Here is a 72089-nt window from a genome sequence, read left to right as displayed (position 1 = left end):
ACATTAATAATGTTTATATATTTTACATTACTCTTATCACATGTACAGTTGAAGCCGGAAGTGTACATGCACTTAGGTTGTAGTCATTAAAACTTGTTTTTCAGACACTCCACACATTTCTTGTTAACAAACTATAGTTTTGGCAAGTCGGTTAGGACATCTACTTTGTGCATAACACAAGTCATTTTTCCAACAATTGTTTACAAACAGATTATTTCACTTATAACTAACTGTATCACAATTCCAGTGGGTCAGAAGTTTACATCCACTAAGTTGACTGTGCCTTTAAACAGCTTGGAAAATGATAGGCTAATTGACAACATTTGAAGGTGTACCTGTGGATGTATTTCAAGGCCTACCTTTAAACTCAGTGCCTCTTTGCTTGACATCATGGGAAAATCAAAAGAAATCAGCCAAAACCTTAGAAAAAAATTGTAGACCTCCACAAGTCTGGTTCATCCTTGGGAGCAATTTCCAAACGCTTGAAGGTACCACGCTCATCTGTACAAACAATAGTATGCAAGTATAAACACCATGGCACTACGCAGCCGTCATACTGTTCAGGAAGGAGACACGTTCTGTCTCCCTGAGATGAACGTACTTTGGTGCGAAAAGTGCAATCCCAGAACAGCAGCAAAGGACCCTGTGAAGATGCTGGAGGAAACAGGTGCAAAAGTATCTATATCCACAGTAAAACGAGTCCTATATCGACATATCGAAAGGCCGCTCAGCAAGGAAGAAGCCACTGCTCCAAAACCGACATAAAAAAAGCAGTTTGCAACTGCACATGGGGAATAAGATCGTACTTTTGTTTCCTTCTGGTCTGATGAAACAAAAATTTAACTGTATGGCCATAATGACCATTGTTATGTTTGGAGAAAAAGAGGGATGCTTGCAAGCCGAAGAACACCATCCCAACCGTGAAGCACAGGGTTGGCAGCTTCACATTTGTGAAGTGCACCAGGAGGAACTGGTGCACTTCACAAAATAGATAGCATCATGAGGTAGGGAAATTATGTGGATATATTGAAGCAACGTCTCAAGACATCAGTCAGGAAGTTAAAGCTTGGTCGCAAATGGGTCTTCCAAATGGACAATGACCCCAAGCATACTTCCAAAGTTGTGGCAAAATGGCTTAAAGACAGCAAAGTCAAGGTATTGGAGTGGCCATCACAAAGCCCTGACCTCAGTCCCACAGAAAATTCGTGGTCAGAACTGAAAAAGCGTGTGCGAGCAAGGAGGCCTACAAACCTGACTCAGTTACACCAGCACTGTCAGGAGTAATGGGCCAAAATTCCCCCAACTTATTATTGGAAGGTTGTGGAAGGCTACCCGAAACGTTTGACCCAAGTTAAACAATTTTAAGGCAATGCTACCAAATACTAATTGAGTGTATGTAAACTTCTGACCCACTGGGAATGTGAGGAAAGAAATAAAAGCTGAAATAAATCATTCTCTCTGATATTATTCTGACATTTCACATTCTTAAAATAAAGTGGTGATCCTAACTGACCTAAGACAGGGACTTTTTTTTCTCTGATTAAATGTCAGGAATTGTGAAAAGCTGAGTTTAAATGTATTTGGCTAAGGTGTATGTAAACTTCCGACTTCAACTGTATATACTGTATTTTTTCCATCTATTGCACCTATGCCGCTCAGCCATCACTCATCCATATACTGACATGTACATATTCTCATTCACCCCTTTAGATTTGTGTGTATTAGGTAGTTGTGTAGGAATTGTTAGATTACTTGTTAGATATTACTGCACTGTCGGAACTAGAAGCACAAGCATTTCGCTACACTCGCATTAACATCTGCTAACCATTCTTATGTGACAAATACAATTTGATTTGATTTGATAATGGGACTGTCATTTGGACTTTTTGGGGCTTGGGTTCATAACATGTATTTAATGTTTGGCCCACCAGGCTCACGTAGCATCAGGCTTGAATGTTCATGCTGATCAACCCTCTAATCAAATTCAGACATATGTATATGCTTTATAATGCTTTAGAATGACACTTAAGGTTTTGGTGGGAAATTCCGGGTTACCCAGGAGAAAATTGATTTATTCTCGCGATGGAACATTTGTAAAATACCGGGAAAATATTCAACCCTAAACATGACCTATCTTGAAAAGAATCTCTACTCTATTGTAGTACTAACTTACCAGTTACCCAAATTTAATTTGGATTTTTTTTTATTTATTTTACCTTTATTTAACCAGGTAGGCAAGTTGAGAACAAGTTCTCATTTACAATTGCGACCTGGCCAAGATAAAGCAAAGCAGTTCGACAGATAAAACGACACAGAGTTACACATGGAGTAAAAACAAACATACAGTCAATAATGCAGTATAAACAAGTCTATATACAATGTGAGCAAATGAGGTGAGAAGGGAGGTAAAGGCAAAAAAAGGCCATGATGGCAAAGTAAATACAATATAGCAAGTAAAATACTGGAATGGTAGTTTTGCAATGGAAGAATGTGCAAAGTAGAAATAAAAAAATAATGGGGTGCAAAGGAGCAAAATAAATAAATAAATAAAAATTAAATACAGTTGGGAAAGAGGTAGTTGTTTGGGCTAAATTATAGGTGGGCTATGTACAGGTGCAGTAATCTGTGAGCTGCTCTGACAGTTGGTGCTTAAAGCTAGTGAGGGAGATAAGTGTTTCCAGTTTCAGAGATTTTTGTAGTTCGTTCCAGTCATTGGCAGCAGAGAACTGGAAGGAGAGGCGGCCAAAGAAAGAATTGGTCTTGGGGGTGACTAGAGAGATATACCTGCTGGAGCGTGTGCTACAGGTGGGAGATGCTATGGTGACCAGCGAGCTGAGATAAGGGGGGACTTTACCTAGCAGGGTCTTGTAGATGACATGGAGCCAGTGGGTTTGGCGACGAGTATGAAGCGAGGGCCAGCCAACGAGAGCGTACAGGTCGCAATGGTGGGTAGTATATGGGGCTTTGGTGATAAAACGGATTGCACTGTGATAGACTGCATCCAATTTGTTGAGTAGGGTATTTGAGGCTATTTTGTAAATGACATCGCCAAAGTCGAGGATTGGTAGGATGGTCAGTTTTACAAGGGTATGTTTGGCAGCATGAGTGAAGGATGCTTTGTTGCGAAATAGGAAGCCAATTCTAGATTTAACTTTGGATTGGAGATGTTTGATGTGGGTCTGGAAGGAGAGTTTACAGTCTAACCAGACACCTAAGTATTTGTAGTTGTCCACGTATTCTAAGTCAGAGCCGTCCAGAGTAGTGATGTTGGACAGGCGGGTAGGTGCAGGTAGCGATCGGTTGAAGAGCATGCATTTAGTTTTACTTGTATTTAAGAGCAATTGAAGGCCACGGAAGGAGAGTTGTATGGCATTGAAGCTTGCCTGGAGGGTTGTTAACACAGTGTCCAAAGAAGGGCCGGAAGTATACAGAATGGTGTCGTCTGCGTAGAGGTGGATCAGAGACTCACCAGCAGCAAGAGCGACCTCATTGATGTATACAGAGAAGAGAGTCGGTCCAAGAATTGAACCCTGTGGCACCCCCATAGAGACTGCCAGAGGTCCGGACAGCAGACCCTCCGACTTGACACACTGAACTCTATCAGAGAAGTAGTTGGTGAACCAGGCGAGGCAATCATTTGAGAAACCAAGGCTGTCGAGTCTGCCGATGAGGATATGGTGATTGACAGAGTCGAAAGCCTTGGCCAGATCAATGAATACGGCTGCACAGTAATGTTTCTTATCGATGGCGGTTAAGATATCGTTTAGGACCTTGAGCGTGGCTGAGGTGCACCCATGACCAGCTCTGAAACCAGATTGCATAGCAGAGAAGGTATGGTGAGATTCGAAATGGTCGGTAATCTGTTTGTTGACTTGGCTTTCGAAGACCTTAGAAAGGCACGGTAGGATAGATATAGGTCTGTAGCAGTTTGGGTCAAGAGTGTCCCCCCCTTTGAAGAGGGGGATGACCGCAGCTGCTTTCCAATCTTTGGGAATCTCAGACGACACGAAAGAGAGGTTGAACAGGCTAGTAATAGGGGTGGCAACAATTTCGGCAGATAATTTTAGAAAGAAAGGGTCCAGATTGTCTAGCCCGGCTGATTTGTAGGGGTCCAGATTTTGCAGCTCTTTCAGAACATCAGCTGAATGGATTTGGGAGAAGGAGAAATGGGGAAGGCTTGGGCGAGTTGCTGTTGGGGGTGCAGTGCTGTTGTCCGGGGTAGGAGTAGCCAGGTGGAAAGCATGGCCAGCCGTAGAAAAATGCTTATTGAAATTCTCAATTATGGTGGATTTATCAGTGGTGACAGTGTTTCCTATCTTCAGTGCAATGGATGCCCATACTGAGATATATTTAAGTAATTGGCATTTATTTTCTGATTTACTTTATACTTAATAGACTTCGAATTCAAATCAATTGAGACTCACTTGATTAACCTCATTAAAATAAATGAGTGGATGTCCTTTATTCTCTGTTTTTGACAGCTCAGGATTTTTTTTTGCCCATTCTATTATCTGATGGTTTTACAGTAAGATGTCTTTGAGCATATGGTTTATTTATGAATCCAATAGTTCCTGTTGTCATTTAAGCACCTTGAAATACAAAATGCACCCAAGATGCAGAATTTAGCTTGCAAACAATGACTTACAATGTGTTGAATTCATACAATGAATGGTATGTGAGAGAAAAAAATTTTTGCCGCCATGTCTTTATCCCAGTATCTTAGGTTGTGGAATTGAATTCAAACACTCTTGCTTGTTTAAAGTTCTATAGACCTAATAGATATTTGTCAATGCTTGTGACATGTATTTATGTCAAAATATCTATAAACTTTTAAAGCCTTATCACGATAAGTCATATTTCAGTATGTTCATGTACATACCACGCTATTGCGTCAAGTATGTCCATATTTTACCAAGTTTCAAAAAGACAATTCTGCATCTTTACAGTCATGTGATCATGATTAATTCAACATTATAAACTGGGTGGTTCGAGCCCTGAATGCTGATTGGTTGACAGCCGTGGTATATCAGACCGTAGAGCACGGGTATGACAAAACATTTATTTTTACTGCTCTAATTACATTGATAACCCGTTTATAATAGCAATAAGGCACCTTGGGGGTTTGTGGTATATGGCCAATATACCACGGCTAAGGGCTGTATCCAGGCACTCCGTGTTTGTCGTACAAAAGAACAGCCCTTAGCTGTGGTATATTGGCCATATACCACACCCCCTCAGCCTTATTTCTTAGATGGTTCATCATCTAATATACTGGATATTGTGAGTGTGGATACAATCTGTAGCGCCCTAACTGTAAATGCATGTGTGCATGGACACCTAGACCATCAATGATGTCTGTCTCTATCACCCTTTTCTCTGAGGAAAAGACGGTACGGTGAGCACACTGTACGGCTAGAAAGGCCGGCGGTGTTCTCCATGTACTCCTCGGTGTGAGTAATACCAGCATGTGATTTTGTCTTGTCTGTCTGACCTGTGGTATGTGTGTGTCTCCCTCTTTCTCCCTCTACTTTCTCTTACTGAAGTCCAACAAAAGTATTGGTAGCGAGCAGCATTCAAAAAGGGTTGTAGTGGAGGTGTGAGGCTAGACAGGCTTGTCGCTTCATTCTACCCCCTTCCAATATCCCCTGTTTTTTTTTCGGTCAACAACAACTACTGCTTTGTTTCTTATAAAGATGTTCAAAGTCCTTCTCTTTGTAGAAAAACATTCTACCTGAGCCTGAGACAATAACTCATTTAGCCATAAATGCATTTTTATGTTTCAGCGCATACAAGCTAAACTCAGCAAAAAAAGAAACTGTCAACTGTGTTTATTTTCAGCAAACTTAACATGTGTAAATATTTGTATGAACATAACAAGACTCAAAAACTAAGACATAAACTGAACAAGTTCCACAGATATGACTCACAGAAATTGAATAATGTGTCCCTGAACAAAGGAGGGGTCAAAATCAAAAGTAACGGTCAGTATCTGGTGTGGCCACCAGCTGCATTAAGTACTGCAGTGCATCTCCTCCTCATGGACTGCACCAGATTTGCCAGTTCTTGCTGTGAGATGTTACCCCACTATTCCACCAAGGCACCTGGACATTTCTGGGGGGAATAGCCCTAGCCCTCAACTTCCAATCCAACAGGTCCCAGGCGTGCTCAATTGGATTGAGATCCGGGCTCTTCGCTGGCCATGGCAGAACACTGACACTCCTGTCTTGCAGGAAATCACGCACAGAACAAGCAGTATGGCTGGTGGCATTGTCATGCTGGAGGGTCATGTCAGGATGAGCTTGCATGAAGGGTACCACATGAAGGAGGAGGATGTCTTCCCTGTAACGCACAGCGTTGAGATTGCTTGCAATGACAACAAGCTCAGTCTCATGATCCTGTGACACACCGCCCCAGACTATGATGGACCCTCCACCTCCAAATCGATCCCGCTCCAGAGTACAGGCCTCGGTGTAACACTCATTCCTTTGACTGTAAATGCGAATCCGAGCATCACCCCTGGTGAGACAAAACCGCGACTCGTCGGTGAAGAGCACTTTTTGCCAGTCCTGTCTGGTCCAGTGACGGTGGGTTTGTGCCCATAGGCGACATTGTTGCCGGTGATGTCTGGTGAGGACCTGCCTTACAACAGGCCTACAAGCCCTCAGTCCAGCCTCTCTCAGCCTATTGTGGACAGTCTGAGCACTGATGGAGGCATTGTGCGTTAATGGTGTAACTCAAGCTGTTGTTGTTGCCATCCTGTACTTGTCCGGCAGGTGTGATGTTTGGATGTACAGATCCTGTGCAGGTGATGTTACACGTGGTCTGCCACTGCGAGGATGGTCAGCTGTCTGTCCAGTCTCCCTTTAGCACTGTCTTAGATGTCTCACAGTTCGGACATTGCAATTTATTGCCCTTGCCACATCTGCGGTCCTCATGCCTCCTTACAGCATGCCTAAGGCACGTTCACGCAGATGAGCAGGGACCCTGGCATCTTCCTTTTGGTGTTTTTCAGAGTCAGTAGAAAGGCCTCTTTAGTGTCCTAAGTTTACATAACTGTGACCTTAATTGCCTTGAAAGCTGTTAGTGTCTTAACGACCGTTCCACAGGTGCATGTTCATTAATTGTTTATGGTTCATTGAACAAGCATTTTTACGAATTATCTTTGAAAGACAGGGTCATGACAAAGGGATGTTTCTTTTTTTGCTGAGTTTAGTATATATTTTATCCAAGGCTTCTCTATGCTTCTGCAGTGAATGTGTACAGTTTTTATATTCCAAAAGGAGCCAGTGGTTGACTAATACTGATTGTCATTTGATGCGTTATTCAGTTGAGCTTTCTCATATATTTAGTAAGAGAACCACTTAGATCTCCTTACCTTGTCAGTGTTGCTCCTCCCTACTCCTCTTTAACTCTTCTGGCCGCTTTGATGTCGACGCTAACACTGTTCTTCCTGTGTGTCTCTGCCTCCTTCCTGTCCTGCTAACCCAATCAAAAACAAACAAACACATGCACGCTTTGGGGGTGGCCACGGTGGCTAAAGAGGGTGGCATCGGTGGTGACACATCTGACCGCCACAATCTTCCCTTAGTCCAATTGCCCCCCAACACCTACCAGAACTATGACGAGGTGGAGGAGGAGGACCCCTATAGGTATGGCGAGGGGGGCTACCCCTCCGAGTACTATCAGCCCAACTACCCGGCGCCTCGACCGGTCGTGCCCGAAGATCCAGGCCTCACCCAGGGCGACGAGGTGCTGAGGTCCCCCGGGATCCACCGCTCCTACAGGAGCCTAGCTGACAAGAATGATAAGAAAGAAGAAGAGGGGCCAGGGGAGAGGAAGATGGTTGTCCCATGAGGGAGAACAAACTAAGGAGAGCCTTGCGGAAGTCGGGGATACACGACAGGAGTTGGGACTGTTCAGTTGGAGGGAGAAATATCCAAAGGGGGGTCTAAGGACTATCATAAAGTGCCTGATGTCAATGTCAAAGGGACATATAGGAGGGGAAGGGTGGTGGAGGTTGGAGGAGAGAGTGGGAGGGACCATCTTCTCCTTTTCTTCTCTCTGGAAGTGTTGTGGTTGGTGGTGTAGATAGGGGTTATGTACTGTTGGTTACAGTGTGGTCAGACTTTTGTGTGTGTAAATCAGTTACATCAAGAGATACATTTGTATTGTTGTTTTCTTTTCATTTTCAGCATACCACCTAATCTCATTTAATGCAATTTATCAATTTCCTGGTCGCGGTTTACTTCAAGTGCTCGTTTATGATCTTAGTAAATACTGGAAGGCCTACAGTGTAGTGTAGTATAATATAATATAGTTTAGTATGTTATAGTATAGTAAATAGTATAGTAGTAATATTTCAGTTCAATGGAAGCTTTTATGGCTAGGATATTACTCAAGAATGGATAGCAAGTGCTATTTGAACATTTTGAAAATAAATATGAATATTAACGATCTACTACTTGGTCATATTAGTAGTGAATATAACTACCTATATTGATAACTACCCAACTAACATTATAAACAGACTCAACAAGTTATTTTCCAATTATTATTATTTATTTTGAGGAAATGTCCCATATTGTAATATTTGCATGTGTGTTTGTTTATCATCTAATCATTCCATATCAATTTATAGTGCTATTTTGTCCCCAGCCAAAGGATACAACATATATGTGTTCATATCTTGACAGGGTCAAGCCATATAGCCCAACTAATACCTCCATTGCAGTGTTCGCTACAAACATGTCTCTCTTTGTATTTTTAGGATATGTCTTCAAAGGGTGTTTGAGAAGGCGCTAAACATGTAATATAACAAGATTATTAGTTAAATTATTTTTTAATAAATGTTTGTTTTATTGCAAGTGTCTCGGAATATGGTCTCCAGAACCCCTAAAGTATTGTGATGAGTTGTTAGGCCTGTGGTCTATTAGCCTTGCAGAGCTCAAGAGATAAACTATGTGGAACAGGCCACTGTGGCCCCTCTCATCAGAATATGGTTCTATCAAGAAAGTAATTTATTTTTTACTTGGTATTGATTTTTCAAACAATAAAATTGAAGTATAACCATTAGTCACAGTGGGTACTCTCAACACTGCTTCTTTGTTCATATGGATGTGTTTGTTTTCTCAGACTAGCAGGCCTAATAGCATGCACTTCAATTGAACCAATGGTAGAACTTAAATTACATTTTCAGTTCAAATACTTTTCATTACTAGAGGACCCGCACAGATGGCAACTCCAAAGCAATGTGTACTTGCTATAGCTGAGAGTCTTCTAGATGACATCCTTAATCCTTGTCGTGATTTTCTTAGCAATCGGCACTTGAAAAGGGATGCACTGAAACTTTGCAAGCAAGCAGTGGGCAATACATTCTTATTTTTAATCACTAAGCTATACACTATCACAGCTTTTTCAGTACATTGCCTTTTTCCCTTTTCTACCTTCGTCATCAGCATCTTGCACTCTACATAGGACATACAACCAAATGAACTGATGGAACTGACACACACCGAAACGGTGTGACAACAGAAACGTTCTCCCTCTGTCTAATTGCAGAGTGAGAGTAGAGTCTGCCTCGCTATTATTTCTGCTGCCTCCCGAGGGGAGGTGTAATTGCATGATCTGCACCCAGGAAGTCTCCAGGCCAGATGTTAGATCCCCTGGAATCACGCTGCTAAGTGGGGCATAGTGACAGCCAGACATACAGACAGACAGGTACCCCTGTACATTGGTCTGCCTTTTTTCTCCAGGTGATGAGAACACCATGGACTGAATGTAATTGCCACAGTCATGAAAGATACACACCGAAATATGTGCAATTAAGTATGCAAGGCTTTTGTTAAGTAGTATCTGATAAAATCGCGCTCTTCTTCCTCTACGATCTCCAATCATGCTCTTCCTCCATTTCATCCTGCTGCTTCCCAACAGCCAGCCAGAGCCCAGATTGAGCAACTTGCCCTCAAACCCACCTTGGGGCAAAGCTTAATTTCCAGATGATTAGCCCAGCCCAGGCATTTACTACATTTACCTCCATTCAAGTGCTTCATAGCCATAGGGAAACCACTACCATGCCTTAAGGAAAACTACAGTAGGTGATGACACTTGGCTTTACAGTGGAGCTTTGAGGCCATCAAAAGAAAAACACAATCACAGAGATGGCATCAAGAAGCGGGTGTCACGCTCCTGGGTGTTCTGTTGTCCCTTGGCGTGAGAATCTCTGCGGCTGCTTCTGAAACAAAGGCGGAAGTACTTATCTTCTCTGGAGGCCTCCACCATCCCAATAATAAACAGGCCTCCACCATCCCAATAACATACAGTGGCCTCCACCAGTCCAATAACAAACATAGGCCTCCACCATCCCAATAACAAACAGGCCTCCACCATCCCAATAACAAACAGGCCTCCACCATCCAAATAACAAGCGGAGGCCTCCACCATCCCAATAACAAACAGGGCTCCACCATCCCAGTAACAAGAAAACAGTCCCCTTATAAACCATGTGGCAGGTACAGTTGAAGTCGGAAGTTTACATACACCTTAGCCAAATACATTTAAACTCAGTTTTTCACAATTCCTGACATTTAATCCGAGTAAAAAGTCCCTGTCTTAGGTCAGTTAGGATCACCACTTTATTTTAAGAATGTGAAATGTCAAGAATAATAGTAGAGAGAATGATTTATTTCCACTTTTATTTCTTTCATCACATTCCCAGTGGGTCAGAAGTTTACACACACTTAATTAGTATTTGGTAGCATTGGGTTTAAATTGTTTAACGTGGGTCAAACATTTTGGGTAGCCTTTCACAAACTTCCCACAATAAGTTGGGTGAATTTTGGCCCATTCCTCCTGACAGAACTGGTGTAACTGAGTCAGGTTTGTAGGCCTCCTTGCTCGCACACACTTTTTCAGTTCTGACCACAAATTTTCTGTAGGATTGAGGTCAGGGCTTTGTTATGGCCACTCCAATACCTTGACTTTGTTGTCCTTAAGCCATTTTGCCATAACTGTGGAATTATGCTTGGGGTCATTGTCCATTTGGAAGACCCATTTGCGACCAAGCTTTAACTTCCTGATGTCTTGAGACGTTGCTTCAATATATCCACATAATTTTCCTACCTCATGATGCCATCTATTTTGTGAAGTGCACTCCTGTAGCAAAGCACCCCCACAACATGATGCTGCCATCCCCGTGCTTCACGGTTGGGTTGGTGTTCTTCGTCTTGCAAGCCTCCCCCTTTTTCCTCCAAACATAATGATGGTCATTATGGCCAAACAGTTCTATTTTTGTTTCAAAAGACCAGAGGACATTTCTCGAAAAAGTACGATCTTTGTCCCCATGTGCAGTTGCAAACATTAGTCTGACTTTTTTGTGGCGGTTTTGGAGCAGTGGCTTCTTCCTTGCTGAGCGGCCTTTCAGGTTATGACGATATAGGACTTGTTTTACTGTGGATATAGATACTATTGTACCCGTTTCCTCCAACATTTTCACAAGGTCCTTTGCTGCTGTTCTGGGATTGCACTTTTCGCACCAAAGTACGTTCATCTCAGGGAGACAGAACGTGTCTCCTTCCTGAACAGTATGACGGCTGCGTAGTGCCATGGTGTTTATACTTGCATACTATTGTTTGTACAGATGAGCGTGGTACCTTCAAGCGTTTGGAAATTGCTCCCAAGGATGAACCAGACTTGTGGAGGTCTACAATTTTTTTCTAAGGTTTTGGCTGATTTCTTTTGATTTTCCCATGATGTCAAGCAAAGAGGCACTGAGTTTAAAGGTAGGCCTTGAAATACATCCACAGGTACACCTTCAAATGTTGTCAATTAGCCTATCATTTTCCAAGCTGTTTAAAGGCACAGTCAACTTAGTGTATGTAAACTTCTGACCCACTGGAATTGTGATACAGTTAGTTATAAGTGAAATAATCTGTTTGTAAACAATTGTTGGAAAAATGACTTGTGTCATGCACAAAGTAGATGTCCTAACCGACTTTCCAAAACTATGGTTTGTTAACAAGAAATGTGTGGAGTGTCTGAAAAACAAGTTTTAATGACTACAACCTAAGTGCATGTACACTTCCGGCTTCAACTGTACATTCAACTGTACATGTGATAAGAGTAATGTAAAATATATAAACATTATTAATGTGTCATTATTTAGAGTGGCATTGTATAAAGTGACTAGCGATCCATTTATTAAAGTGGCCAGTGATTAGGTCTCCATGTAGACAGCAGCCTCTCTGAGTTAGTGATTGCTGTTTAGCAGTCTGATGGCCTTGAGATAGAAGCTGTTTTTCAGTCTCAGGGTCCCAGCTTTGATGCACCTGTACTGACCTCGCCTTCTGGATGGTAGCGGTGTGAACAGGTAGTGGCTCAGGTGGTAGATGTCGTTGATGATCTTTTTGGCCTTCCTGTAACATTGGGTGCTGTAGGTGTCATGGAGGGCAGGTAGTTTGCCCCTGGTGATGCGTTGTGCAGACCGTAACACCTTCTGGAGAGCCTTGAGGTTGAGGGTTGTGCAGTTGTCGTACCAGGCTGTGATACAGCCCGACAGGATGCTCTCGATTGTGCATCTGTAAAAGTTTGTCAGGGTTTTGGGTGACAAGCCAAATTTCTTCAGCCTCCTGAGGTTGAAGAGGCGCTGTTGAGCCTTCTTCACTACACTGTCTGTGTGTGTGGACCATTTCAGTTGGTCTGTGATGTGTATGCTGAGGAACTTAAAACGTTCAACCTTCTCTACTGCTGTCCCTTCAATGTGGATAGGGGGGTGCTCCCTCTGCTGTTTCCTGAAGTCCACGATCATCTCCTTTATCTTGTTGACGTTGAGTGAGATGTGTTTTTCCTGACACCGCACTCCGAATGCCCTCACCTCCTCCCTGTAGGCTGTCTTGTCGTTGTTGGCAATCAAGCCCACTACAGTTGTGTTTTCTGCTAATTTGATGATTGAGTTGGAGGCCTGGGGGCGGGCCGTCAGAGATTCCAGGACCCAATTGCACAGGGCGGGGTTGAGACCCAGGGCCTCCAGCTTGATGATCACCTTGGAGGGTTCTATGGTGTTGAATGCTGAATGGAGGTCAATGAACAGCATTCTTACATAGGTATTCCTTTGGTCCAGATGAGATAGGGCAGTGTGATGGCAATTGCGTCGTCTCTGGACCTGGCGGTATGCAAACTGAAGTAGGTCTAGGGTGGCCGGTAAGGTGGAGGTGATATGAATTCTTTTTCTGAGGTCTTGGCGGATTTCTTTTGATTTTCCCATGATGTCAAGCAAATAGGCACTGAGTTTGAAGGTAGGCCTTGAAATACATCCACAGGTACACCTCCAATAGACTCAAATTATGTAAATTAGCCTATCAGAAGCTTCTAAAGCCATGATATCATTTTCTGGAATTTTCCAAGCTGTTTAAAGGCATAGTCAACTTAGTGTATGTAAACTTCTGACCCACTGGAATTGTGTTACAGTGAATTATAAGTGGAAAAAATCTGTCTGTAAACAATTGTTGGAAAAATGACTTGTGTCATGCACAAAGTAGAAGCCCTAACCGACTTGCCAAAACTATAGTTTGTTAGCAAGAAATTTGCGGAGTGGTTGAAAACCGAGTTTTAATGACTCCAACTGAAGTATATGTTAACTTCCGACTTCAACTGTAGATGGTAGATCAATCATCTTCCTTTTGTTGGATGTAAGTGCAATTACAGTTTTGGAGTTTGAATACAAGTGTAGACTACTGCAATGTGCTATTTACAGGCTGTAATAGTTCAAATAGAAATTCAGATAGCTCAAAGTTGGTCTATCAATGCATAATGAAGGCATAAAATAACATCATTGTCAAAGTGTACCTTTGAACTTCATCTCAAGACAGAATGCCTGACTAATGTCTGACCTTAGACTTCATTCAGTTACTTGTGGGATATAAGAGCGTTTGAAACGTAATAGAAACAGCGATAATGTGAAGAGGAGCCTGCCTACAGAACTGCCTCCATACTCAAAAAAAGGATCCCCTAAAGGCAAAGTTACAAATCACTTTCTCCTGGTCTTTCCCAATTCTCTTCTCCCCCTCTTCCTCTTTCACTTTCACAAACTCAAACACGCAAAAAACATAAACACCCTATAAGGAATGTTTTATCTGATTTCAGTCAAGTCATGTCACGATCACCTCTAGGTTACTAAGTATTTAGGTCAAGTGAAGGAAGAGAAGTATCATCCGGGGGAAGAATACAGAGTGGCAGATGTTTCGCTCTCTACTGTGCGAGCTGTCAAAGCAAACAACCAGGTAATTTACAGGTACATTCCGATGACATATTGAGTCACAGCGTTACATAAAAATGCCACAATTACCATGTTTTACACCAATATTTTTCACTTGTGTTGTCCGTTTGTAGAGAAGTATCTTGTAAATGTAAATGTTATTGTTCTACTTTCACTGTGAGAGAACGTGAGAAACTTGCAGCCTTGATAATAAGCTTGTGAAAGGATTTGCAAATTTGGACCTAGTTCCCCACCTAGTGTGGATTTTCAGATGATGCATGATCTGGAAAGAAATGTCTGCGCTGCGCATACATACTGTATATATTATATTATTATATTTGATATATATTGGATGTGTATGGGTTACATACATTTTGAAGAACTTCATTATCTCAGATCACTAAATAACGATAGGTCTGATGAATGTGATTACCACAGTCATTCTTATGTTTTGAACAAGACATTAGATGGGCCAAACTGCCCGGTTAAAAAGATCTCATCTTTCCAATAGGGTAGTCATTTGGATTTGAATATATAAGAGCATGTGGAATTAGATTAGATTGTTTGAAATTAGATTCGATTTTCACAATCACATTCAATCAAATTAGTCGTGCCTGTTGACATTATCATTGGGTCTCATCGTTTAGACCAAAAATAATGTTACTGAAGTCCCTTTCTACGCCTTGATCACACCTACATTGTCATTGCATTTTGGTACACCAGAAGTACATTTATTTCCAATGGAACTGGTGTGTTTTCCTTGCAGTGTTGCAGAGGCAATTGCAGTGTGTTCTGTGTGGTGCATACATTTGATTTGACGTATGCGTCAAACTGTATAGGTAGGCGGCTTGACAGAAATGGTAGCAGAAGGTGAATGTTGAACTTTTGTTGCACAAATATACAGATGAATCTGCGTACCATTTTGCACTAAACTCTGTCGGTGTGATCAATGCATTACTCTTTACCATAGATAATACAACTAGATTTGAACTGTTTGAAGAAAAAGTGAGATTTCAATCACTTTAGTTTTGATGTCTGACATTGAAATATATATCAGAAGGTTGTGATTGATATATCAAGATAAATAGTCTATTCTCAGATATTCCAAAATGGAGAGAACATGCCTGATGTGCCAAATGTACTTACATGCGAATGTGATGTAACATACATACAAAAAAATAAGTTACAAAGCAAAACTTTCTCTTTGGTCTGGTATCACTATATAGATTAAATATTGATAGACCCTACACAGTGCATGCAATCATAAACATTTAAACAGCACATGACTGTGTGTGTGTGTGTGTGTGTGTGTGTGTGTGTGTCTGGTGAGGTGGGCCTTATTATACAGACCAGGTGGATCCATGAAAGAATTTGAATAAACACAATATCAAAAGACTGATGATGCAACAGTGCCGAAAATACACAGTGCCTTCAACCTGCTCCATGCACCAACAAATTTACAAGGGTAACGTAAACAAGAAGACAAATGATCACTTCAACAAACTTGATGAAGTGCTCAAAAAACACTAGCGGAGTGCATACTCCTTTGCCTTACAATAACACTGATACTGTATTGGGTAGTGACATTTATAATTGGCATCCACTACATCAGTGGCACCGAAGAAAAGACGTGGAAGCACCGGGCCAAAGACAGCAGCAGAGGGGTGTATTAATAATGAATTCACAGCTCATTTGTATGTAAATGTGCCCAGACACCATGGCGGTCCAGTTTTGCCTCATGAATATTGCATGAGGCGAGCATGCTGCAGTGGAGTGCAAATAACTTTTTCTCACAATTTATCATGTGTATTTCCCCCCACTTGTAATTCATCGGATCATAACAGACAGTTAGAGGCGAACTCACTGTACTTCATCAAAAGTGTAGTCATCCACCTCTCTGCTTATTCAATGTCACTCCTGGTCCTAAGGTCACTGAATCCAGAGGAGTAGCCTAAGACTGACTGTTGGTGTGCATCAGTTGTAGGTGTTCTAAGGGGTGTAGCATCTTTGTCATGTTGCTATTGTAGTATCAATGCCTAATCATCAGTGACAAGCAGCTACATACTCCTCTTCAATGTGTTCATATAAAAAATAAGCCATTTAAGAGTTAAAATATTATGGTATGGTGGTATCCCCGGACTTGGCTGCGTGTATATACATTTTGGCTGCTGTTCTCCATATGGACAGAAGATGTCGCTGTCAGTCATGTTTGTACTAGAGCTGGACAGTGGCTACATTGACAATGTATTATTATTTTGAATTTGGTCATGTACATTAAGTTCCTGTTCACAGACAATAGTAAAAATTGTAAAAGTTGATATTTGAAACGTTGAGATACACTGAGCTATAGGCTGATGCCTTTCTCCCATCAAAGTCAATTGCATTGATAACCATGCATGCCAATCAATTTTCCATGCGAGGTCTATACATTTAATATAACATATCTATAATGTGATTGATGCCCAATAATATTTTTTTATGCAAGGTTTATAATATGAATATTATTTCTAAATAGTCTAGTTTTCCTTATATTTCTTTGTTATATATTATTTCAATTCATCGTAGTCTACACTATGAATTAACAGGGTTTTGGCAGTCTCTACCCATAGAATCCAATTAATAAAACATAATTTATAAAGATGTATTGGATAAAACCAATCACTGGAGGAAATGTGAAAATGACTTGAATTCAGATTGTGTATTTCAGCGTGTTATTTCTTATGTATGTTATGGTATACACTAAGTTTGTTGATATGTAGTGTAGACAATGTTTGAAGATGCATGCGAATATAATCTGCTCACCAGAGTAATTCGCACATTGTCAATTTCTCTTGTCTTCAATTGGCAAATGTATATTGCCATATATAACTTTGAAGTACATGTTCATGGTACTTGAATTAAACATATTTTTGGCGTCGTATGCAAATATATGCTGACGTAAAAGATCATGTGGTTTTTGTCGTAGATCTATGAACGACGACCTTTTTTTTTCTCCCTACTGTTGTCTTTAGGTTATGCCAGAATCTTTAGAATTACCAGCGCTATATGCGCGTCACCACAGACTACTTATAATTGGGAATTTTACTGCTAGTTTATCGTCCCAGCACCGAAAGGCTCTAGGCAGGTAAGAATACTATATACATTTTCAAGAATGGTGAAGAATATTGGACAAAACAAATTTCAAAGATTAAGTTATAACCGGTTTGGTAGCATGCGAGACGAGCCGCCTGGCTTGCCCAGCTCGTGTGGCTGTGCTAGCGACGTCCCTTCCATCACTACTCGCGCATTGTTGTCACACTTGATTTAGAATCAGCTTGCCATCAAATCACGCCAAGAAAACCTAAACGTCTAGTTTACTCTAACTACATTAACTTAACGTTTAGGTAAATATACTTTTTTTTGTAAACAAAAATAGTTAGGCGTTTAACTTTTGTGCCCATTTGAAGTGGGCACCTGAATGTATCGTTGTAAGACATTTAGCTTGCCGTGTCCCCTGGCTGGGTAGCTAGTTTGCTAGCTCGCGACCCAGTTCACTTCTGAAGTTTGAAAACGTGCTAAAGACTCGTGCTTTAAAACTGCTTCCGAACTGGTTAGTTATACATTGTCTGTTTACAGTTAGCTAGTTAAATAGTCCCAGAATTATTTGAAGAGTTGGCCTAGGTTTGTCGAGCTTGTTGACTAGTTGTGAGTTTATACTAGCTACTGGTAGCAAGCTATAGGACAGTAATGGGAACCATCCTACATATTAGACAGCCCAGCCATTGCTTTCTCTTATCACCGGCGTAACGTTACCTAGCTAGCTATGTGAATATTTTGTCGTCTTTTGTCACGAAGTGCATTCGTTTTCTCACAAGTTAGTTTAATTTAACAAAAGTCCTGTGTATGAACAGGCACACTTACGTAGCTAATTTAGTTATTGTAAATGTTAATTGCTGCTATATAGCTTTGTTTTTTGTTGCGTAGCTGGATGACGCTAGTATGTTAGCAGCCTGGCTATAGCAGATAGCCAGCCAGGCAGATAGGTTAAATGAGGTGACGCCTACCGCGGTATGGATTGGTGCTGGCATAGGCAGCGCGCGCGGCTATGTTGCCCAGTGACAGCAGTGTGGTAAGTTCCACCAGCAGTGGCGGACTGGGACAAGAATTCGGCCTTGGCATTTTATCTACACCAGTTTACATCACTGCAAACTCCCCCCCCCCGGCGGGCCACCAGCCATGCACACACACCACATACACCCTGACCCTACACACCCAACTTAGACACAGGCAGAAGTGCTGACACATAACATTGTCAGTTTACAGTACAGCGTTTTTCAACCGTTTTTGTAGAAGTGACTGGGGAGACACTGTCCTCTTTTTTTTTTCTTTACATTTTTTTTTTTAACAGGCTCATGTTTAAAATAAGTACAAATGTAAAAAATAAAACAACTGGAGCATGCACTCCACAGAGAGCTCAACCAGTGCGCAAACACCTGCCTGTTTGCCCTCCTATGAGAGAGTTCCCTTTTGGCCTCCTATCTGCTCTGTGGATTTTGTTAATTTTATGAATTACTTAATTTTATTTAGTCTCTTAAATATATATATTTTAAATGTAACAAATTGCATGTCAAACAAGCTAATTCAATTTATCTTGAATCTTGGGAGGGTGGGTATTTTCCACCTCAAGCTTGCACTCTCCTGACTTCTGCATGCTAGTGCCTTGTGCTGGCTATGGGTGCCGGGCAGTGAGTTTGAATACTGGTAGGCTACATTTGAGTTGGACCTGTAATGTTTGTGAAACTGTTATAGACTGAGAAGGGGTTCATTCAAGTGTTTTTAGTAAGAGGCAGAAAAACGAGCAGATTTACCTCATTATTCATTTGCTTTCATCAGCTGATAGCCCCTTTTTTCTTGATGTCACTCATCTCACCTCTAGTTAGTAGCCTACTAGAAGTCACTGGCAGTAGCTTCCTTGTGATGAGTGTGTTGCAGAAAATAAATAGGCCAATGTTTAAAAAAAACAAAAAAACATGTGCACCTGCCCACCCCCCATAGGTCTGTGCACGGCCCTACGCTAGAGATACAACTCAACACTATAACTGTGCCTCTGCTCTAGCCAATTTGTTTAACTCGCTGTTGCGCTGTCTATCTGTCGCAGCATCTTCTCTGTGTCACTCTGTGCTTCTTGTTCTGTCTGCTTAAGCCTTAAGTTATAAAAGCCAAGCCTACGACTTAGGCTATATTGCAAATTAGTGCCTGTCATATGTTCCTCTGAATCAACACCTATTACTATTAGTGTTCCAGACGAACATTTTCCCCTGGAGTCACTGGTGCCACTAACTTTTACTGTTGGTGGCACCAGTCCATTATTTGGTTGGATCCAAATCATGAGTAATCATCTTATAAAGTCATTCAGGGCTCGACATACAGGGCTGGCCTGGGGAGGTTTTGGGAATTTCCTGGCCAGTCGATCATCCCTGTACACTGAACAAAAATAAAAACGCAGCAGGCAACAATTTCAACAATTTTACTGAGTTACAGTTCAAATAAAAAAATAAGTCAATTGAAAAAAATTAATTAGGCCCTAATCTATGGATTTCACAAGACTGGGAATACAGATATGCATCTGTTTCTCACAGATACATAAAAAAAAAGAAGGGCCTGGTTCAGAAAACCAGTCAGTATGTGACCATTTGCCTCATGCAGCACGACATATTTCCTTTGCATTGAGTTGATCAGGCTGTTGATTGTGGCCTGTGGAATGTTGCCCCACCCTGCTTCAATGGCTGTGCGAAGTTGCTGGGTATTGGTGGGATCTGGAACATGCTGTTGTACATGTCGATCCAGAGCATCCCAAACATGCTCAATGGGGGACATGTCTGGTGAGTATGCAGGCCATGGAAGGACAGGGACATTTTCAGCTTCCAGGAATTTTGTACTGATCCTTCCGACGTGGGCCAGTGCATTATCATGCTGAAACATGAGGTGATGTCGGCGGATGAATGGCATGGCATGGCAATGGGCCTCAGGATCTTGTCACGGTATCTGTGCATTCAAATTGCCATCGATAAAATGCAATTGTGTCTCTTTGTCCGTAGTTTATGCCTGCCTATACCATAACCCCACCATGGGGCACTCTGTTCATAACATTGACATCGCCCATACAACGCCATAGACGCTGTCTGCCATCTGCCTGGTACAGTTGAAACCGGGATTCATCTGTGAAGAGCACACTTCTCCAGTGTGCCAGTGGCCATCAAAAGAGAGCATTTGCCCACTGAAGTCTATTACGAAGCTGAACTGCAGCCAGGTCTAGACCCTGGTGAGGACAACAAGCACGCAGATTTTCCCTGAGATGTCTGTCAGACGGTTTCTGATAAAAATTATTTTGTTGTACAAACCCACAGTTTTATCAGTTGTCCGGGGGGCTGGTCTCAGACGATCCTGCTTGTGAAGAAGCCGGATGTGGAGGTCCTAGGCTGACCTGGTTACACATGGTCTGCGGTTGTGAGGCCGGTTAGACGTGCTGCCAAATTCTCTAAAACGACATGGAAGGTGGCTTATGGCAAAGAAATTAACATTAAATTCTCTCTGATGTATATTCTTGCAGTCAGCATGCCAATTGCACACTCCCGCAACTTGAGACATCAGTGGCATTGTGTTGTGTCCCCAAAACAAGATGCACCTGTGTAATGATCATGCTGTTGAATCAGCTTCGTGATATGCCACACCTGTCAGGTGGATGGATTATCTTGGCGAAGGAGGAATATTCACTAACAGGGATGTAAACAAATTTGTGCATGATATTTGAGAGAAATAAGCTTTTTTGCATATAGAACATTTTTGGGATCTTTTATTTCAGCTCATGAAACATCGGACCAACACTTATTCACATGTTGAGTTTATATTTTTGTTCTGTATAATAATGCCATTTAAAATCTAAGCTATATACAGTGGGGCAAAAAAGTATTTAGTCAGCCAGCAATTGTGCAAGTTCTCCCACTTAAGTAAAAAGATGAGAGGTCTGTAATTTTCATCATAGGTACACTTCAACTATGACAGACAAAATGAGAAAAAAAAATCCAGAAAATCACATTTTGTAGGATTTTTTATGAATTTATTTGCAAATTATGGTGGAAAATAAGTATTTGGTCAATAACAAAAGTTTATCTCAATACTTTGTTATATACCCTTTGTTGGCAATGACAGAGGTCAAACGTTTTCTGTAAGTCTTCACAAGGTTTTCACACACTTGCTGGTATTTTGGCCCATTCCTCCATGCAGATCTCCTCTAGAGCAGTGATGTTTTGGGGCTGTTGCTGGGCAACATGGACTTTCAACTCCCTCCAAAGATTTTCTATGGGGTTGAGATCTGGAGACTGGCTAGGCCACTCCAGGACCTTGAAATGTTTCTTGAACCTTGAAGTCAGGACCTTGAAGTCACTCCTTTGTTGCCCGGGCGGTGTGTTTGGGATCATTGTCATGCTGAAAGACCCAGCCACGTTTCATATTCAATGCCCTTGCTGATGGAAGGAGGTTTTCACTCAAAATCTCACGATACATGGTTCCATTCATTTCCTTTACAAGGATCAGTCGTCCTGGTCCCTTTGCAGAAAAACAGCCCCAAAGCATGATGTTTCCACCCCCATGCTTCACAGTAGGTATGGTGTTCTTTGGATGCAACTCAGCATTCTTTATCCTCCAAACACGACGAGTTGAGTTTTTACCCAAAAGTTATATTTTGGTTTCATCTGACCATATGACATTCTCCCAATCTTCTTCTGGATCATCCAAATGCTCTCTAGCAAACTTCAGACAGGCCTGGACATGTACTGGCTTAAGCAGGGGGACACGTCTGGCACTGCAGGATTTTGAGTCCCTGGCGGCGTAGTGTGTTACTGATGGTAGGCTTTGTTACTTTGGTCCCAGCTCTCTGCAGGTCATTCACTAGGTGTGGTTCTGGGATTTTTACTCGCCGTTCTTGTGATCATTTTGACCCCACGGGGTGAGATCTTGCGTGGAGCCCCAGATCGAGGGAGATTATCAGTGGTCTTGTATGTCTTCCATTTCCTAATAATTGCTCCCACAGTTGATTTCTTCAAACCAAGCTGCTTACCTATTGCAGATTCAGTCTTCCCAGCCTGGTGCAGGTCTACAATTTTGTTTCTGGTGTCCTTTGACAGCTCTTTGGTCTTGGCCATAGTGGAGTGTGACTGTTTGAGGTTGTGGACAGGTGTCTTTTATACTGATAACAAGTTCAAACAGGTGCCATTAATACAGGTAATGAGTGGAGGACAGAGGAGCCTCTTAAAGAAGTTACAGGTCTGTGAGAGCCAGAAATCTTGCTTGTTTGTAGGTGACCAAATACTTATTTTCCCCCATAATTTGCAAATAAATTCATAAAAAATCCTACAATGTGATTTTCTGGATTTTTTTTCTCATTTTGTCTGTCATAGTTGAAGTGTACCTATGATAAAATTACAGGCCTCATCGTTTTAAGTGGGAGAACTTGCACAATTGGTGGCTGACTAAATACTTTTTTTCCCCACTGTAATTGATTAATAAATGGATGGATTCCTAAAGCTGTTTGTTATGTTGATTATTTATTGCACGCTGCACACACATATCCTATAAATAATCTGTTGTGCAGAGAGTGCGCAGCTCTCAAACAGCTGGTTGTTATGTGGAGCAGCTCACTGAAGACCGGTAGGGGTAGGAAAGATGTTTCAAGTTATCTACCAGTAAATGCAAAGTCAATAATGGGTATGCAAACCAGGTATTTCATAAGTTCATAGTCTTGGTTGAATATATGCGATGCACAATTCAGTCATCATGGATTAGCATGCATTGAAAATCAGACCTTTCCTCTGGGCTTTTTGGTTCTTGAAAAGTCATTGAAATTATGATGGTATATTTGTACCTTCTACTGCTCCAATATAATTATTCTGTGATTTAATTTTTATCAGATTTTATGAGAGATGTAGCCACTTTAGTTTGTTTTTGCTGTTTCAATTGAAGGGTGTTGTTCACCTTTTATGCACTGTTGGTTAGAGCCTGTATGTAAGCATTTCACTGTAAGGTCTACACCTGTTGTATTTGGCGCACGTGACAAATAAACCTTGATTTGAAAACTTTGATTTGATTTGTGTTGCACTAGTCTGTTGCGGTAAAACCACGTGTGGTTATTAGGAGCAAGACAACATTGAATGTTGGCATCAACTTGATTTCCATACAAAGGGAACCTGGTTTTTGGTCGCTTTCTAATTTTTAAACATGATCCCAATTACTTTTTAACATCTGAAATGGTGAGACTATCTACCACATGGACACTTCATTAGTGTGTTTGTCAGGAGCATGCTGTCTATTTAGGCAGGCTATGGCCATCATTATTTTGACATTTTAGAATGAAAAAATAAGGTGAATGCCATTGGGTAGGGCTTTACATTTTTTTTGTTAAATCCACTTATTGGATGTGTCTCCCAATACTGCCCAATGGTGTGTGTGTATATATACACGTATGCTCTTTTGAATTGAGCATCTTGGCAGAAACACCCCCTCCACTACCTTTACTGCCACTGCTGAAGAAAATCCTAGGGGAAACAGGAACATCCACTGGTCTTGATGTGCCTTTTGGTCATGACGTTAGTTAGTGATGTCAGCTAAATCTAAAAGACGATCCCTGCTAAGAGTCATTGGAGTACATAGGCTAGTCTGTGGGGAGCCGACATGTATCATACTGCCTTTTTCAGAATGACAATCCTCCTTTGACACAAGCACATCACAGAAGCTGATGTCACTCTGTGGAGTTCAATGCCTACAGCTCATTCTATTTTACTGATAAGGCTTACTGTATGGGAAGGTTTAGCTGGAAATGGTCAGACATGGTTTCTCGTTTGCGAGTAAACAAAGCACTAGGGTTGTCGGGCTCAGGCTACTTTTATGCTGTATCTCTAAGGCCCACTTTTAATTACCGGTATCACTGTCCCTTCACTCAAAAGTAGGCTCAAAACTCTTTTATAGCCATGGCCAGAGATGGTGACATGGTAAGAGGCTAGTAGTAAGTCTACGTTTTTGTAGTTTGGTGTCATGTTTTGTAGCCTTAATTATGTAGGCCCAATAATAGAAATGTAAGAGTTCTTGACAGGACCCCATTTCCTTAAGCCATTGCAACATACCATAGGCCTACACTGTTCTGTCACTCACTCCCCTTATTTCAATACAAGGTGTTAAACAAATCCATTCTGCTGAAAGATATTTATAAAATGGCAACAATGTGGAGACATTACAATTGGAGCTAGGCTGATTGCCGACTAGTTTTTAAAGCCTCGGAGTCTCTGTGCCCAAACAATAAAGTAATGCCTGTCATTTCCAAGTATCGTGTTCCATGCGAGAGATTCTTGGTTCATGGATAAATTATGCAAAATGGTGTTAAGCATTTTAAAATGTGATATTATGGTGATCAGTTACTTGTTAGTTTTGAGTGATGTAAGTATTGTACTAGTCTTATCAGTGGTGCTCAGCAATAATCAGAAAAACACAGATGTTTCCATTTTGTCTTCAGACTAGCCCTTACTGAACATTTTGCTGCAAAATCTGGTGCTACTTGATTTTTGGTTCCAGCTCAAGGAATTAATTCATCTGCATCTTATTTGAATTTCCTGCTTGCATAATTCTTGGTTAATGTGAGCTCCAGAGGGCTGCTTGGCAAGCATGCACTTGTGCCAAAAATGTGAAAATCATGTGGTGCAAATACAAACAATGTGCTCTGACCCCCCCCCCCCACAAGCCCAAATTCGGCAGCTTGGTTCTTACCCTCTTTCCTCCACTGTGCCAGGCTTGCCTAATTTGGATTTTAACATGCATAGGCTCCTCCATTTTGTAACATGCAGACCAAGCAAGGTGTAGTATACCTAGCCTGTAAATACACTACACGACCAAAAGTATGTGGACACCTGCTCATTAAACATCTCATTCCAAAATCATGGACATTAATATAGTTGCCCCCCCCCCCCCCCCCCCCCCCCCCCCCCTTGCTGTAACAGCTTTAACTCTTCTGGGAAGGCTTTCCACTGAATGTTGGAACATTGCTGCGGGGACTTGCCTCCATTCAGCCACAAGCTTTAGTGAGGTCGGCACTGATGGCCCTTTAGGCCTGGCTCGCAGTCGGCGTTCCAATTCATCCCAAAGGTGTTCGATGGGGTTGAAGTCAGGACTCTGTGAAGGCCAGTCAAGTTCTTCTACACCGATCTCGACAAACCATTTTTGTATGGATCTCGCTTTGTGCACGGGGGCATTGTCATGCTGAAACAGGAAAGGGCCTTCCCCAAACTCTTGCCACAAAGGTGGAAGCACAGAATCGTCTAAATGTCATTGTATGCTGTAGCGTTAACTTCTTAAGTAAAAGAAGGAAAATAAAAGTAACTAATTAAACAGCAGCAGTAAAATGACAATAGCGAGGCTTTATACAGGGGGTACTGGTACAGAGTCAATATGCGGGGGCACCGGTTAGTCGAGGTAATATGTACAAAAGTGACAATGCAACTGATTGCAACAAACGGACATACTGTTTTTATGCGCTACACACTTGGCGGCCCCATTCTGTGAACTTGTGTGGCCTAGCACTTCGCGACTGAGCCGTTGTTGCTCCTAGACGTTTCCACATCACAATAACAGCACTTGACCGAGGCAGCTCTAGCAGGGCAGAAATTTGAACAGACTTTTTGGAAAGGAGGCATCCTATGATGGTGCAGTGTTGAAAGTCACTGAGCTCTTCAGTAAGGTCATTCTACTGCCAGTGTTTGTCTATGGATATTGCATGGCGGTGTGCTCGATTTTTATAGACCTGTCAGCAAGGGGTGTGACTAAAATACTTTTGTACATATAATGTACTTCATAAGAGTACGGCTCCCGAGTGGCGCAGCGGTCTAAGGCACTGCCTCTCAGTGCTCGAAGCGTCACTACAGACACCCTGGTTCGAATCCAGGCTGTATCACAACCGGCCGTGATCTCATAGGGCGGCGCACAATTGGCCCAGCGTCGTCGGGGTTTGGCCGGTGTAGGCCGTCATTTTAAATAATAATTTGTTCTTAAATGACTTGCCTAGTTAAATAAAGGTTACATTATTTTATTTTTTATGTAGAATATAGATTAGACAACTTCTGCATGCTGCATTAGATTAATATTTAATGCTTCAGGTAATGCATTTGAATTCAGTTCTCACTGAATCAAGTGTCTGTTTCTTTCCAGAGAGCTGCATGTGGGAGCTACTGTAGCCATGGAGTCTGTAGTGTAGAGCCATTCTCCGCAGGTTCACAAACATCATTCATGGCATAGTTAGCCCGGTTTACAGAAAAATAATCAGCTAGTCTGCTCACCCCCTTTGAATACCATAGTCCATTAATTGCCAGAACAAAAAAAATGCATATTGCACAATGTGCTGATTTTAATAAGATATGCAAAACATATGAAAATGTATTTCAGTGCATCTACATGACCATCTACATGACCATCTACATGACCATCTACATGACCATCTACATGACCATCTACATGACCATCTACATGACCATCTACATGACCTACTTGTTTATCAATACATTGAATGGGAGTAGTTGGTAGTTCTATGTGGCAACCACTTGCTACGGTTCTCATGTGGATGCAATGTTTTTGGTGACTAAGCAGCATTTTCAGGTGGACGGATGATGTTACTCCTATGGGTTTAAGCTCCCTTGAAAGCCACGTTGTTGTACTCTCGTCTGTAGCGATGATCTCATCCTGAGGGGGAGCTTCTCAGTTTTGCCATCAAAAAAACATTGAGATACTGGTATCATCCTGTCCCTAGGTGGATGACTCCATTTTGTTAAGATGTTTTTGTTTGTCATAGATATCCTGTAACATACAGTATGTTTGGCATATTTTCCAGAACATAGGCCTACATCTATTGTGTATTGTAATCGCTATCTTCGAACAAGCAGCAAAAACAAGATGGTTCCCTCCTAGTAGGATAATGTGGCTTGCTGCCTAGCCCCATTTTACACACATTCCTTCATCATCCCTTTAGGCTGATTGTTATAAAATGGAACTTTCTGCTCCTGGTTTTATCCCACTCTTGCACACTCTTTAAAGTAGCCTAACTGTATCGACGATGAGTTTAACTCGTAACAGCTTTCATTGACAAGTCGTAATGTGATTAATTCTAATAAGTGAAGCACAATGAAACGATACATCCCAGGTGGTGTTTGTCATTCAAATAACCTTCCGAAGCTGTCTCTCTTTCTTTTGGAACATGTTTCCAAGGTAACAACCTTCTATTTTTCGGCAAACACAAAGCAGTGCAGTTTTCCGGGCCTTTGTGGGGCTCTGCCTCTGAGCTGCCCCCCCCCCCCCCCCCGACCATTCTCCGCTGCTGACATTCTTTTCTCGTCTCAGATTCCAGAAGAGGCTACCCAGAGTGCCGCTGGACCGGAGACCAAAGGAGAGCTGGAGAGGGAAGAGAGTGGAGGCGGAACTGGAGCTAGATAGGACACCTCCACCCAGGGAAGCCCCACCCTACTGCGGAAGTGCAGTGAGTACCTTTTCACCACAGGGCAACACTCCGGTGGAGGTGGGATGCACAGGGGGGAAACCGGTACCAGTCTAGTACAATTGTATTGGCTATGCTTGCTCAAATAGGCCCTCTTTAGACTTAGACTTTAGACTTCATTGACATAAGATGTGCACTTTTTCAATTTTATATGTGACTCGTTTCAGGAAACTAGGTGTATGTCACCTGTCACTACTTTCTAGGAGAGGCATTTAAATGTATTTTTTTTTATCAATTTGTTTTTTGGCAGAAATGCCTTCTGGAACATGTGAACTTTCATGTGCCTTATTAACAATTTGTATGCCATCTGTAAATATTAATACAATTGTTAAATTATGAGCCTAGTTGGTTTAGCCACGGATTGGTCTGCCATGTAGCACGCTTCTGTCTATTATATGAGCTGGTCAGCATGTGTAGGTGGTCCTTTTCTAGCACAGCTTTTTTGAAAAGTATCACATAGGGGAACTGCAAAGGTGTTGCGCTCCACTTTCTGGAGGAGCGAGTTTTGAAATCAGTGGAATTAGAGTATGATAGCGAAGGAGATGGAAAAAATTCTGGCATTTTGATTGCAAATATTCAGAGGGAGTTGAAAAGAAACACACCGAAGGCTGTTGTATAAAACACCGGTCTCCGGATTACATCTTCAAACTCAGGGCAACCATGGCAATCGTGACAGAGGGAGAAGCGTCCATCCATGTACAGTACCAGTCAAAAGTTTGGATACCTACTCATTTTTCTTTATTATTTTTATTATTTTCTACATTGTAATATAATGGTAAAGACAAACTATGAAATGACACATGGAATCATGTAGTAACCAAAAAAGTGTTAAACAAATCAATATATATATATATATATATATATATTTTTTTTTTTTTGCATTTCTTAAAGTAGCCACCCTTTGCCTTTGACAGCTATGCACACTCTTGGCATTCTCTCAACCAGCTGCATGATGTAGTCACCTGTAGAGGTCGACCGATTAATCGGAATGGCCGTTTAATTGGGGCCGATTATAAGTTTTCATAACAATCGTTATCTTTGGACACCGATTTGGCCTATTTTATATTATTTATTTATTTTATTTAATCATTATTTAACTAGTCAGTTAAGAACACATTCTTATTTTCAATGACGACCTAGGAACGGTGGGTAAACTGCCTCGTTCAGGGGCAGAACGACAGATTTTTACCTCGTCAGCTCGGGGGATTCAATCTTGCAACCTTACAGTTAACTAGTCCAACGCTCTAACCACCTGATTACATTGCACTCCACGAGGAGACTGCCTGTTACGTGAATGCAGTAAGCCAAGGTAAGTTTCTAGCTAGCATTAAACTTATCTTATAAAAATCAATCAATCATATTCACTAGTTAACTACACATGGTTGATGATATTACTAGTTTATCTAGCGTGTCCTGCGTTGCATATAATCGCTGCGGTGCGTATCGTTGCTCCAATGTGTACCTAACCATAAACATCAATGCTTTTCTTAAAATCAATACACAGAAGTATATATTTTTAAACCTGCATATTTAGCTAAAAGAAATCCAGGTCAGCAGGTGAAATTGTCACTTCTCTTGCATTCATTGCACGCAGAGTCAGTGTATATGCAACAGTTTGGGCCGCCTAATTTGTCAGAATGTTACGTAATTATGACATAACATTGAAGGTTGTGCAATGTAATTGGAATATTTAGACTTATGGATGCCACCCATTAGATAAAATACTGAACGGTTCTGTATTTCACTGAAAGAATAAACGTCTTGTTTTCGAGATGATAGTTTCCGGATTCGGCCATATTAATGACCTAAGGCTCGTATTTCTGTGTGTTATTACGTTATAACTAAGTCTATGATTTGATAGAGCAGTCTGAGTGATGGTAGGCAGCAGCAGGCACTTTTGTGTGTTTGCCAGGAGCTGTTTATGACCTCAAGCTTATCAACTCCTGAGATTAGGCTGGTGTGACTGATGTGAAATGGCTAGCTAGTTAGCGGGGTGCATGCTAATAGCGTTTCAAACGTCACTCGCCCTGAGACTTGGAGTGGTTGTTCCCCTTGCTCTGTATGGGTAACGCTGCTTCAAGGGTGGTTGTTGTGTTCCTGGTTTGAGCCCGAGGAGAGGGACGGAAGCTATACTGTTACACTGGCAATATTAAAGTGTTTTAAGAACATCCAATAGTCAAAGGTTAATTAAATACAAATGGTATAGAGAGAAATAGTCCTGTAATTCCTATAATAACTACAACCTAAAACGTCTTACCTGGGAATATTTATCACTCATGTTAAAAGGAACCACCAGCTTTCATATGTTCTGAGCAAGGAACTTAAACGTTAGCTCTCTTACATAGCACATATTGCACTTTTACTTTCTTCAACACTTTGTTTTTGCATTATTTAAACCAAATTGAACATGTTTCATTATTTATTTGAGGCTAAATTGATTTTATTGATGTATTATATTAAGTTAAAATAAGTGTTCATTCAGTATTGTTGTAATTGTCATTATTACAAATACATTTAAAAAATCAGCTGATTAGTCGGTATCGGCTTTTTTGGTCCTCCAATAATCGGTATCGGCGTTGAAAAATCATAATCGGTCGACCTCTAGTCACCTGGAATGCGTTTCAATTAACATGTGTGCCAATCAGTTGTATTGTGACATGGTATGGGTGGTATACAGAAGATGGCCCTATTTGGTGAAGACCATGTCCATATTATGGCAAGAACAGCTCAAATAAGCAAAGAGAAACGACAGTCCATTACTTTGACTGACCTTCATGACTTAATGTGGAAACTTTCAATAACTTTGAAAGTTTCTTCAAGTGCAGTTGCAAAAACCAAGCGCTATTATGAAACTGGCTATCATGAGGACCACCACAGGAAAGGAAGACCCAGAGTTACCATGGTGGAGAGTTTGGAATCTGATTGATTGCTTCTGTGGACAGGTGTCATTAATACAGGTAACAAACTGAGATTAGGAGCACTCCCTTTAAGAGTGTGCTCCTAATCTCAGCTCGTTACCTGTATAAAAGACACATGGGAGCCAGAAATATTTCTGATTGAGGGGGGGTCAAATACTTATTTTCCTCATTAAAATGCAAATACATTTATAACAGTTTTGACATGCGTTTTTCTGGATTTTGTTGTTGTTATTCCGTCTCTCACTGTTCAAATAAACCTACCATTAAAATAATAGACTGATAATTTCTTTGTCAGTGGGCAAATGTACAAAATCAGCAGGGGATCAAATACTTTCTTCCCTCACTTGTACCTCTGCTACAGAGGATAAGTTCATTAGAGTTTACTGCACCTCAAATTGCAGCCTAAATAAATGCTTCAGAGTTCAAGTAAAACACATCTCAACATCAACTGTTCAGAGGAGAATGCATGAATCAGGATTGCAAGGTCGAATTGCTGCAAAAAAAAAACACTAAAGGACACCAATAAGAAGACTTGCTTGGGCCAAGAAACAGGAGCAATGAACATTATACCAGTGGAAAACAATCCTTTGGTAGAATGAGTCCAAATTTGAGATTTTTGGTTCCAACCGCCGTGTCTTTGTGAGACGCAGGTGAACGGATGATCTCTGCATGTGTGGTTCCCACTGTGAAGCATGGAGGAGGAGGTGTGATGGTGGGCGTGCTTTGCTGTTGACACTGTCAGTGATTTATTCAGATTTCAAGGCACACTTGACAAGCATGGCTACAACAGCATTCTACAGCGATAGCCCAAACCAGGTGAGATGGTGTAAATGGGATAATAATTTTGTTTTTCAACAGGACAATGGCCCAACACACCTCCAGACTCTAAGGCCATTTGACCAAGAAGGAGAGTGATGGAGTGCTGCATCAGATGACCTGGCCTCCACTGTCACCCGGCCTCAATCCAATTGTGGTTTGGGATGAGTCAGACCGCAGAGGGAAGGAAAAGCAGCCAAGAAGTGCTCACCATATGTGGGAACTCCTTCAAGATGGTTGGAAAAGAAATCAAGGTGACGCTGGTTGAGAGAATGCCAAGAGTGTGCAAAGCTGTTATCAAGGCAAAGGGTGGCTACTTTTAAGAATCTAAAATCTATTTTTGATTTAACTTTTTTTTTTTTGGTTACTACATGATTCCATATGTGTTATTTTATAGTTTTGATGTCTTCACTGTTATTCTACAATGTAGAAAATAGTTTAAAAAAATAAACACTTGAATGAGTAGGTGTCCAAACTATTTTGACTGGTACTGTATAAGGGTAAAATAACTAAAGCATGATTTTAGTTAGGTAGCTAACGTTAGCTGGCTGGCTCACTAGCTAACCTTACAAATAATATTGCTACACAGATCATACATGCATCTCAGAGCCATTTGCATTACTAGTTGTAGCGTAATGTTAGCTACCTAGCAAACATTGAACCTGATTGGTTAGCTACCTGCAGATTCATGCAGGGTAATAACGTTATGAGTTGGGATTTTGGTTAATTGTGTAGCTAGCTAGGGGGCCTCCCGGGTGGCGCAGTGGTCTAAGGTTATTACACTGAGCCACCAGAAATTCTGGTTTCGAGCCCAGGCTCTGTCACAGCCGGCCACGACCGGGAGGCCCATGGGGCGGCGCACAATTAGCCCAGCATCGTCCGGGTTAGGGAGGGTTTGGCCGGCAGGGATATCCTTGTCTCATCGCGCACTAGCGACTCCTGTGGCAGGCCTGGTGTAGTGCACGCTGACCAGGTCGCCACGTGTACGGCGTTTCCGCAGACACATTGGTGCGGCTGGCTTCCAGGTTGAATGTGCGTTGTGTCAAGAAGCAGTGCGGCTTGGTTGGGCTGTGTTTCGGAGGATGCATGCCTCTCGACCTTCGCCTCTCCGGAGTCCGTACAGGAGTTGCAGCGATGAGACAAGACTGTAACTACTATCAATTGGATACCATGAAATTGGGGAGGGAAAAAAAGGGTAAATATAAAAATAACTGTTTAGCTAGCTAGCTACATGTCTAAACAAAAGACTACTATGCAAGTAACCATTTCACTACACCTGTATCCTTTGCATGTGACAAATCAACTTTGATTTGATGTAGTATGGGTTTATCAGAGACGGTAATGTGAAGAACATAACTATCAAACTACATTCTAACAGAGTGGGGTCAAAAAGAGGTTTAGGTGGTGGGCGTGACGGGAGGGGTATGGCAGTGGTCGGTGCGGCTGAATTTATATATCATTTTAGAGGCCCCCGTATTGGCGGTGTAGACATTTTAGCATTTTAAGCCAATATTTTTTTAAATTATTAATATTTTATTTTTTCCCCTGCAATTCTACAAATGTATCCATTGAGCTGAGAGATGTTTACAGTGTTAAATCTAATTCTACACATATTGCCATGGACCAGAGAGAAAATGTTTCCGTTTTAAAGCTAATTTACTGCAATTCTACGTATTCTGACATGGAGCTGAGAGAATTTGGCAGTTTTTAAAGCAAATTTCCACCGATTCTATGCAGTTAGCCATAGCTCAAACATGATAACAATATAAACTGCCAAATTCATTGTTTTGGGAATTTTTCAATTCTCCCTGACTGTCTAGCATTTTATTTTGTGATTGTTAGTTCTCAGCGATGATAGTATTTTAAAATGTTTACAATACCGTTCAAAGGTTTGTCACTTAGAAATGTCCTTGTTTTTGAGAAAGAAGCACTTTTTGTCCATTTAAAAAAAACAACTGAAATACAGTTTATTAATTGTCTACACTGGAAATGGCTTTTTAAAAATAATTTATGGAATATCTACATAGGCATACAGAGACCCATTATCAGCAACCATCACTCCTGTGTTCCAATGACACGTTGTTAGCTAATCCAAGTTTAGAATTTTAAAAGGCTAATTGATCATTAGGAAACCCTTTTGCAATTATGTTAGCACAGCTGAAAACTGTCCTGATTTTAAAGAATCAATCAAACTGGCCTTTAGACTAGTTGAGTATCTGGAGCATCAGCATTTGTGGGTTCAATTACAGGCTCAAAATGGCCAGAAACAAAGAACTTTCTTCTGAAACTCGTCAGTCTATTCTTGTTCTGCGAAATGAAGGCTATCCCATGCAATAAATTGCCAAGAAACTGAAGATCTTATACAATGCTGTGTACTACTCCCTTCACAGAACAGTGCAAACTGGTCTAACCAGACTTGAAAGAGGAGTGGGAGGCCCCGGTGCACATCTGAGCAAGAGGACAAGTACATTAGTGTCTAGTTTGAGAAACCGACGCCTCACAAGTCCTCAACTGGCAGCTTCATTAAATGGTACCCGCAAAACACCAGTCTCGACGTCAACAGCGAGGAGGTGACTCCGGGATGCTGGCCTCCTAGGCAGAGTTGCAAAGAAAAAGCCATATCTCAGACTCGACAATAAAAAGAAAAGATTAAGATGGGCAAAAGAACAGACACTGGACAGAGGAGAGGGGGGGGTGTTATGTGGACAGACTAGTCGAAGTTTGAGGTGTTCGGATCACAAAGAAGAACATTCATGAGATGCAGAAAAAATGTAAGATGCTGGAGGAGTGCTTGACACCATCTTTGGAGACAATGTGATGGTCTGGGGGTGATTTGGTGGTGGTAAAGTGGGAGATTTGTACAGGGTTAAAGGGATCTTAAAGGAAGACTATCACCATACCCTGTGGACAGTTCTTCATTGGAGCCAATTTCCTCATACAACAGGACAATGACCCAAAGCACAGCTCCAAACTATGCACCAACTATTTAGGGAAGAAGCAGAGCTTGTATTCTGTCTATTGGAGTGACCAGCACAGTCACCGGATCTCATCCCTATTGAGCTGTTGTGGGAGCAGCTTGATCGTATAGTACGTAAGAAGTGCCAATCCAACTTGTGGGAGGTACTTCAGGAAGCATGGGGCGAAATCTCTTCAGATTACCTCAACAAATTGACAACTAGAATGCCGAAGGTCTGCAAGGCTGTAATTGCTGCAAATGGAGGATTCTTTGATGAACGCAAAGTTTGAAGGACACAATTTATTATTTCAATTAAAAAAATATTATTTGTAACCTTGTCAACGTCTTGACTATTCATTTTGCAACTCATTTCAAGTGACCCAAAATTTGTGTCCATTGTACTTTCTACATACTTTTTTTTTTGTCATCTAAGTTTACGCTGAAAGTGTTTCCATCCCAATTATTATTTAAATTTTTTTACACTTTTTGGACCGAGGCGGCCTGAGAAGGGAAGAAAAAAAAACAAAAGGCCTTGGTTTCCCACCCAAAGATTTCAATAACAGAAAAATCCCTGTGATGGTTAGTCAGATGGTTGAACATGCAGCCAAGGGAATTCCAGTGTTACCTCTAGAATACTGTACACAGTAATCACTACACACATGGATGACCATTTTTCACTCATTTCTTGCAAGATGAATGTGTCTCAAAGTTATCTTTAAAGGGTTCATTCAGGGTTTATTAAAGTGTAGTAGATGCTTCATTAACCTAAAATTTGACACCTCTTTGCTTCTCCCATCTGGTTCACGTTCATTGTAGGCTCCTCAGACTTTTTCAGGGAAACAACCATACAATATACAGCATCTATCCTATGTTTTTCCATCTACTATAAATAATGAGTTTTGGTACAGATAAGTGAATATTGTGTCTGGAATTAATGGGCCGCATAACAAATTGCACTTTTCAGTATTTATTTGAATGTTGGAGCGAGACCCATCTGGGGTTTGTTTATTTGTGCAATGGCGTGTCACCAAGGGTCATGACAGTCTTTCATCCGTCTCACACGTCACTACATTAGTTCTCCTCGACCTCCACCATTAAAGCAGTTCACCCAAGTGATGTCTCCTACCCTGCCAGTGGTAATAGAATAATTCATATATGTCAGGAAAACAGTGATTCTGGTGCAGATTTAGACTAGGTCTTTCAACAGCTTCACATACAACCATGAAGAATGCCCAACGTTAAAAGCCATGCAAGGAACTGCAATTTAAACACTCACACATAATGTATATCTCATACCTGATGACAAGCACACCTTAATGGCAGATGCCCTCCCCAATGTGTTCTCTGGCATCAAGTGATCTATGTCCCTCTCCTTGAATCTCACCTGTGTGCTTGTCCTTGGTACATGGGAGGCTTAGTTCAACTCCCATACTTTGTTTGCCTATGTTTAGCCATATTTTTGGCTGCTCTCATAATTCACTTACACCCTGCCTGGACAGTGTTAGAAACGTCATCTCGCATGTATCCTACCTACATGCATACATTGTTGGATGAACATGATATTTTAGACAGTCTCCTTCATTTGTCTATAAAGACAAAAAGACCTGCCGGGAGAATCTGCCCCCGTTTTTGTGGCATCCAATTGGTAGTTAGTCTTGTCTTATCGCTGCAACTCCTGTACGGACTTGGGAGAGGCGAAGGTCGAGAGCCGTGCGTCCTCCGAAACACAACCAAGCCACACTGCTTCTTGACACCGGGCCCACTTAACCCGTAAGCCAGCCGCACCAATGTGTCGGAGGAAACACCATACACCTGGCGACCGTGTCAGCGTGCTCTGCGCCCGGCCCGCCACAGGAGTCGCTGCGCGATGGGACAAGGTAATCCCTGCCAGCCAAACCCTCCCCTAACCCGGACGATGCTGGGCCAATTGTGCGCCGCCCCATGGGTCTCCCGGTCGCGGCCAGCTGCGACAGAGCCTGAACTCGAACCCAGAATCTCTAGTTGCACTGCGATGTAGTGCTTTAGACCACTGCGCCACTCGGGAGGCCCCTTGCTACAAGTTCTGATACAGTTTTATTCCCTAGACCATGTGTCTGGCAAAATATATGTATTTTCTGTCGAACAACAGCCGAAAACTCTGCCTACTCCTTCCGCCTTGTCTCCATCAGACCCCCTTGTCCCCCTCTCTCTCTCCCCCCAGACATCCCCTCTAAACTCTCTGGGAAAGAAGCCATGGAGTCTGCCGCTCCACTGGCTCCAGTTCCTGCTGGACATCCCCACATGTAGAGAAGCAGCTGGCTACCACACAGTGATTCAGCACACACCCCTTCCAGCGCGTGCTCTCTCTCACACACACACACACACACACACACACACACACACACACACACACACACACACACACACGAGTGCCTCTCCTCTACGTAGCCCTTTTCCCAGTCTGTTTGCACTTACAAATGAATGGTTTCTCCACCACAGATTAGAGCATCACACTGTAATGGGCTAATGTATTGTTTCATAACTTTTTGTAAGCAAGCTCCAAATTTGAGTGGGTTGACGTTTTAGCCTTTCATCCGCAGGTCAATGGTCAGCAGAAAATCGTTTACTGCGTTTTTGCCATTGTTTAGTGACCAGAAACCCTGCTTTACCACAATGTAAGGATCAATTGTTTCTTTGTCTGCAGGGGTGTAAGCAGGAAAGCATGAACAAAACACAAAAATGTTGCAGTTTTCCATATCGGAGCTTAAACAAGCAGCACAGGATGTGCAGCCAAACTATTTCCCTGCTTGGCTGGTGTTTTTGAAATAAACGTCTTTTAATGTGTGGAGTTTGTGGACAAGATGGAGTCCTCAGTTCTCTGAGAACAGCAGTCCCTGTGGATGTCATGTGGTCTCGTCCCTTTTATTCACAGGTGGGCGGGACGGGATTCTGCCTAAACAGTTCTAATCCTTTGTCTGTGTGTTTGTTTGTACTTGTCATTTCAAAGACTAAGTTTAGAGATTGTCTCTTACATCATAAAAACGTCAAACATCAGTTTGTGATATATTCGCAGGAGAATAAATGTGAAGAAACAAAGGACAAGAAGCAATAGGAATATTTATCACAATTGTTGGCCCAAAAATTGACAATTACACTCCAAACCAAAATATAAATGAATGTCCTTCAACAGTATAAAAAAGAAGCCCCTCGTGTCGCTGAATTTAATCGGAACGAAACAATTTCCATCAAAAGGTCTTGGAGTAGATTGAATCACTCTTATCTCCGGTTTGGCGGTTTCCATAGCAACATGCCAGTCCCATGGCCGTCGGAGGAAAATTCACCCCTGTAGCCTGGTCCCAAATCTGCCATCAAAGTTTCAGGGGCAATCTGAGCATAACGATTGAACATGGTAATCTTTTGGTAATCTACCACCTTTTTCCTACCATTTTATATAGATATGTAACCCCCGCCCATTTAGTTGTTTAGTTGTATTTATTGACTTGTAGCACATTGGTTTTGTAAGAATTTGTGTACACTATATATACAAAAGTATGTGGACATCCCTTTAATTTAGTGGATTCGGCTATTTCAGCCACATCCGTTGCTGATAGGTGTGTAAAATTGAGCACACAGCCATGCATTCTCCGTAGACAAACATTGGCAGTAGAATGGTCTTACTGAAGAGGATGCTACCTTTTCAGCAAGTCAGTTCGTCAAATTTCTGCCCTGCTAGATCTGCTGTTTTTGTGAAGTAGAAACGTCTAGGAGCAACAACGGCTCAGCTGCGAAGTGGTAAGCCACATAAGCTCAAAGAATGGGGCCGCTGAAGTGCACAGCACTTTAAAAAATTATTGATTGCAACACTCACTACTGAGTTCCAAACTGCCTCTGGAAGCAATGTCAGCACGAGCTGTTCGTCGGGAGATTCATGAAATGGTTTTCCATAGTCGAGCACCCATGGTCAAAGCGAGGTCCATACAGAAGTGGTTTGTCGATTGGTGTGTAAGAACTTGACTGGCCTGCACAGAGCCCTGACCACAACCCCATCGAACACCTTTGGGAAGAATTGGAATGCCGACTGCGAGCCAGGCCTAATCGCAGTGCCCGATCTTACTAATGGCTGAATGGAAGCAAGTTTCCACAGCAATGTTCCAACATCTTTTGGAAAGTCTTCCCAGAAGTGGAGGCTGTTTTTATAGCAGCAAGGGGGGGACCAACTCCATATTAATGCCCATGATTTTGGAATGAGATGTTCGGCGAGCTGGTGTCCACACACTTTTGGTCATGTTAGTGTATGTTGTACAGTTCTACACTGAAGATATTAAACTGACCTATGTTGCCAAAGACAACAGCACAGTGCATAACTTCCCATGAGCTATTCCCCTAAAAGGTAACGGTCTAACCACTTCAATTAGGCTACACTGACTTACGAAACACTAAAGGGGACTAATGCGATAATGTCCGTTGTCTCCATGCAGAACTGATAAGGTATTAAAGGGCGGTCTGATGAGATTTAAATTAATTCTGTGCTCATTCAAATTTGCCTGTCTCATTGAGATGAGCTGCTGTATTATTTGGGTTTAGTCTCGTCTCACTGGCAAAGCACTTCTTAACAAAACGTTTAACCAAATGGAGCAAGATTTAGCCGATGAGCTTAGATTTAACATGCTTTTGAAATCAGACCCATGCAAAGTTTCCTCAGTGCACTGCACTATTTGAGGACTTTGATATTGAATGTCAGTCAGTCACCACCTTTTGATCTGGAAATGACTACAGGGGGAAAAGAGAACATGATCCTTTCTAGAACTGCTTGTTTGGATTGCATGATGCTGAATGAACTTGGCTGTCGGTGTTTTCGAGGACAACAAATGAACCTGTTCATTTGAGAGAAAAAATTATGCCTCGTTGTCTTTAGGGGGTGTAGTCTAAAATCCTACAGGAATCCTTATCCTTACTGGTGTTAATATTCAGAGGATATAATCATAGTTTTATAGTAAATAGGAAGTTCCTTTTTGTGTTAGTAATTAGCCTACAGTCTGATCACAAATGTCGTTATCCACTTGTAGAATTGGTTTGGACCCAACAGACTGAGCATGTTCTTGTTTTTCTCTGTCCCCTCTTCTCCCCTCTTACTTTCTCTCTCTCTCTCTGTTGTGATGGAGAGCTGACTGCGGGGCAGGGCTGTGTGTATGTGACTCAGTAGAGGCTGCCTCAGGGGTTTTACCCAGTCGGCTCTGGCTGCACAGGACATTGATCATCCACGATGATTCATTGCATTTGTTCTCTCAACTGGCACCGGAGGAGTTCCCTGCACCACTTAGAAATCTTCAGCACATTTTTGCACTGTATATATCCCTGAACATCCCTGGCATATGTCACTGTCAGTCTTCTTTAGAGGGAATTGCCTTGATTTTAGGCAGTCGGTGTTGCCACCATTTATGAAGTGAGTTAATCTGCCAGTATGAGGTTTAAGTCATATCCCAGGCAGTCTGGAGGCCGGCTTATGTCCCCCCTTGGCTGACTGGCGCTTTGAGAGTTACCCGAGGACACGAGACAGACAGGCTCATGCATGTTTGATCAGCCCAGTCCTGCTGCCTCCGTGGCTTGGTGAAGGCCTGCCCAGGCGAGCGTCACTGATCAGCCGGAACGGATCGTCCCGACGGGGTTTGCAGAGGACCCTTTGCCACACGCTGTTCACTGTGGCTGGCCCGAGCTCGGCTCGACAGCAAGCCCTCCTCGCCTAATTAGCACCTGTGAGAAGAAATCGTTAATATGCAGCGGTGAGGTAGCAGAAGGGCACCTCGCTGTCTCTGCTGTTGCCATAGTGACACCATGGAAATTAAGGCAGTCTTAATTTTGTACGTTTTATAAGGAGCCACTGAATCTATTTCATTTGGGAAGGAGGACGTGCCCATAAAATACTTATATAATAATTATTTATTCATCTTTGAGTTTATTATTCAGTTCTGGGCAATGTGGGCATGAAAAATAAAGTTTGAGTAGAATTCGGCCTGCCTTGATAAGGCTGAATAATGTTCGAGGCAAGTGTGTTTGAATAATCTGCCATATTTTAAGGAGAATCTTTTGTGGTCATGCCATAGACTGTTGTTCAGGTAGAAGTGACGAGATACATGGCATGTTGCATTCTTAAACTGCAAGTTAACATGATCCCTTTCAGCCCAGCATGTTGACAGAGTGGAGGACACTGTTGCCAAGCTTTTTATACAATATTACTTTGATTACAGAATATTGGCCTAGAGCTGTCAGTTTTTGTTTTAAAAACATGCCCTGTTTTTCTGCGTCACATGAATAGTCAATACTGTATGCAAACTTCAGGAAGGAAGTCATATGGTCAATTTCTTGGTGTGTCATGTGCCTTTAGGCACATTGACACTATGTATCCTATTTACTGTTTCAGGCCCTGTGTGGATAATGAATGATTGATTTAATGAATGCTTTTTAGACACGCGTCTCATGGTGCTAATGAATATTTAACATGGTTGTTTTACTACAGAGCATAGTCATGCTATTTTCAGACTGGTGTTGAAAGTTCTAGGCGTCATTTAAGTTCAGAGTATTTTAAACTAGATGTAAAGTTTGTCAAGACAGACTTAGGTATGCAATTGATAAAACCACGCTGACGTGGCAAAATGATACTTCTGTCTATTAACCTGAACAGAAAACGTTCACGGTTTTGCTAGGGGTAATAAAATATACTATAGGCCTAAATGAATGTTATTTAGTTATTGTAGGCTAGCTTGGGTAGAACCATTGCATGTAGCCTACAAATTGAATTAAAATGATAAAGCTACAAGTTCAATGACTTAAAATGGCTAATACATTAAGGTTTCGCATACTGTCGTTATTAGATAAGTAAGTTGTCTTAGATTTTTGCTTCTCCCCCCCCCCCCCCCCCCCTCCGTCACAAGTCTCACTCAGGCCCTGGCCTAGTTTTTCTGCTTTGTGCTAACATCGGTGCACATGTTACGCTTCAGAATGCCTGAATATGACTCTTTCGGCACTCAAAACCATTTGATTTTGTGTGAATGTCAGAGTCTACCATAAAATGACACAAGGATATTCTTTGAAGTTACACTTTGTATTGAAAGTCACACCTCAGCTCTGCAGTTTAGGCCCACTCTCTGTAGATATTTAATATGTAGAATTTATAGAGCTACTGTATAGCTGAAGTTTTGAACTAGTTTTACAAGAGTGAGATTAGAAGGTGATGTCAGGGCCAATCTACATTGCTACATACATTTTTGGACTATCAATGAATGATATGTACCCATTTGATTTATGAAGAATATAACTTATAAATACTTCATGAACTTAGTTTAACAAACTAACTGTCATACCCCAACAGAACCCAAAATATAAGCTTGTTAACGCCAATGTTTGTATACAAAGTACATTTAAACAAACACTGTATAGCCTCAAAACATGTCTCAAAACTATAATTTTGATGTCAGCTTTTTTGAACTGCGGATTGCCCCTTTAACATTTCATTTTTTACAATTTGATTCCAGGTGAATGACATCTGTGATGAACTCTAATGAAGCCGCACACGGGAGCTGACGTCCACAGTCAGCAGGAGACACCACTGCAAACCCAGGACAGAAGTGGAGCAGGGTCTTCCTCAAACACTGGAGACTTACCCTCCCTTTGACCCAAATAAAATCTCACAGCAGTCACCAGCAATGTCCAGACGCAGGAAATCCTCCACCCCCTGCATGATCCGGGTAAGTGACATGATGGAGCAGGATGACTCTGAAGAAATGGAAGTGTCTACTGACATTGTGACAAAAAATGGGTCTTCAGAATCTATAGAAGCAAAAGTTGTGGCAGAAGCTGATCCTACGCCCCGGCGAAGGCAGCATGGAGGTTATGAGTGCAAATACTGTACCTTCTCCACCCAGAACCTGAATGACTTTAAAGAGCACGTGGACTCCAGTCACCCTAATGTTATACTCAACCCCCTGTACCTGTGTGCCGTGTGCAACTTCAGCACCAAAAAGTTTGACTCTTTAACAGACCACAATGAGACCCAACACCCTGGAGAGACCAACTTCAAGTTCAAGAGGATAAAAGTGAATAACCAGACCCTCTTGGAGCAGACAATCGAAGGCAAGACCAATTCAGTTGTCTGCGATACTGCAGACGGACAAGGTGGTAACGGCTTTGTCACTTTTTCACCGAGAAAACCAACTACGGTGAAGAACGGCAAGCCAAAAATGAACATACATTCCCTCTACCAAGGGAATGACTTGGAGAACCCGTTGGAAAACCTTATCCCAAAAGATCAAATCACAGCTGTGAACATAAATGGCACGATGATCATTCCTGACCCAACGATCATTCAAGGGCTCTCATATGTAATGCCATTGCTCCAACGACCACCCAACTTCAGTTCTGTACCAACAATTGCTGTTCCTCTGAACTCCACCCAATATAATACTTCATTGGACAATAATACAACCCTAATGACATCGTTTAACAAATTCCCTTACCCAACCCATGCTGAGCTGTCCTGGCTCACTTCTGCGTCCAAGCACCCAGAAGAGCAAATAAAGGTGTGGTTCACTACCCAACGGCTAAAGCAAGGCATCACCTGGTCACCAGAGGAAGTTGAGGAAGCCAGGAAGAAAATGTTCAATGGCTCCATCCCACCCATGCATCAGACCTTCACCGTTCTGCCTTCCCCAATCTCTCAGCCTGCCAAAGCCACCCAGCCCCTTATTCAGACTAGCTTTGGGCAGTCTAGTCTAGTACTGACAAGTATTGCTAATGGATCAACCATGACCTGTGCTCCTGTTGCAGTGACTGTAGCCAGTTATGTGCAACCTCTCAAGCGACCCCTGACAACTCCTTCATTCGCCCCAGATTTAAAGCGTCCTATGGCGGCCCCTGCAGAACACCCAAAAGAGAAGATACTAATGGCCCCACCTCCAGTTCCCCGAAAAGAGAAACTTCACATGGCCCCACCCCCAGTCCCACCTGAACTGAAGAGATCTGTAATACTTCCTATTATTGCCTCTGAGATGAAGAGGTCCTCGGCAGCACCTCTCATGGCATCTAAAGGAAAACTGTCCATAGCACCTCCACATGTGAACCCCAAAAACAGGCTGCCAATGGCACCTTCTCTAGTCTTCCCCGAGATGAAGAGACCTATTGTGTCCCCTATTGTCGCCCCTCAATTCAAGAGTTGCATGCTGCCTCCTCCTTCATTAGTCCCTAAATACAAGCTTCCAATCACCCACTCTCTATTGGCTTTAGACTTAAAGTTACCAATCTCACCCCCTCTCATTGCCCCTCAAGTGAGGAGGCCAACCATAATCAAGTCAGCACGGACTTCCCTCAAGGGCCCGTTCCAGCTCCCTAGCTTTTCCCCAGACAGCAAGAAAACAAAAGTGCAAATAACAGAGCTGAAAGCCGGATATATCAGAGGACGTCTCTCAGAAGACAAAGTGCTCACCCCTCTTGGGGAAGCCAATGGTGTCTCTCGAGGGGATGCAAAGTGGGTTCATGACCAAGGGCTTCATGCAGACAATCCCATTCTACAGTTGGACAATGAGCTAGCATCGAAGCCAGAGCAGCAAAAATCAGTCCCCACACAATTTCCACTCTTGGAGAGAATGAAAGGAAAGACCTCTGAGCAGCTGAAGATTCTAGAAGAGAACTTCCAGAGAAACAGCTCTCCAACATACAATGACGTTGACAATCTGGTAAATGCATCCCGACTGTCACGGGAGGAAATTGACAGCTGGTTTTTAGAGCGCCGGGCGCTGCGTGACAACCTTGAACAAGCCCTTCTGAACTCCATGGGCTCAAAGAGACTGTACATTGATAAGCGGCAGCAACAACATGGACCGCTGAATGGTGTGTGTAAACAAGGTGGCCATCCAAGAAGCTCACCCCTTGCCATCATTGCCCCAACCACCACTTGTTCAGTGCCTCTAGACAGCAAATCCTTGGGGCTTCTCAAGGATGTTTTTGCACAAACTCAGTGGCCTTCCCCTGAACAATACAATCAGCTTGAGGACCAGACAGGCCTGGCTCGCACAGAAATTGTCCGCTGGTTCAAGGACAGCAGGTCAGCCCTGAAGAGTGGGACCTTGGAGTGGATGGAGCTTTTCCATAAACTGAACAGCAGTGGGAAAAATGGCGAGGGGGCGCTACTGAGCACAGAGAATGCTTTCAGCATAATCAAACGCTACCAGGAAGTAAAAGCACCCAAGGTGGAGGATATTGGGAGGCTAGCAGAGCATGCCAGTCTTGGCAGCCAAGAGATTAAAGAATGGTTTGCTGGAAAATTTAAACAAAACACATCTGATGACAGCCAAAATGGAGGCTTTCGAGAGGAGTTCGGGAGCTGGATGGATGAAACCAAGGGGATGGATGCACTCATGAGTGCTAAGGAACTGGTCTCGGACAAAGACAGGGTGATGGAGGATGCTTCTGGAAGGGTGACTGGATAAAGGGTAAGAAAGTGTATCAAACTTGATTAAATAACATTCCCAAAACAACATAGAAATCAGTCTCTTACTAATAGATGTCTGGGAGTAGTCACAGGTTTTGTAGAATAGCGCATGTTTTTTACCATAGTAGCTGCATTTCACAACATGTCCTAGTTACCAATGGGACCAAGGCATTGAAAGCCCTGACTGCTGGCAGTAGAATAGCTTTTTAATCCCTTTGGGGAATTATCAGGGCTCTCGTGAAAGTGTTATTCCAACTGTGTAAAATTTAATGACTGGACAATTTGTCTTCCTTGCAGGTGAGAAAAGTTGCCACTGTCAGTTGCACACAGGAGCTGAGAAGAAAAGGAAAGAGTTTAAATATTGTATTTTCTGAACAAATTATTTCTTGCTTGTTCCATCCCAGTTTGTGCCCAACATTTCCTCAAGGTTGAGCTAACTTCGTAGAACGTTTTGAAAGAAACATGGTGGTAATGTTGTGTGTGATTTAGGATGTAGAAGACACAGAGCACTGAATGTGTGCCTGAAGCACTGACCAGGTGGTGATCGTAGAGTGCCAAAGCTGGATTTGCTGCATTATTACACTTTTAAAAAAAGGTTATTGTAAATATATTTTTTTCTGTATTGCTACAGATTTGTACAATTTTGGGAATTTTGTTACATTTTATAATGGGAGCAACTCGCCCCTTTTTTTCGCTCCAGTTGGTCTTACAGTGGTCTGTCTTACAGTGGTCTGTCCTACATTTTGTAATGAAACACAATGAACCACTACAACTGTTGGCAATACTTCAGTCAGTTTTCTAATGCTGAACTTCCGTTGCAGTTCCATCTTGTCATGTGGACTTACTTCACATCAAATCAAACTATTTACTGTTCTGAAGTGCTATTTTTGGCCTCAAAGCCAACCTGCACTCTTGTAAGGAACATGCTTGTTTGACCATGTGATGTTGTGGACCTACGTTAGAGAAAAAGAACGGTCAGTGGCAAAACCAGAAAGAAATAATCACATTGAAACAAATCCAGAATCATGCTGCCTGCATCATATTCTAATATCTTTCTTTATTTGATTTATTTGTTTCCGCAGATGAACATACACATGTGTAATAGCCTTTATACATACATGTTGGCTTAATAGAATTAGTGCTAGTTCCATTCAGACAGTAGAAACAAACCAATACAAGCTCTTTATGTACTGCTTCCGCCGTAGTGTCATGGTCAAGACATACTGTATCAATAAATACTGTATTTATGCCAAGGTCCTGCTTATTCTTTTCAAAAACCAGTTGATGTCTGCTGTAATCTAATAAAAACAGAAGCCTTTTTTTAAAGGTAGCAGACGGTGTTTACTCTTTGTCATATGTATGCAGCATGTCATGAGGTTTCTTGGATGCAGTGTATAGTAAAGAAATCTTTCTGAGATCAGCTACATTTGGATCTTGTGTTAAATCCTGTGAGTGCTTTCGGGTGGACAACCAATCAAATTAACCTTGGCTCACTAACCTTTCACTATTAGTCCTGTGTGAAAACCATTATGTAACCATCTTATTTGTGCGGTTATAATTGAGAGGGCTGTTAATAGTGGCCATCTTTCCATGTAGCCCACAACAAAGCTTGTGAGAGCCAACAGTCTAGTTCGTATGCAATTATCATTACATAATGTATCTATTGCTTTTGTTTTGGATGTTTTCATTATGAAATGTTTTTTTTGGGGGGGGGGGGTTTAATGTGGTCATTTTCAAACAAAATAATTTAAACTTGAACAAGCTCCACCTTGTAATGTTACCTAAACATACTGTATGAATGAAGTAATTCATGCATATTGGAAGTGTGCTCTCCTTTTGGATCGAACAAGCTTGTATGGGGTGTATCAATGAGTATTTGTTTTTAAGCCTTTAGCTATAACACATTTTACCACTTCAGACCATATGGGACTTTACTGTTATTGCAGGAAACTTGTATTGTTTCAGTGCTAATGCACTAATCTGCAGACTGTTTATTTGATTTCCAAAACACAGCTTCCTGCTCTAAATGAACAACTTCGCCAATCTCATGACACGAGAGGGGACTATTTAGCCTGTACTCCACAATGATGATACATATAACTCCGCTCAGCTTTCAATTTTGTGCCACTATTGGACGGGAATATGATTTCTGGCCTTTGCCATCTACTTCTGGGGGGACATTTTTTTTTACATCCAAAATATTAGTGGTTCACTTCCTGGAAATCTTCCACTTCCTGATGGCCAGGGCCATTTTTTAACAAAAATCATTTTGGGATGTCTGTATACCATCTACCAACCTAATTTTAAAGTATGTTAGAGGCTTAGAGAGGAGAGTAACAGCTGTAATGGGGCACAGAGTGCACTGGCCTGGCATTCTCTCCTCTACTCTTGGCAGATTTAATGTGTCTCGGGAGGTTTAGCTGGAGATGTGAATGGTACAGTACAGGGCTAATCCCTCTCGGCTGACTGGCCATAGGCCCACCAACAGAACCCAATACTCCAGTGTGATTCGTTTAGACAAACAGCAAGCCTCCTGTTTATAGTATTCTCATACGTGACAGCGCAAGTTGTCCCAGTGAGTACACAAAGTTAGCAAAACCTTAGTTTTGAAGTGTGCTTTACTTGTTATTTTGCCTCGATATCAAGAAGAAGAAAGGGGAGCCTGCAAAACCATCTGCAATACCTACATGCCTATATTTTGGCTGGTCAAACACAGGAATAATGGGCCAGGTGGAACAGAAATCAGATACCCCTCCAGGCTGCTCACTGTTGGGCCTCCGAGCCAAGGTCGGCCAACACTGCGAAGTGCTTAACAGGAGGAAGTGATAATGAGCTCACAGGAACTTTGGTGTCAACAAAAAGGCGCTGCCGCCCATGTCTACTCAAACATTAGGAAGGTGAGCAGGTGGTCCCTCATCGGCACCCAAACAAAACTGGAAGAATTGATACTTAAACCCCTATCGTAATGTTTTGGTCCAACGTCGGAGAGTGAAAGATAAGAGTATGAATTTGTTGAGGAATAGAGTTAATAGACTAATAACCAAGTACATCTGTCATCAACACAGCTGAAGGACCTACGAGTGGCACATAATCATTGATCTGGATATGGAACAGATCTCTTGGTCCATTTTTCAGATGTCACAGACTAATTTGTGTGACTTGCTGAAAATATTAATCTAAATATTTGTATTGACCTGAGACACGAGGGAAAAAGTATGCATGTATTTGTCGGGTCTCTATCCACGTTTATACCTGCTTCTAACATGCACCCTTTGTCATGATCTTGCCCTCATGTTGATTGTGCCTACATTTTTAGACCAGTGTAGACAGACGCATGAACTTATTTTGATCAGATCTTACAAGTGTAAACTGCCAAGATGAGGACACATGTAAGCTGCAGGTATAAGGGGGGCTTCTGAAGTCAGGAAACAATCTACAATGTCAAAGAAAACCTCAGGGACTAGTGACTTTGATCAAAATGAGAGAAAAATATATATAGTTGACCATAAACAGATGCACCACAGGAGAAAACTGCACCAGAGAATGTCAAAGGCGCTTTGAGGACACTGCATTCTCTTTGAGGACCAAATGGCTGACTTTACTATCGGTGGCTGTGCAGGAAATGCATCGACATCGAAACTAAGAGGGGGGTGCAACATTGTTCAAACGTCTGGGAACAGTTTATTAAAACTGCCATTGAAGGATTGGTTAGAGCGAGCGTGATTAAAATGTCTGTACATAAACCTGCACACTGTGTGGTGTGACTTGGTGCGATTGGCAAGGTACCTCGCTGACACAACTCAAATGTCAGGCAGACTAACATGAACTGGTAACAATGCAGGGTGGACTACCGGAAGCCAGGAGGGTTAGGGTATGGCACTTCTCTAACCCCAAGAGGAACTTTGCTGTCAGCAGTGACTGCATTGAAAGAACACAAACTATTCAGAACATACACTGCATGACCAAAAATATGTGGACACCTGCTCGTCAAACATCTCATTCCAAAATCATTGGCATTAATATGGATTTGGTCCTCCCTTTGCTGCTATAACAGCTTCCGCTCTTCTGGGAAGGCTGTCCACTAAATGTTGGGACATTGCTACAGGGACTTGCTTTCATTCAGCCACAAGAGCATTAGTGAGGTCAGGCACTGATGTTGGCCAGGTGTTCCAATTCATCCCAAAGGTGTTTGATGTGGTTGAGGTCAGGACTCTGTGCAGGCCAATCAAGTTCCTCCACACCAATCTGAACAAACCATTTCTGGGGGCATTGTCATGCTGAAACAGGAAAGGGCCTTCCCCAAGCTCTTATCACAAAGTTGGAAATACAGAATGTATGCTGTAGCATTAAGATTTCCCTTCACTGGAACTAAGGAGTCTAGCCCAATCCATGAAAAACAGCCCCAGACCATTATTCCTCCCCCACCAAACTTTACAGTTGGCACTATGCATTGGGGTGGGTAGCGTTCTCCTGGCCTCTGCCAAACCCAGATTTGTCCGTCGGACTACCAGAAAGTGAAGCGCTATTCATCACTCCAGAGAACGTGTTTCCACTGCTCCAGAGTCCAATGGTGGCAGACTTTACACCACACCAGCCAACGCTTGGCATTGCGCATAGTGAACTTAGGCTTAACAGCACTTAGAGTTGACAGAGGCAGCTCTAGCAGGGCAGAAATTTGACGAACTGACTTGGCATCCTATGGCGGTGCCACGTTGAAAGTCACTGAGCTCTTCAGTATGGCCATTCTACTGGCAATGTTTGTCTATGGAGATTGCATGGCTGTGTGCTCGATCTTTTTTTTTTTACACCTACCTGTCAGCAATAATGTTGCAGATATAACCGAATCCACTCATTTGAAGGGGTGTCCTCATACTTTTGTGTATATATAGTGTATCATGACTTAAGCATATGAACATCAATATCATTGGATTGTATCACTGGGGCAATGAATGCATGTCAGTCAGTCAGTATATTGATGAAGAATGGGATATGACGTATTATTTTTGTCTATTTACTCTTCACATTGGTTTCAACATGAATATTTGAGACTAGTGGAACCATAACAGAGACAATGTCCCAAACTATAAATGGTGAGATGAAAATACCTGCTTCGTGTGTCCAACTGTAAAGCTTGTGCAAGAGTCACAAAAACATTACATCATTACACAACAGTACAGTCATTACAGTAGCAACACATTTATTCGTTCAGACAAGTCATTTTCAAGACCGTTCCACTGCGATACATTGAAGGGGGGTCTCCTACCGATTTGAATGGGATCGCCATGCAGCCTTATTCAGGTAAGAAACTGATGCAGCTGAGAACAATGTCCATCAGCCACCAGATGGCAAATGTGATTTTAAACAGAATATGCTAGCCGAAAAACAAAGCACTGCTTGAATACGTTCTTTGTACACTTCAGACTTCAATGCCCTCAATTGTGTAACAGACCCCTTTTCAGACAGGGAGATCCATCTGTGGTGTCTTCAGCCCAGTTTTTTTAGGCTTGGCTCAGCAGTGCTGCGCAGTACATTGAGAACAGAACTCTGTTCAGCAGTGAACCCTTTACCCTGGATCATACCCCAGTTTCAAACTCAGAAGACAAAGGCAAATATGAGACGACAGACTGGATTCGGTCTGATGAGTGGCGTGCGTGGGCAGAATTGTTCAGGAGTCTAGAGATGGTGGCCTAATGGTATATCTGTCAACAACTATACAGCATGAATTCCCTTTGCCTTGTGAACCAGGGTATTGTAAGGACAAGTGCAGGGGAGGGGCATCTCTGGACACTGCCATAGCTGTGTCACTCAAAGCAGTCGCTCACGTGGTTTGATTCAGCCCAGTAAAGAACTGTGAAAGTAAGGAACTTGTTGTTCGGCTCTGCATTAAACACCAAAATTGGTTAAAGATAATTGTGATAAATAAAAAAGTATACAAGTTGCATTTAAGGACCAAAAAAATTACAGATGTGCCATATAGATTGCAAAATAGTTGGGGAAGATATTTTGGATGTACCAATTCCATGGCATATGATTTATGAACTGATACACAAAACGATGCCGGCTTCAAAACTTAAAAGAGTTTTTCAATTTAAATGATTATACAAAATTCTTGCAACCAAGAGAATGTTCTATTTATGGGGGATACAACCATCCCAGATCTGCAGATTTAGCTGCGAAGAAACAGAATCATTAGATTTTTTTTTTGTTGCTACTGTTCATATGTAGCTTGTTTTTGGTCGCAGGTTCAGGAATGGCTGAAGAATTGCAGCATTTACCTGGAGCTAACTCTGCAAATAGCACTGCTGGGTGATTTGAAAAGTCATAATCAATCGATCAATAATATAATAATACTCTTAGCAAAAATATGTATTTTTAATTTACAATCTGTAGAAACTATGAGAATAGAAAGGTTCAGAACTTTTGTGAAACATCACAGCACAGTTGAATAATATATGGCAAATAGAAGTCAAAACTGGATGGTGTTCTGAGACAGATGGGAGTGTCACGTCCTGACCTTAGTTCCTTTTTTATGTCTCTATTTTAGTTTGGTCAGGGTGTGAGTTGGGGTGGGCATTCTATGTGTTGTTCTATGTTTTTGTATTTCTGTGTTTGGCCTGGTATGGTTCCCAATCAGAGGCAGCTGTTTATCATTGTCTCTGATTGAGAACCATACTTAGGCAGCCTGTTTTCCCACTATGATTTGTGGGTAGTTGTTTTCTGTCTTTGTATTAGTTACCTGACTGAACTGTTTCGGTTGTTCTTTTTGTTTGCTTTGTATTGTAGTGTTCAGTTTAGTTTTAATAAAATGACGAACACTTACCACTCTGCATATTGGTCCGATCCTTCCTACCCCTCCTCAGAAGAGGAGGAAAACCATTACAGGGAGTGGTTGAGGGAAGCTGAAGGGTGGGACTAAAAATAACAAGATAACGAATGTAAAATATACAGTGTCTGTAAAATTTATATAGTTTCAGAAGTTTTGTGAAACAGCACAGTTGAAAAATATATGACAAATAGAAATCAAAACTGAACAGTCTTCAAAGATAGATGGGAGTGTTTGAGGATAGCTGAAGGATGGGACTAAAAACAAACAAGAGATAACTATTGTAAAATATACTGTGTCCATAAAATGTATATAGTATGTATAAACTGGAAGTAGAAGCCTAAAGTGTTGTTGTCCATAAGTGTACTCTAATTAGGGGAGGGGTGTTTGGGTTATGAGAAAATAATAAAGGAAAATACAAATGTACAGTACCTGTCAAAAGTTTGGACACACCAACTCATTCAATGGTTTTTCTTAAATTTTACTATTTTCAACATTGTAGAATAATAGTGAATACATCAAAACTATGAAATAACACACACATAATCATGTAGTAACCAAAAAAGTGTTAAACAAATCAAAATATATTTTATATTTTGGATTCTTCAAAGTAGCCACCCTTTGCCTTGATGACAGCTTTGCACACTCTTGGCATTCTCTCAACCAGCTTCATGAGGAATGCTTTTCCAATAGTCTTGAAGGAGTTCCCACATATGCCGAGCACTTGTTGGCTGCTTTTCCTACACTCTGCGGTCCGACTCATCCCAAACCATCTCAATTGGGTTGAGGTCGGGTGATTATGGAGGCCAGGTCATCTGATGCAGCAGTCCATTACTCTCCTTCTTCGTCAAATAGTGCTTACACAGCCTGGAGGTGTGTTGGGTCATTGCCCTGTTGAAAAACAAATGATAGTCCCACTAAGCGAAACCAGAAGAGATGGTGTATCGATGCAGAATGCTGTGGTAGCCATACTGGTTAAGTGTGCCTTGAATTCTAAATATATCACTGACAGTGTCACCAGCAAAGCGCCATCACCCCTCCTCCTCTGTGCTTCATGGTTGGAACCACACATGCAGAACCAAATGTCTGAAATTTGGACTCATCAGATCAAAGGACAGATTTCCACCGGTCTAATGTCCATTGCTTGTGTTTCTTGGCCCAAGCAAGTCTCTTCTTATAATTGATGTTTTTTTGCAGCAATTTGACCATGAAGGCCTGATTGATGCAGTCTCCTCTGAACAGTTGATGTTGAGATGTGTCTGTTACTTGAACTCTGAAGCATTTATTGAGTCTGGTAACACTAATGAACTTATTCTCTGCAGCAGAGGTAACTCTGGGTCTTCCTTTCCTGTGGCGGTCCTCATGAGAGCCAGTTTCATCATAGCGCTTGATGGTTTTTGCGGCTGCACTTGAAGAAACTTTCAAAGTTCTTGAAATGTTCCAGAGTGACTGACCATCATGTCTTAAAGTAATAATGGACTGTCGTTTCTCTTTGCTTATTTTAGCTGTTCTTGCCATATTATGGACTTGGTCTTTTACTAAATAGAGCTATCTTCTGTATACTACCCCTACCTTGTCACAGCAAAACTGATTGGCTCAAACGTATTAAGAAGGAAATAAATTCCACTTAACTTTTAACAAGGCACACCTGTTAATTTAAATGCATTCCAGGTGATTACTTCATGAAGGTGGTTGAGAGAATGCCAAGCGTGTGCAAAGCAAAGGGTGGCTACTTTGAAGAATCTCAAATATAAAATATATTTTGATTTGTTTAACATTTTTTTGGTTTCTACATGTGTTATTTCATAGTTTTGATGTCTACACTATTATTCTGCCATGTAGAAAATAGTTTTAAAAAATAAAGAAAAACCCTGTAATCAGTCGGTGTGTTTAAACTATTGACCCAAAAATATATATGTGGGATTGGAAATGATGTAGACAATTACATTGATAGAAGCCACAATCTATTTGCAATATTTAAGCTGATCTACCCCCTGATTTAAAAAAAAACATGTTTTAAGAACTCTGTGTTCTGTATTCGTAATATATAGGCTACATCCCAGGTGGGGGCGATAGGGGATTAACTCGATTTAAAAAACTGTGTGCACTGCAGACCGCTGTGCGACAGACGTTGGGAATGCTTTATTTGCAGCGTGCCGCATCATGGGAGCAGGCAGCCAGGCGTTTTGATATGTAGGCGGACGCAGTGAGCAGGGACCTCGGGCTGCAGCAGCAGACGCGTGGGGTAGGGAGGGGGTAGGGAGGGGAGACCGGGGGAGAGTCGTCCTTAGCATGACCCAGTGAGCACCAGAGACTGGTTTGCGCTCTCCTCGCACACCCTCTGCTACATAATCGCTGGGAAAAAAAGCAGGGCTGCGGCTGACACAGATGCCGCTGCTGCCAAGACTAGAGCGTGCTGCCATACGTATTTACGTAGCACTGCCTGGGTATGTATATCTGGGTCAGTAGAGAAAGGGTATTGTATTCTTGTCTATCTCATTGCTGGTCGTTGACACCCTTTAAAAAAAATCTTGCATATCTACTTTTCTTTTCCCTCTCTCTTCCCCTCTCTCTGATTAGGATGGAAATCCACAGCTGGTCACACCCTTGATTTGGATGGTTCTCTTTAACATTAACTCTTCGATGGCCAAATATCAAGCAGGCTCCCAATGAGCAAGGCAATACATATTAGTGTGGATTTTCAGCCTGCCAACAATTTTTTTGTAGTGAGTTTCAGCACTGCGGGACATTTCTCTTTGGGTAAATGTATCTCCAGTGAGGCCCAATACCACACTTACAGTACTGTACTACATGAAAATGTAGCTGTTCCAATTCACAGTTTTCAGTTATGCCCCCCCCCCCCCCCCCCCCCCCCCCCCAGAATTACACTGGACATAATATTATGAATTATATGAATAGAATATAGGTTGACCGCAAAATGTACTTTAGTTTTACCAATCCAGTCCCCTACACCAGGGTCTGTCCGGGGTCTCCTCTGGGTGCACATTTTGGTTTTTGCCCTAACACTACACAGCTGATTCAAAGAGCCAAAGTTTGATGAAACAGCTGTGTAGGGCTAGGCAAAAAAAACGAAACGTGCACCCAGGGGGGCCCCAGGACTGACTGGGAAACCCTGCCCTACCCCATCTCCATAATTTTAACACTGGTAGGACGGAGGATAACAATTTAAATTATAGTCAAAGCTACTTCAAATTTTATACCATCCCATTCTGGTTTACCTTATTCAATGTTGGCTAAGAAAAACAATAACATTGCAAATAGCTCCACCTCCTGGAATAAAAAGACATCCATACCAGAAGAATGAACCATACAGTATACCTCAGCATGGTTTATTCTTATTAAACCTACCTCAGCATGGCTTATTCTTATTAAACCTACCTCAGCATGGTGTATTCTTAATAAACCTACCTCAGCATGGCTTATTCTTAATAAACCTAACTCAGCATGGCTTATTCTTAATAAACCTACCTCAGCATGGCTTATTCTTATTAAACCTACCTCAGCATGGCTTATTCTTATTAAACCTACCTCAGCATGGCTTATTCTTATTAAACCTACCTCAGCATGGCTTATTCTTATTAAACCTACCTCAGCATGGTTTATTCTTATTAAACCTACCTCAGCATGGCTTATTCTTATTAAACCTACCTCAGCATGGCGTATTCTTAATAAACCTACCTCAGCATGGCTTATTCTTATTAAACCTACCTCAGCATGGCGTATTCTTAATAAACCTACCTCAGCATGGCTTATTCTTATTAAACCTACCTCAGCATGGCGTATTCTTAATAAACCTACCTCAGCATGGCTTATTCTTAATAAACCTAACTCAGCATGGCTTATTCTTAATAAACCTACCTCAGCATGGCTTATTCTTATTAAACCTACCTCAGCATGGCTTATTCTTATTAAACCTACCTCAGCATGGCTTATTCTTATTAAACCTACCTCAGCATGGCTTATTCTTAATAAACCTAACTCAGCATTGCTTATTCTTAATAAACCTACCTCAGCATGGCTTATTCTTAATAAGCCTACCTCAGCATGGCTTATTCTTATTAAACCTACCTCAGCATGGCTTATTCTTATTAAACCTACCTCAGCATGGCATATTCTTATTAAACCTACCTCAGCATGGCATATTCTTATTAAACCTACCTCAGCATGGCGTATTCTTAATAAACCTACCTCAGCATGGCTTATTCTTAATAAACCTACCTCAGCATGGCTTATTCTTATTAAACCTACCTCAGCATGGCTTATTCTTATTAAACCTACCTCAGCATGGCTTATTCTTATTAAACCTACCTCAGCATGGAATATTCTTATTAAACCTATCTCAGCATGGCTTATTCTTAATAAACCTAACTCAGCATGGCTTATTCTTAATAAACCTACCTCAGCATGGCTTATTCTTAATAAACCTAACTCAGCATGGCTTATTCTTAATAAACCTACCTCAGCATGGCTTATTCTTATTAAACCTACCTCAGCATGGCGTATTCTTAATAAACCTACCTCAGCATGGCTTATTCTTATTAAACTTACCTCTGCATGGCTTATTCTTATTAAACCTACCTCAGCATGGCGTATTCTTAATAAACCTACCTCAGCATGGCTTATTCTTATTAAACCTACCTCAGCATGGCGTATTCTTAATAAACCTACCTCAGCATGGCTTATTCTTAATAAACCTAACTCAGCATGGCTTATTCTTAATAAACCTACCTCAGCATGGCTTATTCTTATTAAACCTACCTCAGCATGGATTATTCTTATTAAACCTACCTCAGCATGGCTTATTCTTATTAAACCTACCTCAGCATGGCTTATTCTTATTAAACCTACCTCAGCATGGCTTATTCTTATTAAACCTACCTCAGCATGGTTTATTCTTATTAAACCTACCTCAGCATGGCGTATTCTTAATAAACCTACCTCAGCATGGCTTATTCTTAATAAACCTACCTCAGCATGGCTTATTATTATTAAACCTACCTCAGCATGGCTTATTCTTATTAAACCTACCTCAGCATGGCTTATTCTTATTAAACCTACCTCAGCATGGCGTATTCTTAATAAACCTACCTCAGCATGGCTTATTCTTATTAAACCTACCTCAGCATGGCTTATTCTTATTAAACCTACCTCAGCATGGCATATTCTTATTAAACCTACCTCAGCATGGCATATTATTATTAAACCTACCTCAGCATGGCGTATTCTTAATAAACCTACCTCAGCATGGCTTATTCTTAATAAACCTACCTCAGCATGGCTTATTATTATTAAACCTACCTCAGCATGGCTTATTCTTATTAAACCTACCTCAGCATGGCTTATTCTTATTAAACCTACCTCAGCATGGAATATTCTTATTAAACCTATCTCAGCATGGCGTATTCTTAATAAACCTACCTCAGCATGGCTTATTCTTAATAAACCTACCTCAGCATGGAATATTCTTATTAAACCTATCTCAGCATGGCGTATTCTTAATAAACCTACCTCAGCATGGCTTATTCTTAATAAACCTAACTCAGCATGGCTTATTCTTAATAAACCTACCTCAGCATGGCTTATTCTTAATAAACCTAACTCAGCATGGCTTATTCTTAATAAACCTAACTCAGCATGGCTTATTCTTATTAAACCTACCTCAGCATGGCGTATTCTTAATAAACCTACCTCAGCATGGCTTATTCTTATTAAACTTACCTCTGCATGGCTTATTCTTAATAAACCTACCTCAGCATGGCTTATTCTTATTAAACCTACCTCAGCATGGCTTATTCTTATTAAACCTACCTCAGCATGGCGTATTCTTAATAAACCTACCTCAGCATGGCTTATTCTTATTAAACCTACCTCAGCATGGCTTATTCTTATTAAACCTACCTCAGCATGGCATATTCTTATTAAACCTACCTCAGCATGGCATATTATTATTAAACCTACCTCAGCATGGCATATTCTTAATAAACCTACCTCAGCATGGCTTATTCTTAATAAACCTACCTCAGCATGGCTTATTATTATTAAACCTACCTCAGCATGGCTTATTCTTATTAAACCTACCTCAGCATGGCTTATTCTTATTAAACCTACCTCAGCATGGAATATTCTTATTAAACCTATCTCAGCATGGCGTATTCTTAATAAACCTACCTCAGCATGGCTTATTCTTAATAAACCTACCTCAGCATGGAATATTCTTATTAAACCTATCTCAGCATGGCGTATTCTTAATAAACCTACCTCAGCATGGCTTATTCTTAATAAACCTAACTCAGCATGGCTTATTCTTAATAAACCTACCTCAGCATGGCTTATTCTTAATAAACCTAACTCAGCATGGCTTATTCTTAATAAACCTAACTCAGCATGGCTTATTCTTATTAAACCTACCTCAGCATGGCGTATTCTTAATAAACCTACCTCAGCATGGCTTATTCTTATTAAACTTACCTCTGCATGGCTTATTCTTAATAAACCTACCTCAGCATGGCTTATTCTTATTAAACCTACCTCAGCATGGCAAATTCTTAATAAACTTATCAGGTGGTATAAATACAACTGGATTGACAAATATTGCCATTTAATGATGTAAGGTTCAAATAATGACATTAAATCATATTTCCCTCAGACAAGTATTTTTTTTGCTGCGTAATGTCTATTAAAAGACTTCTGAAATGGCATGTCAGTTATGATACAATGTTGAACACAAATGCATCATGACTCAAGTTGAGTTTGTAGAAGATAGAACAACAATTGCACAGAAGTCAAAAATCAGGTGGCAGTGTTCTGCATTGGCAATGGATTTCCACACTTCTAATAACAAGCATGTCACAAACAAATGTATTGTCCAACTGTAAAATGTGGTAAATTTAGTATTGTGGTTGATTTCAATGGCTAACAGAGTTAGTTGCACTTTTCCTATAGCTTGACAATGACTACTGAAAATCTGTTTCTTACCTGCAAAAGCACTGGTCTGAAACTAAATACATTTTCTTGGCAAAGTATTCACTAAAGTAAGATATAATAAATAAATTAACTAATAATACTAATCAACTAATCATCACATTACAGCAATTAAAGATGCCAACAGGCTTATACCATATTGCAGAATTCATAAGGGTCCTTGTCATTACTGAAAACAGAGAAGCAAAACAATAATTTATAATTCACCATCCCCTCATTGACTGTTCTTTGATGCATAGTTGCATATAAAAACATGTACATCCAGATTTGAGTATAGACATACAAGATAAGAGGAAGATAAGCAGAGGAAGAAAAGTTAAAAGGTTGACTAAAGTCAAATTGGCTCTCGTTAAAAGAGGAACCATACCAAGTGCTTGTGGTATCTTCACCCTATATCGTTGTCATTGTACACCTGAAAGATTTTAACCCGTTTTTTTTTAAAGTACAACTATGCATTGAAAGTTACTTACTTTAGAAAAAACTGCCATCTCAAGCAAACTGTGAATGAACCTGTATCATGTGTATTTTTAAAACCCATTTAAATTGAACAAAGTCACTGTCTTCCACTCATAGCTTAAAAGACTGAGGTAATGTTTACTAAATCCTGAATGACAGCACACATGCCTTTTTTCATTTGGAAAACCAACATACAAAGAATCCCACCCCAAAAAACTGAGCAGAATATTAACCTGGATTACTCCATATTTTGTCATTTAAGACCAACAAATTATTTGCACACATATAAAAACAGTTTTGTAGAACCACTGATTCAATTTAAAACATAATCCAAAAACAGATGGCACTGATTTAAGTCATATTCACAAAACTGTGAGATTTAAAAAAACAAACATTTGTCAGTACATCAAAGAAAAAACATTTTGAAATTCCATTCAACCTGGACACAATTTCACGATTTAAAAACGTTATTACGATTTTAAAAGTTATTACATAACCCACAAGAAAAAAATGAGGATTTACCAAATCGAAATGTCTTGGATTTAGTTAAGATAGCAAGGTAAAATATTACTAAAATATCCCAGAAAACCAAATAGTATTTTCAACTAAGGTAATGTAAGAGATATATATATATATACTGAACAAAAATATAAACCCAACAGGCAACAATTTCAATGTTTTTACTGAGTTACAGTACATTTAAGGAAATCAGTCAATTGAAATAAATTCATTAGGTCCTAATCTATGGATTTCACATGACTGGGCAGCAGTGGGTAGGCCTGGGAGGGCATAGGCCCAGCCACTGGGGAGCCAGGCCCACGCACTGGGGAGCCAGGCCCAGCCAATCAGAATTACTTTTCCCCACAAGGGAAAAGGTTTTTATTACAGACAGAAATACTGCTCAGTTTCCATCAACTGTCTGGGTGGCTGGTCTCAGACGATCGTGCAGGTGAAGAAGCCAGATGTGGAGGTGCTGGGCTGGCGTGGTTACACGCGGTCTGTGGTTGTGAGGCCGGTACTGCCAAATTCTCTAAAACGAGGTGGCTTATGGTCGAGAAATGAACATTCAATTATCAGCCAACAGCTCTGGTGGACATTGCAATCAGCATGTCAATTGCATGCTCCCTCAAAATTTGAGACATCTGTGGCATTGTGTTGTGTGACAAAACTGCTCATTTTAGTGCCCTTTTATTTTCCCCCAGCACAAGGTGCACCTGTGTAATTATCATGCTGTTTAATCAGCTTCTTGATATGCCACACCTATCAGATGATGGATTATCTTGGCAAAGGAGAAATGGTGACTAACAGGGATGTCAATACATTTGCACAAAATTTGAGAGAAGTAAGCCAGTTTTGCGCCCTCTCGGGCTTGTGCGGTGGAAGAGATCTTTGTGCGCTATACTCAGAAATGTCTCAGGGCAGTAAGTTGGTTGTCTGTTTAACTCTCTATTGTTGTGGGGCTGTGCTTTGGCAAAGTGGGTGGGGTTATATCCTGGCTGGTTGGCCCTGTCCGGGGCCATCGGACAGGCCCAGTGTCCCCCGACCCCCTGGTCTCAACCTCCAGTATCTATGCTGCAATAGTCTGTGCCGGGGGGGGGGGGGGGGGGGGCTAGGGTCACTATTTTGTATCTGGTAAAATTCTCCTGTCTTATCTGGTGTCCTGTGTGAACTTAAGTATGCTCCCATCTCTCTCTCTCTCTCTCTGAGGACCTGAGCCCTAGGACCATGCCTCAGGACTACCTGGCCTGATGACTCCTGGCTGTCCACAGTCCACCTGGTCGTGTTGCTGATCCAGTTTCAACCCTGGTTATGGAACTCTGACCTGTTCACCGGACATGCTACTTTGTCCCAGACCTGCTGTTTCGATCCTCTCCCTCACCTGCTGTCGCGACCTCTGAACGAGCCATGAAAAGCCAACTGACATTTACTCCTGAGGTGCAGACTTGTTGCACCCTCTACAATGTGATTATTATTTGACCCTGCTGGTCATCTATGAACATTTGAACATATTTTTGAACGATCTGGCCTTAATGGCCATGTACTCTTATAATCTCGACTGGGCACAGCCAGAAGAGGACTGGCCACCCCTCAGAGCCTGGTTCCTCTCTAGGTTTCTTCCTAGGTTCCTGCCTTTCTAGGGAGTTTTTCCTAGCCACCATGCTTCTACATCTGCATTGCTTACTGTTTGGCGTTTTAGGCTGGGTTTCTGTATAAGCACTTTATAACATCTGCTGATTTAAAAAGGGCTTTATAAACATTTGATTTGATGATTTGTGCATATGGAAAATTTCAGGGATATTTTATTTCCGCTCATGAAACATGGGACCAACACTTTACATGTTGCGTTTATATTTTTGTTCAGTATATTATCCCTTGCTAAAATTATTTGGCATCATACATCTTCTCGCTTCTTTGTGCCTGGTTGGTCCACGCAGTTTAACACCAAAACACTTGGTACATTTCACCTGTGTTTTCCATCTCTTCTCTTCTGTAGGCAAACAATGAGAATTCTGTGGGAGCAAAAACATCATAATTAAGAAAACATGAGATTAGTGTGCAAATTTCCTCACTGACTGTATAAAGAGGAAATCAAGGTCAAAAGTAATTCAATTTGTATTAGGCTAAATTCAGAGGAAAGATCTTGACATGTTAAACATTTAATAATAATTCAGGACACACAAGTAACAAATGCCTTTACAATTAGAAAATGTACTCATTCTACACATCCTTGTCATCACTCACCTGGACCTTTTAAATCACTGATCTTCTGGTTCTGACTGTGATTGCTTGAAACATAGAGGCTCTTCCGTGGTTTCATTGTCATTCGTTTCATCTTCATCATTGTTATTTTCATCATCTTTGTTGTCAATGTCGTTTTCTTCATCATCCCCTTTCTCTTTCACTTCCATCTCTCCCTCACTGTCACCGTGTGTCTCCTCTTTACCCTCACTGAAAGGGTCAAGGCCCTTCTCTTCCCTCCTGCTGATCTCCGCAAACCAGTCCCGCACCTGCTCATAGCTCATACTGGACTTGGCCACCAGTTCATCCAAATCTTTCTCATTTAAGACCTTATGCTTGAGGTAGTGCTCCTTTAAAATATCTTTACCCGTCTTGACTTTGATGGTAGGGGGTGTTTGTTTGCAGGGGTATGGCCGCCTCGTTCTCCTGGACCAACCACGAAAGCGTTTCCGTGGCTTCTTCTTAAGTTCACCTCCGTTCATTGCCTCATTAACCTTTCCACTCTGATACAAGTAGTACCACTTCAGGTTACTGTTCTTGCAGGCATAACGGGTGTCTCCAAACCAGTTGACAATGTAGGTTCTGGGTAACCCGCTCTCCTTGGCCATCTTGTCGTACTCTTCAGCAGAGGGCCACTGGGTACGAACAAAGGCGCTTTTCAGGACGTGGAGCTGCTCTGGGGTTTTCTTCATTATCTTCCGGCCGCTGGATGGCGTCCGAGCTTCTTGCCCAGAGGAAGGCACTTTGACCATTTCACTCTCTAGCTCCTCTGTGCCATCAGAGTCCAGTGGCATTTTTCTCCTCTCAGAGAACCAGGCGTCCACCTCTCGCCTGGTCAATTTAGTCTCCATCCTCAACCTACTTAGCTCCTCATCGCCTGGCGTGTCAGACTTCTGGTAGCTGGCCTCCAAAAGCAGAAGCTGCTCCGGAGTCTTTTCCTTGAACTTCTGAGGTGTGAAGTCAGGAAAGGCGTGGCGGAACTTGATTCGTGGATCATAGATGGGCCCTTGGGTTGTGAGAGAGGATTCACTGGCTTCGTCACTGGAGTCGATCACAATGGCTGTGCTGCTGCTGGCGTCGTTACTGTTGGTGTTGACTGAAATGTCATTTAAGGCAACGCCTTGGTGGTCCTTTGAGTTGCGTTGGTTGTAACGTGTGTCACTGAACCACTTCTTTATTGCTCTTTTGGTGAGGTTAGTGACCTTCATCAGCTGAGAGATCTCTGCCTCAGTGGCAAACTGTCTCCTTAGGTAACTGGCCTTCAGCTCTGCTAGCTGCTCCTTGGATTTTTTGGGTCGCGCTCCCTGGGAATCGGTACTGAGTGGAGAAGCGGTCTCAGAGGTCGAGGGTTCTGGCACCTTACTGACACTGGTTCTGGGGTTGGGGACCCCAGCAACAGCTAACGTGATGGGTGAGGCCACAGGGACAGCGTTGCCACCCCCTACCTGAGTCAAAACCATCCCTGGTTGCCCTACAATCTGACAAGTCTGAAAGATTGACTGCAGGCCATTGGCTGCCGTAGCAAAATTGGCTGGGATGACAGTGATGGTCTGTGACACCGCCTGCACTGAGCCATTGAACTTCTTCCTCCTGGCCTCCTCCACCTCCTCTGGGGTCCAGCTCACACCGTGCTTCAGCCGCTGGGCAGAGAACCACACCTTTATCTGCTCCTCTGTGAACTTGGTTTGTACTGCTAGACCCATGATCTCTGACACAGATGGGTAAGGGAACCTATTATAGGCACTGACCAGCAGGACATTATTGTCCATGGCCCCATTGTATGTGGGGATACTACTGACCGGGATGAGGAGCTGGGTCTGGGAGGTCTGCTGATTCTGCAAGGCAGACAGAACTTGAGCCAATGTCCCTGGAGGGAGCATTGTGGTGGAGTTGGTGGTCTTTATTTGGAGCACATTTGGGCTGTTGACCATTATGCTTTGCTGAATAGGTTGAATGGTCAGAGGGGTTGACACAGCCACTACAGTGGGGGTGACAGAAGGGGGGGGCACCTCCTCTCTCTCTTCTTCCCCATCACTCTCCACTTTAATGACACTGTTATCTGCCATTTTGTGTGACCCTGTAAACTTCTTGGCCTCAGCCCTACTCTTGAGCTTCATGATTGGTGTCTTGCTTAGGGCAATACCCTTACAGGATGTGTCCTCATCCTCCTCAACAAAACTGCCATCAAAGGTCAAGTCATTGACTCTCTGCTCAAAGATGGTTTGATTGTTGCTCTTCACCATGGTCCTGGTGAAATTGTCTTCTCCAGGGTGGTGGCGTGCATTATGCTCCAACAATGCATCATACCTCTTGGTGTGAAAGTCACACTCAACACACACATAAGATGAGTTTAGAACTATATTTGGGTGCTCAGTGTCCACATGCAAGGTAAACATATTGAGCTGTGATGTCTGAAAGCTGCAGTACTTGCACTCATAACCTCCTTCTGCTGTACTCGAGTCCATAGTTTTAATGAAGTGGTCCATGGCCTGTGTGTCTTCCTCACTTGGGTTGCTTTCAGTTGAGTTTTCCACAGGACAGTTAGCTGCCCCCTCGTCAGTCTGTTCATCTCCCTCTGTAACGACCTCCATGTCAGGGTCTGAATCCACCATTTCAACGGGGGGGAACATGCAAGGCGTTGTTGATTTTCTTCTGCTCGCCATTGTGTCTTAACTGTGCTTGTGTTGAATATATAAATATATATATTTTTTTTTAATCAAAATTTTAGTTTAGCCCTTGTCGATCCATGCAGGTTACTTCAGGAGTTCAAACGTCAAAGTTGACTTATCCTTAAATCCTGCAAGAGAGAGATCCATATTATATGCACATAATTGATAGGCATTCATGTTTAGACCTTGAATTTTTCTATCTACTAGAATATTTAAGAGGGGGGCCTCTACTGCAGTGTCCTTTAACAGATTGTTGTAGGTGTGGTGGGACATGTATAGAAAGTTTCATTTCACGAATACATTTGAAAGTCGCTACATTGTTTCCACTGCCAATACTAAAAACTCTCACAATTGAAGTCTTCAAATAGCGCAAGCGCTCCACAGAAACACCATTAATAAGTGGCTGTTTATATGCATTCTGGCCCAAAGCAAAATGATTTGAGAAAACTGCAGGACAAGACATTTTATTCCTAAATCGATGTAGTATTACTAATGCTTCTGTATCGTATCATTAGTCTGCTAACTACCAGTTTGTTAACCAACTTGTCAGTCAGTCACACTGCAAATAATATTCATCTGTCACTTGTGCCGGTCACGAGTGTACGTATTTTTCTGTTTTGGGGGGGGATGGGAGTATTTAGCAAAAAGTGGGAAATGATAGTCAAATCTTATACATTTGAACTATTACGTGTGTAAAACTACCTTCACGTGGTGTTCATTTTATTACCTACCCGTGTAGAGAACTGTCGCTTACAAGCATCTTGCAACAACCAGTTAGCTTCCAATCTGACTGCTGATGCGCCGTCTTCCGCCTTTGCCCAGTCGTTCCCTCCCCAACAAATGCACTGTCGACTCCGGCAGTGGCCCACAGGAGCAACGAGTCCATCTGTTGTTATCATAGACGCAGAGCAGAATAGTGAACGCGCCGAGATTCGGTTGGTTTTTCACTCCCTTTCCCTTTGCCTACAAAACATCACCTTGTTTGGTTTGTTCATGCATTTAAACCGGCCTAGATGTAGACACCGACTGCTCATCGAATCTAACGATAGTAATTTTTTTATTTCCTTCTTCCTCTTCTTCGGTGGTGTTTATCGGCGGTTGGCATTCAACGTTATGGTGCATTAACGCCATCTACTGTACTGGAGTGTGGGCCAGCCTTGTTGCTTTTAAATAAGATAAAATATTTGATACCATATCTAATGACGTTCTACTCAATATACTCTTTAAATGAATGTCCTGTATCTAATTCTCCCTCATACTGCCCACAATGTAGCAATACATGTTCCACGGCCTCTGTTTCCTGGCAGTAATCACACATTCCTGTTGAATGCTTTCCTATCACATTTAAAGTCTTATTTCAACCAGCTGTGTCCCACCCTTAATCTTGTAAAAATAGCCTATCCTCCCCTCACCAACTTTCCTCTGCCCTTAGTAGCTCTATTCCACTGCCATCTCTGCACCATCACTGTCCATATCAGGCTTTTTGCCCTCTGCCTTGCTCATTGAAACTACAACATCCCAACTACTAAGTGCTTATTTAGCCAGTACATCAACTCCCTCGTTCCCCTCCACCCCCACATGGGCTGGGACCCAACTAAATCTTATCTGTATACCCATCTGTCTAATCCTGCCTGGGTTTATAGTACATCATAAAGCAGGTATTGTCGGCTACGTGAGGCTCATTATGTAGATAATCTTAAGAAGAACTAACCCCTTCTCAAATATCCTAAAGGCCCATAATAATGTTGATGTGAAATGTTGGAAAAGGAGGATAAAATTACCCCATAAAGAAATCAAAAAGTCATACAAAAGATACAAATACTTTAATAATATGCAATTAAAAAGGTAGACTCAGTGATATGACATAGATGCAGAAAGTAAACCGCATAGTTGTTGCAGAAATCGACTCCCTTCTCCACTGTTTTGGTCCCATGGCTCCCACCCTGTAAGAGCGTGAAGTGAACCTGTGCATATGCGCACATACTGTGTGACTGTGATTTCAGACATATTTCAAATGCATACGTAAAAATACACACTGTGTTGGAGTTAGTCACAAGTAAGAAAAATATACACGTCTCAAGTCAATTCTGACTCAAGTCTGTGCCTCTGAAATACTATAAATTATGGTAACCACATTTCTGACCAATGTAATGCATGATTAGGCTCATTGTAATAGGTAAAATAAAATAAAAACTGAAAATCTTGAAATGCATCATTTTATTACAATATAGGAAAATAGGAAAACATCAAGTGAAGAAGTTAGGAAAAGTTGTCGATTTCTCTCTTCATTTCCTAAAATGAGTGGAAGGAAATTAAAATGTATGTCAAAGTATAAATCACTTATCAGGATTTTAAGTCATTCAAGTGACTCACATGCACATACACCAGTTAATTAATTATGCACACATTTCAATGTAGGGAATGGTTTGTTTCCATACTCAATATATTTCCTACAACAAGCGACGTAAAAGACGGAGAAGTTGTAAGCCACATACCTGTAAGAGCTCTGTCTTATCAAAGTTCTGGCGGTGTCTGTAGATGCTCTGACACAACAGAGCATACAGCTTCTCCAGCTGATGCACCTCATAGCCCTCAGTCTTGGACACAACTCTTTTGAGCAATTCCTGGACAATAAATGATACACAAATCAATGTATGAATATAGGATGAATGAATAAGTGTTTGGCTATGACTTGCCATGACCATATTTCTGGTCTCCAATTTTCTGGGTGTACTTCTGATAGAACTACATTGTAAAAGAAGCATGGCTTAACCTTCTAAAAAAAATAAAAACTGTTCAGGAGGTTACCTTGAGTTTGTCGTGGTCCACGACCAGCTGAGGGGTCTTCTGGGTCAGGATCTCCAGGGCCTTGTCCACGTCGATCAACTGCTGCTGCTGCACCAGAGTCCTGGTGGCACGGGTCACACGCCTCACTGTTGGAAGGAAACACAGGAAGCAATCAGGAGGGTGTGATGGGGAGCTGATAAGCTCAAGTCCCTTTAATCAGTGCTGGCTGAACAGGCTAATGCTAACACAATGGGCTATTGGTGTTGATATGCATATCTCATAACATGCAAATGAGGTTTCTACCCAGTAACATTGGATCTCAAGCAGTAAGTAGGGGGGCATGGTTTCCTATTCTAGAACTAAGGCACAGAAGACACAATTACAAGCATTTGCACTATTCATGTAGTTTGATTTTCTACAACAAAGTCAACCTTTTTGCATGTGTTCATTGGCCCTCATGCTGTGGTGAACACATTTACAACCAAAGGAACTCACTCTTACAGAGTATTTAAATCAGTGCAGCGATGGATGTATCCCTTTAACTGATGTGCTGTGTTGAGTTAGAGCTCCGCAACAGCTGGAGCCCAAGAGGCCATAGGTCAGTGAAACTGAATGAGCTGTTCCCTGAGGCCAGAAGAAGTAGCTTGCTTGCTGCCCGGGTCTGGGACCCTAATACAGACCTATGTCCCAGTCATCCTCCAACCTTACAGGCTCTTTGGTCTTTGTGGTATGTTTCTCCCCCTGATCTACCTCCTTTGTAGGGGTGTTGTTGACTGGACTTGGGCCATGTTCCACTGGAGGGCTGGCGGTTGACTCCATTGACTGCCACCACTGGACTGGCTTGGATCCCAGATTGGACCTGTGTGAGGCCTGGCTGGTGTGAGTCGTCTGTGGGGTCTGGAGCTCGCTGTTGCCAGTCTCCATTGGGGATGGGAGTGGTGGTGGGCTGCTCTGCAACACAGGCCTCTTCCACATCCTCAGCAGGCTTAGTGGTCTTCTCTGAGGTACACTCCATAGGGGAGTCTCCACAGCCGTTCTCTAGAATAGTCTCCAAAGCCTTAGCTTGTTTCTCTTCGCCCTCCTCTATGCCATCACTCACATCCGCTTCTTCCGCCCCTGAGTTTGTGATCTCCTTGTTCGAAGAAAAGGAAGAAGTAGGTTTCTTTTTTCTTCTTCTTTATGATGCCGAAGCGCCATTTGCTTTCGCGTCGTGTTTTGGGTGGTTTCTTTTTACGGGCTAGAGGAGAGGCTAGGAAAGTTAAATAGAGAAGAGAAGGTCCTTTAACATGATAGAGAACGGGACAGACAGACAGAGACTTCTCTATATCAATGAATATCATCTTCCTCTCCTCCCTGGCTCTCAATTTCCGCTCTTGCCTGCCATCGTGGTTTTCTAACTCTGGTCTTGTCTTTTGACTGGTTCACTCAACTGGAAAGAATCCTCCTCTTTCACTGTGGCTACACTTACTTCTGTTCCTGTCCTGATCCTTGGCACTTCCACTTTCTATCACTCGTAACACATCTGGGAGGTATTCGTTTTTTGCCCTTAAACGTTTAAACACTGATAATAATAACTGCTTATGTACTGCAAATCAAGCAGTAAAAAGCTAAATCCTGAGTGCTGTCCCTTGGTGGTTGACCAGTGTCTACCATCATTTCCACTGGATGCTCCTCTGCTCTGTAACAAATAACCTACCAATAAACAGTTAAGGAGTAGAGTGGTGAGACTTACGTGCGGGCCGTGGGGTGTTGGCAGTGAACGGGGTGCTGGCGTCTTTGCCAGTGTTACCGCCTAGCCTCTTGGATTCGGCAAATCCTTCCTCTCTGGGCAAAGTCTGGTAGTAGGAGGGGACAAACTTTGAGGACGTGCACCCTGTTAGTAGACATAAACATGTTGTTAGCATTGTCAATGAAAACAAAGATGTTTTAAGGAAAATAAGAGGGTTCATCTAATCATTGGACAAATAGTTAAAGAAGCCAACACGAGACACTGAAACTAATACAATAGCTAGCTGAACTCACATGATTTTATTGTTTTTGTTTTTGTTGTGCAAAAATGCCTCCTGTGGGGACGGGGGTTGAGATAAAAATAATTATATATATATATATATATATATATATGACAAAACACACAACACGGCAAGAGAGACAACAACTGGAGACAGGTTGCGCGCACTTTATTTGGATAGTCCGGATATCCATCTGTAGATGCTCTACAGATGGCCATACTATCAACAAACTATCTGTTGATAAGCAACTGCTTGCTAAGGTACGGTTAGATTTAGAGTAAGGATTAAGGTTAGGGTTAAGTTTAGGGTTAGGTTAGGGCTAGGGTTAGTACATAGTTAGTTGAAATGTTACTGACTGCAGAGCATCTACAGATGGACTACAGACTATCCAAATAAAGTGTTACCGAGAGGTTTTATCATGTAGGCTAGGTCACTACTTCAGCGTTCAAATCACAGCAATATGTCAACGTTATAAGCAGCAGCAGTTACCTCTCTTGTTGCGCGACTCTCTGATCTGCTCACAGGTTCTGTTAAAGTCCTCGTCTAGTTCATCGCGGATGATGGCGTGGGTCGTGTCCTTCAGGGCACAAGCCCGGTGACGAATCTGACGATCTGGAAACACAAAGAGAGAGACATTGATGACAGAGGTACACAGTAGGGGGCCTCGTCATCCATGGGACCAACTAACTGCAGCAGAACAATGAGAACGGACAAAGATATCTTCAGAGAGATAACGAACAAAAATAATATTGGAGTAAGATTAGCCTGGTCCCAGATCTGTTTGTTATGTCCTGCTAACTCATATGGTTGTTGGCAAGACAGCGCAAACAGATCTGGAACCAGGCTAGAATTACATGTCAGTTATAATATAATAATAATAATAATAATAACGACAACAGCACTCGGTTTAGTGAGGTGGAGACGGTTGTAGGTATACCAGATGGGTCGCTGTCAGGGTTGTACTCCAGGGCGTTCTTCCATATCAGGTCCACGTCGTTGACAAACTCCCTGACGGTCACGTACTTGTGGAGGTCGACCTTGGACAGTACAGTGGAGAGGTCCATGGGATGCCTGATCACCTTAATATAGTCAGGAACCTTTCGAGAGAAGAAGACAAACCATTGATAAGATGGGGGGGACACAATACCACTCTGGTTGTTTCGGATGAGAGCGTCGGTAAAGGAGCGAAGCTACAGAAATCTGAGGTGACAACCGTGCATTCCCCTAAGGGGCCAGAGCTCACTTAGAATGCATGTACTTGTATTCAGACTTGCTAGTTAAGTATTGACTACGTTTGGGTCAGTCAACATTTAGCTTCCATTAGAGTAATCTTGACTAGCACCCTGGACTACAACACCACAAAAACACCTCTTTCCTTCCTTGTTCCTCTCTTTTTCCCCCAGTGTTTTCTCCCTACCTCTTCGATGTCCACAGGCTTAGTGAAGGCCTTGAAGCGTTTGTCCTGGGAGAGGCGCTCGGTGACGTTGCGCAGGAACAGCCTCAGCTCCCTGAGTGTGTCCTCCTCCTGCTCCTCCAGACGCAGACGCTCCCTCTCACTCATCTGCCTGGGGAGAGGAGGGGGGGCAAGGGGGAGCACCTCCATGGCATGCATCACTGAGTCAGGGGAGGGGGAGGAAGAGGGGGGTAAGAAGGAGGGTTAAAATGGAGATGGGACACAAACAGCAATTATACCAAGTGATTATCAAAAGGCATAAATATCTAGTAGGTACAGGCTTTCTTCTTGGACGCAGGTGCCTTGGCAGTCTGGCTAAGGATGAGATTCTCAAAGAACTTCCTTCTCTCCTGCTGGGTGGGAATTTGGATAGAGTGCACCTCTCCGTACTCCATCCGGAACAGAGTCTGGATCTGAGAGAGACAAAGTGTAGAATAGTTACCTCAGTGACTATTTAGGGTCTTCACCTCTACAAAGAGTATTTACTGAAGTGTAAAAAAAAAAAGAATGTGGTTACGAATCTACTCATGGGTTGAGTAGCCCAGTAAGGTCCAGAGATCACTTCTCTACAGTACTTATTGTAATGCATGGCGGGAGAAGCCCAGATATGACCTACCTCATCAGCCAGGTCGCGGTGAGCCACGTTGCTGGTGGCCAGCAGCATGATGGGGGAGAAGGAGGGGATGTCTTGCAGCAGGCTGAGGAAGGTGGCCTTGAGGGCCGAGCCCACCGTGTCCCACCACTGCTGGATGTGGGGGATGTACATTATGCTGGGGGAGGTCCGCTTGGCCTCGCAGAACACCTGGGGCAGGCAGGGCGAGAGGGGCTAAGAGGTCAATGACTGTGTATCACTTTCCAACCTAGCACTTAGGTCGGGATTGAAACTATCAGCACTGCACCGACATCTCGCTGCATTTGACTGAGTAATTATTTGCTTGATGGAGTTAGCCTTTCTACAATGAAGTCAACTCTGGGGCTATAATTCTCTGCACCACAAACGAGTGTAGCAAGTCGGTGTGCATTTTAACATTTAACTTCTAAAGGCTACATTAGTTCCAGCCAGTACCTGTGCACAGGCCTCCTCGGGTGATGTACAGCTGACTCCAAACAGCACAGCCATGTCCAGGGTGTAGACGGGGAACTTCTCCAGGGCATGGAGCACGGCGGGGGCCAGGTGGGAGCTCTGACCCGCC

General features: G+C 42.1%; 3 protein-coding genes across 11 annotated transcripts in view; 1 reads left to right on the top strand and 2 right to left on the bottom strand.

Annotated features, from left to right (window-relative positions):
- The first annotated feature begins 17221 nt into the window (after nucleotides 1-17221).
- LOC109903579 (zinc fingers and homeoboxes protein 2) lies at nucleotides 17222-46382 on the top strand. Of its 3 annotated transcripts, XM_031788604.1 has the most exons (5): nucleotides 17222-17372; nucleotides 27656-27791; nucleotides 31586-31797; nucleotides 42008-44959; nucleotides 45256-46382. In XM_031788604.1, the coding sequence occupies exon 4, from the start codon at nucleotides 42179-42181 to the stop codon at nucleotides 44954-44956; it is 2778 nt and encodes a 925-aa protein (XP_031644464.1). In that variant the 5' UTR covers nucleotides 17222-17372; nucleotides 27656-27791; nucleotides 31586-31797; nucleotides 42008-42178; the 3' UTR covers nucleotides 44957-44959; nucleotides 45256-46382. The 3 variants fall into 3 exon arrangements, with proteins under 3 accessions (XP_031644464.1, XP_020355960.1, XP_020355961.1); XM_020500371.2 differs by lacking the exon at nucleotides 31586-31797; XM_020500372.2 differs by lacking the exons at nucleotides 27656-27791; nucleotides 31586-31797.
- An 11987-nt stretch (nucleotides 46383-58369) lies between these two features.
- LOC109903581 (zinc fingers and homeoboxes protein 1-like) lies at nucleotides 58370-65738 on the bottom strand. The gene is made up of 3 exons (XM_020500374.2): nucleotides 65379-65738; nucleotides 61982-64775; nucleotides 58370-61749 (listed from the first exon to the last, which is right to left on the bottom strand). Exon 2 carries the CDS (start codon nucleotides 64639-64641, stop codon nucleotides 61996-61998), a length of 2646 nt encoding a protein of 881 aa, XP_020355963.1. The 5' UTR covers nucleotides 64642-64775; nucleotides 65379-65738; the 3' UTR covers nucleotides 58370-61749; nucleotides 61982-61995.
- A 717-nt stretch (nucleotides 65739-66455) lies between these two features.
- LOC109903582 (ATPase family AAA domain-containing protein 2) overlaps nucleotides 66456-72089 on the bottom strand; it is a 9782-nt gene continuing 4148 nt past the window's right edge. Inside the window, exons 12-23 of one of the 7 annotated variants that reach the window (XR_004202846.1) lie at nucleotides 71963-72089; nucleotides 71513-71698; nucleotides 71174-71309; nucleotides 70861-71057; nucleotides 70381-70540; nucleotides 69933-70055; nucleotides 69457-69497; nucleotides 69167-69307; nucleotides 68185-68683; nucleotides 67456-67580; nucleotides 67143-67271; nucleotides 66456-66939 (exon numbers count right to left, since the gene is read on the bottom strand). The exon at nucleotides 71963-72089 is cut by the window's right edge and continues 60 nt beyond it. Coding sequence is in view for 1 of the 7 variants with exons in the window: in XM_031788602.1 (XP_031644462.1) it covers nucleotides 66907-66939; nucleotides 67143-67271; nucleotides 67456-67580; nucleotides 69167-69307; nucleotides 69933-70055; nucleotides 70381-70540; nucleotides 70861-71057; nucleotides 71174-71309; nucleotides 71513-71698; nucleotides 71963-72089 (1357 nt within the window). In the remaining 6 variants the exon portion in view is untranslated. Of the gene's footprint in view, nucleotides 66940-67142; nucleotides 67272-67455; nucleotides 68684-69166; nucleotides 69308-69456; nucleotides 69498-69932; nucleotides 70056-70380; nucleotides 70541-70860; nucleotides 71058-71173; nucleotides 71310-71512; nucleotides 71699-71962 lie in introns of those variants that run through there. The other 6 variants (XR_004202842.1, XR_004202843.1, XR_004202841.1 and 3 more) reach the window with 6 other exon arrangements.

The sequence above is a fragment of the Oncorhynchus kisutch genome, linkage group LG14, assembly GCF_002021735.2.
Source record: "Oncorhynchus kisutch isolate 150728-3 linkage group LG14, Okis_V2, whole genome shotgun sequence".
In the NCBI taxonomy this organism is placed as follows: Eukaryota; Metazoa; Chordata; class Actinopteri; order Salmoniformes; family Salmonidae; genus Oncorhynchus; species Oncorhynchus kisutch.
Note: the sequence above shows the minus strand (reverse complement) of the source record. Positions and strands in the feature narration are given on the sequence as shown.

Bases quoted from the DNA above. Each gene is read 5' to 3' on its own strand.
- LOC109903581 (XM_020500374.2), bottom strand. From the start codon at position 64,641: ATGGCGAGCAGAAGAAAATCAACAACGCCTTGCATGTTCCCCCCCGTT.
- LOC109903579 (XM_020500372.2), top strand. From the start codon at position 42,179: ATGTCCAGACGCAGGAAATCCTCCACCCCCTGCATGATCCGGGTAAGT.